At 35.1% G+C, this 72,089-nt stretch overlaps 1 protein-coding gene and 1 pseudogene across 1 annotated transcript; one reads left to right on the forward strand and one right to left on the reverse strand.

The window, feature by feature from the left end:
• The first annotated feature begins 23,954 nt into the window (after positions 1-23,954).
• On the forward strand, positions 23,955-50,321 carry LOC120079629 (probable inactive serine/threonine-protein kinase scy1). The gene is made up of 22 exons (XM_039033894.1): positions 23,955-24,249; positions 24,341-24,687; positions 28,794-28,892; positions 29,263-29,414; positions 32,985-33,057; positions 33,219-33,341; positions 34,064-34,172; positions 35,882-35,961; positions 37,298-37,379; positions 40,044-40,183; positions 40,256-40,366; positions 40,536-40,652; positions 41,162-41,251; positions 44,322-44,375; positions 44,838-44,912; positions 45,403-45,478; positions 45,657-45,756; positions 47,334-47,403; positions 47,809-47,879; positions 48,354-48,463; positions 49,402-49,662; positions 49,734-50,321. Exons 2-22 carry the CDS (start codon positions 24,562-24,564, stop codon positions 49,997-49,999), a joined length of 2,385 nt encoding a protein of 794 aa, XP_038889822.1. The 5' UTR covers positions 23,955-24,249; positions 24,341-24,561; the 3' UTR covers positions 50,000-50,321.
• On the reverse strand, positions 29,489-32,297 carry LOC120079630 (annotated as a pseudogene).
• Positions 50,322-72,089: the final 21,768 nt, after the last annotated feature.

Below are 72,089 nucleotides of genomic sequence, written 5' to 3' on the forward strand. Positions count from 1 at the left end.
TTCATTAGAGAGATTAGTGGTACTTAAAGAGTTAGATGTAACTACAAGAGAAAAATGGGAAATTGGCTCAGCTATACTTACGAGCATCTGTGAAGGGTTATCGTACTATTGACTGGTTATATCCGATGGACACAGAAATATATCTGTGGTGAGAAGAGTGCAGGTGTCAGTCTTTAATGGAGTGTCTAACAGTTAACAGATGGTGGATCTCGTGACTAAAGAGTTTAGTCAACTATTCACGTATCGTTGGAGCTTCAAACTACTGGTCCATAAGGTCCCCTTGGTAGCTTAATGGATTCAAGTTAAGAATCAGTTTTTTGGGTCAGTTTGAAGTGTTCAAATTGACATGAGGGAGTTTGATCATATATGATATGATTAAACTGGTTCAATTATATATGATATAATTGATATGATGTAAGAGATACATTAATTGGAGGAATATGATATAAATATGATTTATATTTAGTAAAGGAGAAAAGGACAATGGTTTAAATGTTACATATGATGTGATATTAAAACTATAGGTTATAAATATAATATGATAAGTTAGTTATTATATTTATTCATAATTAAAACAATTATACGATAATTGTAGGCGGTTTCTCCTTTAACCGTGCGTGAAGTGGGAGGTTATGTTCAGTTTTTATAACTGAAGGATAAAATGAAAAATGTTTTCATTTTGTAATGGTCTAATAAGTATATGGATGAAATTGGGTATCTCATCCTGGTAACATATTGGATGCGGCCCACTCTGTAGTTGTTACAAGGAGTTGTAAAGTGCTACAAATGATGTGATCCACAAATCATTCATGTTGAGACATGTGAGTGGGGGCATCCTATGCAATGAGTTTGCATATAGATTGGACCATAAAATAGTCACTTTTCTTTATAACGACTGTTTACAGTTAAGTAACCTAGGTTAACTCGATCTTAATCCTGAGCTAGCTATGAACTCCTGTTTGTTTGGGATTATCCTTTGATCTGCATGAATGAGAGTAGTCCAATAGCATTGCTCAATAAGCCTTCCATTTTAGGGATAAGTCCGGATGAATAGCTGGGGACATAGCTCTACAAGATGGAATCCACTCCTACCCAATTTTAGGGTTAGTAGATAGGTTGTTCTCTTAAGTACTGATTCCATGTCTTAAACAATCAGGGCCCCACTTTCTCATGATAGAGAAAGGACTTGATTCATAGGTATTATGAATAAAAAAATTATTCATAAGAGGGTCAGTAGGAACTTAAGGAACAAGATGTATTCACAAGGGTAAAACGGTGATCTTGACCCAATTGTGATTAAGAACAACCCATGAAGGATCGACTTACTGATTATGGTTATATCAAGTGGACATAATATATCTACAGTGAGGGGAGTTCAACTATAGTGACCCATTAGTTAACGAATGGGAGTTAATTCGGTATAATGAGTTTAGCCAATTAATCTCGGATCGTTGGAGCCCATGATCTGTAGGTCCGCAAGGTCCCCCTACTAGCTCGTAAATGGATAACCTTTAGAGTAGCATGATATGTTAATTTGAAATGTTCAAATTAGAATTAAACGGAAAATGATAATTTATATTTAAATATGATTTAAATATATGAAGGTGGATTTGTGTAAAAATTAATTTAATATTTGAATGATTATTAATTAAATTAATTAATTATTTAAATTAATTAGAATTATTTAAATGATTATTTATTAATTTTATTAGAAAATTAATTTATGAAATTAATTTTATAAAATAAATAATATTTTCAGTTTTAAAATCAAATTGATTTTGAAATCATTTATTGATGAAAATAAAAAAATTGGAAAATTGCCCAAAATGGAAAAATGGGTTTTTCCATTACCATCTTCAACTAGCTCACTAAAAAACCATTCACATTTTCTTCAATTACTCCAGCATGAGCTGCATCTCATGCAGCCATCTTCTTTACATGTTCACCTACAATAAATAAAGAAGATTGGAGTGGAATTCAGGCATGCATTCAAAAAGGTTTTTGAGAAAAATTTGTGCTGAAGAAAGAGTTCTTCAAACAAACTGATGTAGTGAGCTTCTTCCAAGTTTTCCGTTCGTTCACGTCGTTCTTGAGTCCCAAAACTCATTCTAAAGCTCCAAGAAGATAGTGGGGAAGATCTTGAGGTGGTTCACAACAAGTTTTAGAGAAGATAACTGATGACATGCAAAAATGAATGTCATCTTAGGCCTTTTACTTAGAATTATGAGAGCTGTTAAGCAGAATATGCGACAATTATGTAAGGAATTCATGAGAAATTGAGCTTGCAGCATTCAACATTAAGAATCTCAGCTAACCCAATATTATGCGTTCAATGTTCTATTTTTGTAGCTAACGCAGGAAGTGGACGCAAACGCGGGGAAACCGAACCACCGCATAGACGACCGCATGCAGAGAAACTCTCCATCGCAAAGGCGAACGCGTTCGATCAACGCATGGATGTTGCGGTAATCAGCCGCATGCATCCATCGCATAGGAGTTGCGCTCGTCAAGCGATTGCGGTCATTATGTAGAGTTTACGGTATTAAGTGAATGCGGTTACTACATGATTGCGGCTACACGATAACGCATGGTAAAGGGATCAACGTAAGGTTGGTGGAATGAACGCATCAACGCATCTACCTCGAGAAAGTCAAAAGATGATGTTGACATTTTACCTACCACGACGTTGGCAGCAGAGGTTCAGTAAGGACTAAACGCATCAAATTTCAGAATCAGAGCAGTCCATTAATGCTGTAGGCGATCTAGACTCTATATAAAGAAGCCGATAAACAGAAATTCAAGTTATCCAAGGTTTTCGCCTGAGGTTCGCCTAGGGCGGATCCTTGTGATCCAGACATGCGTGGAAAGATGCATGAGAGTTCTTCACCTCCTTCATCCATTCCGAGTGACGACGGAGCCTTCTACCGGAGCTAGATCTCGAGAGAGTCAGCTCCACCGCCCATCTATGGCACCACCACCAGCCTTGACGCACATCCGCTGGAAGCAAGTCTTTGCTTCCAGCCCATCATTTCATTTTCCCTTCTTTTTCTTATATTGTATTGTACTACATTTTGGGATTAAGGAATTAATACATTTTGTGTCCAATACATTTCTATATTTCCTTCGACTCCATCTCCATCTTCTTTACTTAGCATCTTTAACCTTCTTTGCATTACTTAGTGAGATTGCTTGAGTATCGCATACTTAGTCATGTGGATTAGGGATATGAAGCATGTAGCAAACCACCGAGAGGTGTGCATTGCGTAAGTGTGTGAGTAAACCTTATTTGCTTAGTGTGAAGATGTAGCAACGCCTGTCTATAGGCCAACGCAATGCTTTGTCTATGAGTAAATCAGCAATAACCAACTGCCCGCGAGGGTAAGTGGTTGGTCGCATTAAGCAATGTATGCATTATTCATTAGAGATAGGAATAATCTTATGTCAGCAAAGTTCATGCGGTTACCTTGTCTATGAGCGCTTCATTCATCATTTAGGCATACTCTAGAGAGTAGTCTAAAATCTAAATCTAAGACTCGAGAGAGCGGATTGAAACGCATAGGCAAGAATGGGGAACTTAAAAATAAGCTCCGTTTGTTATCACATAGCGTATGCACCCTACGGATAGGATATTGCATGCATCCAAGAAGTAGGATATGGTGGTTGTATGCGGTCATCTTGACACTTATGCATCCCCACCGCATACGTCCTAGAGTTAGGCTCAAGTGTGTGTAACATGATTGCATGTCTTGCATTGACTAAGGTTGCCCTTGCGGTCACTCTTAAGTATTGCAATGAAAACATCTCTGCATTTTATCTATTTTTTCCATTCATTTGTTTCATGTCAAGAGTTGTCGTGTCTCTACCTCTCATTCATATTCTTACTGCATTGTCTATTAGCTAGGAGTAGGAGTAGTGTTAGTATAGAATCCACCCTTCCATTTTTTTATTCAACAGCCGCATGCACATTACCGTATTCAATCAGCTACAAGTCCCTGAGTTCGACCTCGAATCACCCGAGAAACTTGCGTTTGCGTTATACTTGGCGTGAGCGCAAGAAAACTTGTGACAGGATGCATGGTCATCGCATACATTTATTAACGCACAGTCATTCCAACGCATGACCATCGACGCATGACTATCAACGCATACCTTAAGAACATGCATTGCATATTGCGTCTAAGGGTTTTTAGTTGTCGAGTAAATTGACATCTAATTTTCCCATCATCAACAACTGCTGAGGATCAAGATCTTAAAGAGTTCTACAAAGGTATAACTTCAAACCCTCTTATATTAGATAAGCGTGCTTTAGTTTCTGCCAAAATTAATGAACTAGAATGCTTATTGATCCTTGTTATTTCCGCTGCATGCTATTATACTCTTACAGATAACCTTCTGAGCAAGAGACTAAAGGATCATGTAAGCGTGTTTGACTAACAGATCATGTAAAGTTTTACTAAACGATCGCGTAGCAAGCGAGATTCTCTAAACGATCATGTAAACAACCAAGCCTGTTTTTTCTAAACGATCGTGTACCTACTGAGTCTTACTAAACGATCAAGTACAAAGTCTATACAATAGACAGTATACTTTCCCACTGTTGGGGTTTATGCCCTAAAGTCTCGTATCCTATAGTTTGTAAACAATTTGTACGAACGCTTGTGTTGTATAGTATATGATATTTACTTCACATCTTATTTTTTCTCAGTTGTATGTTTTATTTGCTTTACCACAAACCAATAAACATAAAATCCTTGGTTATTTGTATGTAACTTAAGCATGTACGTGGTGACATATAAGTGGATCATGTATTAAGTGATAACCAAAATGGTCTGTAATATATGGATATAAGAGGGAAAACTTGTCCTGGTAATGCAATGGATGCGACCCGCTTTGTGGAATGGTCATAAGTATTGTGACTTGTCACAGATGGTCTGATTTTGACCATTAATGTAGGGGACATGCGAGCGGGGGCGTCCTATACAAAGAGTTTGTATAAGACCTGACCACGAAGTGTTAACATCTCATTATATAACATCGTTCATGAAAAAAACTTCACTTCACTATGATGACCATAGGTAATATGACCTCAATCCTGAGTAAGTTGGGAACTTCTGTCATTGAGAGCGAACCTTTGATTTGTATGGATGCGAGTGGTCAGGTCGTCGATTCAAACCTACTATTTTGGGGATTTGTCTGATTTGGGAGTTCGGAACTCAGCTACACAAGATGGAATTCACTCATTCCCCGAAGCAGGGACAAATAGATAGATAGCTTTCTTAAGGGCTGATTCCAGGGCTTGAACAATGTGGCACCACACACCTTCTCTTGGGCCGAAAGGTGTTCACACATAGTTGGACTATGTTGTACTGTTCATTAGAGGAATCCGTGGTACTTAAGGAGTGAGATGTAACTACAGGAGCAAAATGGTAAATTGGCTCAGCTGTATTTATGAGCATCTATGAAGAGTCATCGTACTCATGATTGGTTATATCCGATAGACACAGAAATATATTTGTGGTAAGAATAGTTCAGTTGTTGATCTTTAGTGGAATATCTGGCAGTTAACGGATGGTGAATCTCTTGGCTAAAGAGTTTAGTCAGCTATTCATGTACCGTTGGAGCTTCGAGCCACAAGTCCATAAGGTCCCTTAGGTAGCTTGGATAAAGTCGAGAATCGGTTTTTGGGTCAGTTTGAAATGTTCAAATTGATAAGAGGGAGTTTGATTATATATGATGTAATTGAACTGGTTAATTATATATGATATAATTGACTAAATGTATGAGATACATTATTTTGGAGGAAATTAGATATAAATATGATTTATATCAAGTGGAGGAGAAATTACTATAGTAGATATATGATATCAAACTATAGGGTAAGAATATGATATCAATATTCGGTTATTGTAACTGAAGAATAAAATGAAAATTTGTTTCATTTTGCAAAGAGTTCGAAAAAAATCGCAAACAGTGTGAAAACATTTTGATCGCTTAGCTGAGAGCCTATACGATAGAGCTTATCGCTACAATCGCACACCCCGCGTCTAACGATCGCACGTTTTTCTCTAAATGATTGCTTAACTTTTCTAAACGATCGCCTAGCGTGCCATGTTTTCTAAACGATCATTTACCTATTACTAGACGATTGCTTAGTAAAACCTACACAATCGTGTAGCTTTATCTAAACAATAAGCATGCCCGCTATACGATAACCTTCTCTCCCACTTGCTTATCGTCTACACGATCAGCCCGTTCCTTCTATCTCTACCAAATTCAACAAAGACCACGCTTTGGATTCTCACTCTGAGAATACCAAGGGCTCTAAGTGGTGGTGTCGTCCCCGCTCCTGTCTGCTCATGCTTGTTCGTGTTGCTGTCGTTTGTGTAGACGATCGTGCTGCCGTAGCCGACTGCTTTGCTAGGGTATAAAAAACGTAGAGGTTGCTTCCATTGCATTGAGTTCGAAGTGAAGAGAGTCTTCAACTGGTATGTAAACTCAATCCCTTGTATTTTATTTATCAAAGCATGTCGTTAGTTAGTGTTAAATCGCATAAATGTGTATTAGAATGTGTGTGTGGTATTTCGGTCACAATGAAATTAGAAAGATCTGAACGCGCTCATGGATGTTCGTCGTTAAGAGATCCTTCAATTGGTATCAGATCCAGGTTTTGATATTCCAATTTCATTGTTGCAACAAATTGCATATACATTCTTGGTGGGTGCATATCTGCTTTGTTTAACTGTTAAATTGTTGTGGATGTGCGGATTAATGGAGTTTTCTTGGATGTTAGCCTTAGTTTGATTTAATTCGTTTACATTTTCGGTTGATTGTAAAGGCCTCTGCATTTTTGGGCATTATTAATCGTAATCGAGTCTGTAATTCAAAGTCAATTTGAGTATTGAGTCGTTCGTGAAGAAGATCGGAGCAAGGGTTGTTGTTCTTCGAGGAAAAAGACGATCAAGGGCTAATCAGGTCGTGTAGACAATGAGCTAAGCGATCGCTGAGTATTAGATGCTCGCGTATCATTTAACGCACATGCGTATTAGATGATCGTTTAGCTCAGCAAGCTTGATCGCTTAGTAACTGACTAAACGATCACTTAACAACGCACGGTAAATCGTTTACCTTTTGCCATGTTAAGCGATCGCCTAGACGATCAGGCTTCGTAGCCTCGTCGTCATCTAAGCGATCATTTAGCTTTTGCGCCTATCGTTTAGTGTGCGCTGAGCGATCGTTTATCTTCGGCGTTTACTAAACGATGGAGTTCTCCTGGCGGTTCAAGACTCGGTTCGCCTGTGAACTGGTTTGCTCGTGGAAAATGTAATAGATAGGGTTATTTCATTCCAGTTTTTTTTAAGGTTCATCCGGGTCCATTAATTCTTGGTTTATTACATGCGATGTATGGTTCTTTATATGTCATATGGTATGCACATATAGTAAATCCCACCCTAGGTTATGCATTGGTCATGCATCATTTCTTTATCGTAATCGTTATAATTTTGAGAAGCATGATTTAATTATGTAAGAGCATGCTCATGCACCATATAATATAAGAGTTATATTTATGCATTCATAAGAAGCATTGACATGCATCATCTTTATATTATAATTGTTATAGTATAAGGGAGAATGGAAAGCATATTTGCTTGGTTATTACGTATATATATAAAAGTCATATATAGTAATGACCGGACATTGCATGAAGCATGACACATAGGTTACTTTATAAATGTTATAAACACCTAGTTGTGCGCGATGTTTTTTAGTTGTTTCTTTTTAAAGGTTAAAGAGAAATTAGAACTACAAGCAATAAGAAAGAATTGCATGCTCACTTAGATTTAATTCATGTTTCAAAATGTTTAAAACTTGGATCACACAGACCTAAGATCACGGTTCTAATATGATTAGCAATCCTAAGGCTTTAATCTTTTAATCAGTTTAATAGGATTAAATTGACTAATAAAAGGTTAAAGTGTAGTAAATCTATCTATAAGAGACCTTTTGTCTAAGGTGGGTTCTGTCTAGGCTAGAGTATTTAAGGTGACGGAAACGTAACACTCCTACTTGGGAATTTACCTGGAAAGGTGAATTAGATAGATTTGATGCATGCATGCAAGTTAAGAATAGTCCATTAAAGTGTTTAAATGAGACTACTCGAACTTGTTCATATTCATAGACAAAAGTTGTTTATGAGCGGACTTTAAAAAGATGACTTGGACTAAAATCAGTAGTCGGATTGTCTAGATTAATAAACCCCTAGGAAGAACATTCAGTGGGAGGTACTTGAAGCATATGATGCTTCATTTAAACCTTTCACGTTTCTTCTATATAGTCCACACCGTGAGATCTACCCTCGGCCTCGAGACACCCTTGGAATGTCCCCCTAACGAATGGTGTTTGGGTAGGTCAATATCAAGGTGGATGGAGAGAGTGTTCATAACAAGTGGGAGCGGGAAGTGTAACAACATAATCCCTCAGTCTCCCTCGTTGGATTGAATAAAGTTATTGCGCATCGCCTTGAGGCACCCTGGGGTGTCCCCCTAAAAGGACGACAGTTTTGCGCGTTATTTATTTGATCTTCTGTAAGAGTAAGGTTACTTAGTCTCTTGTTCTAATCTGCTTCTTCCCTACGGTGGGATCATTAGGGCGGGACTCTGGCACCGAAATGAGAGGTTTTAACACAGATTGTTAAAGGTTAACAGTTCTAAACCGAATGAATGGTGGCTGTTAGGTTCAGTTCCAAGACTTGGTTCTGTCTAATGGTTGAGAATGTCTCATCCCAACGCAGGGCATCTGATCACCCCACTCGGGGCGTTTGTCCTGCCTCATTGGGGCATCATTGCAACTTCCCTGGTATTTTCTTTATTTAATTAAAACCATTAAATCATATTTAATAAATAAATAAATTATTAAATTATTAAATATCACATATTTAATTAATTATGCATTTAAATCATATTAAAATACATATCTCACTCATAACCTATAGTTTCAACGTGAATTTTATTCACATAATTAATATTTGAATCTTATTCAAATATCTCTCTCTCTTATATTATAAAGTTTATCTTTTTAAATCTTATTCACAATTAACTTTATATTATAATGCATCCATATATATTATATTGATTGCATCTCATACAATTAATATTCCCTTATTTAATTTGAACTATTCAAATTAATCCAAAACTAAGTAGTTTTTGTTTTAACGTCAGTGAGCAAGCAATGGGACTTAATGGACCCACATATTAGAAGTCCTAGCGATACGAGATTAATTAATTAAACTATTTAATTAAATTAATAAACATTTATTAACTGTGAATCACTCCAATAAAGATCCACAACTGCATTCTTTGCACTGTAGATATATTTCTGTATCCACGGATATAACCATGAACAACTCGTAATTACAGCTGGATCGTATTACCATTTTACCCCTGTAATTATCTCTTACTCCTTAAGTGTTGATTTATATGTCCTAAAACTCGCAGTTTGTAATGTAAAACATATTCTATTATCAATAACGATATTATTGACGTTTATTCAATAAAACTGTTGTTGAATATGTGAATTACACTTGTAAAGACTAAATCCAATAAACTAAAGATCCATGGCTATTATATGAATATGTGAATTTTATGTGGAGACATAAGAGTGGATCAAATTCAGTAAATAGCCAAAATGGTCTATAGTATACGAATAAGGTTAGGTACCTTATTCTAGTAACACTATCGAATGCGACCCACTCTGTAGTTGTTATAATTTGTTGTAAAATACTACAAATGAAGTGATCCTGATTTGTCCATGTATTGACATGAGGAGTGGGGGTGTCCTATGCAATGAGTTTGCATAAGATCGAACAAAAAAAAAAGTCACCCTTACTTTATAACGTTGTTTACTGTTTAAGACTAACTATTTCAAAACGATGACCTAGGTAACTTGACCTTAATCCCAAGCTAACTATAAACTCCTATTTATTTGGGATTATCTTTAGATTTGCATGGGTGAGGGTTGGCTCAACAGCGGGGGCTCAATAAGCCTCCCATTTCAAGGGTAAGACCGGGTAGATAGTTGGGGACATAGGGTACAAGACGGAATTCACTCCTACCCACTTTTAGGGATAGTAGAGAGGTTGTTCCCTTAACTGCTGACTCCGAGTCTTGAACAAGGGCCCCACCCTCTTATTGGCTCAAGAGGGATTCGATTTAGTGATTGGATCACAAACCAATTGTTCATTAGAGGATCAGTGAGACTTAAGGATCAATATGTAATCTCGGGGGTAAAACAACTTTTGACCCAGTCGTTATTACGAACAACCTGTGAAGGGTTGACTTACTAAACACCGACAGTTGCACTCTTCGCACTACAAATATATTTTTGTGTCCATTGGATATAACCAATCAACAGTACGATAACTTTTCACAAATTGCTCGTAAGTACAACTGGAGTTACATCTAACTCCTCAAGTACCACTTTGCCCATGTAGTTACATCTAACTCCTCAAGTACCAATGATCCCTCGAATGAACAATAGATCATAGTCCAACTATGACTAAACCCCTATTAGGTCAGGAGAAGGTGTGGCACCGCATTGTTCAAGACTTGGAATCAACCCTTAAGGGAACAATTTATCTACTTACCCCTACCTCGGGAAAAGAGTGAATTCTATCTTGTGTCGTTGTGTTCCTAGCTCCTAAATTAGACGAATCCTCAAAATGGTAGGCTTGTTGAGTCGGCGATCTGGCCACTCTCACCCCATACAAATCAAATCATCGCCCTCATAGGTAGAAGTTCACAACTCACTCAAGATTCAGGTCATACCTATGGTCATCCTGGTGAAATGTAAGTCTCTATTATGAATGGTGTTATATAATGAGACTAAACATTTTATGGTCTGGTCTTATACAAACTCCTTCGTATAGAATATCATCCCCCCTCCCCCGCGCATGTCTATACATGAATGATCAGGATCATATCATTTGTGACACTTTACAAAAATTGTAACACTTATAAAGCGGGCCATACTCGTAGTGTCACTAGGATAAGGTACCCAACCTTATCCATCTACTACATACCATTTAGGTTATCACCTAAATTTGATCCACTCGTATGTCTCTACATACATGTTTAAGTTACAAAGATAACCTTGGATGTTAGTTTATTGGTTTGTGGTTAATGCAACTAAGATATCATATATTCTATTAAATAAATAATGAGTTTGTTCAACAATGTTTACAAACTATAGAACCCTACGAGATTTAGGGTATCAACCCCAACAGAGTGGACATAATATATCTACAATGGGGGGAGTGCAACTATTGGGCTTTAGTGGAGTGACCTAATAGTTAATGAATGGTGGTTAACTAGGTTAAAGAATTTAGCCAATTAATCTCGGATCGTTGGAGCCCATGATCTGTAGGTCCATGAGGTCTCCCTACTAGCTCATATCGAACTAAACCTCATAACAACGTGAAAAACGAATTTGAAGTGTTCAAATTCGATTTTTGGAGCAAAGCGTTAAATATATACGATATATTTAACCTAATGCTTAATTGTGAATTAAACATAAAGAGAGAGAAAATAAGAGATATTTAAATAAGATTTAAATATCAAGATTATGGATAGAGATTCATAATGATTGGGATTAGTGTTGGATCCAATATTAAATTAAATTAATTATTTAATATTAATTTAATTTTAAAATTGATTATTAGAATTAATTTTGAAATTAAATGAAATTTGTCAAAATTGCATTAAAAGTCAAAATTGTTGACTAGGTAAAAAATGCAATGAAAGTCAAATTATTGACTTTTGAGTTTGAAAGTCAAAAAGTCAAAATTGTTAACTTTGGACTTTGAGAGTCAAACTTTGACCTTTGACTAAGTTAGTGGAAAGATCCAACATTTGTGAGTGAGAAATGCCAACCTTTGCATTGCTAAGTGTTGTCTTCAATTGAAGACACTTACCCCATTAATCCCACTTTGAGTCAGTGCATTTTTTAGTGTCAAATTCTCATCAAACTCAAAGTTGCATGTTTTACATAAAATGGTCTTTGAAAGAAAGAGCTTAATAAATTTTGAACTTCTTGGCCAAGTGGAAATTTATGAGATTATGTGATAATCTCATAATTTTTTCTCCCAAATACTTAGCTTTTTCCTCTCCAAATTAGCAACTCATCGAATCCCACCATCTCGTTCTAAGGCTGGAGAATAGTCGGAAAGACCCTCATGGTGGTCTACGAACCGTTCGTGAGGAGTTTGGAGCTGATTTGGAGAAGATTATAGACTACAAAGGTTGTATTTCTTCTTTCCCTTTTATTTGTTTTAATTGCTTGCTTATTCTTTGAAATTAACCTAATTAGAGTACTTTAGATTCATTTTTCTTTTACTGCACATGTGTTCATTCCATCATTAAGTATCTCTAATCCCTTTAATGAACAATCAGTTTATAGTTCAATTATAAACTAAATCCTTCTTGGACCAATGAAAGGGTAAGGCATCATTCTTTAAGACCCAAAATAAACTAAGAGAACAATTCATCTACTTACCCTAAAGACGAGAATGAGTTAATTCCATCTTATATAGCTATGTTTGTAGCTTACATAGAGAGACCAGTGGTACTTAAGGAGTTAAATGTAACTACAAGGGCAAAACGGTAATTTGGACCAGCTGTACTTACGAGCAATTTGTGAAGGGTTATCGTACTGTTGATTGATTATATCCAATGGACACAGAAATATATCAATAGTGTGAAGAATGCAATTGTTGGTCTTTGGTGGAGTGCCCGATAGTTAACGGATGGTGGATAATGTAATTAAAGAGTTTAATTAATTATTCACGTACTATTGGAGCTTCAAACTACATGTCCATAAGGTCCCCTTTGTAGCTAAAAAAGATTTAGTTGAGAATTAGTTTTTGGGTTAATTTGAATTGTTCAAATTAATAAGAGGAAATTTAATTATATATAATATAATTGTTATAATGTATTTGATACATAATAGTTTAATTGAAAGAAATAAATATTTGAATGAGATTCAAATATATTTTCTATGAATGAGACTCATAGTTATTAAATTTAATATAAATATGATTTATATTAAATGCCATAAAATAGATAAAAGAAACTATAGTTTATATTGTATGTGATAGAGTATTAAAACTATAAGTTATGTGTTATATTTGATATAACATTAGTTTAATATAAATATAATATGATACATTAGTTATCATATTTATTTATATTATTTTATTATTTTGAATAATAAATTCCTATTTTCTCTCCAACCACTTTAGTGGGTGGTTATTGGGTTTTGTGGCAAAAAGGAATAAAATAATTCTTTTTTCTTCTTCCTACACGACATACAGACTACACGATTGAAGTTTTTGCTATACGATAGAATTTCATAGAAATGTTCAGTGTTTTTCTTCAATTTTCTTCTTCCTCCAAATCTCAAACAAACCCTCCAAACTAAAATAGTCAGAGCCCACCACTCCTGGGTTCTCACCTTGAGAATACCAAAGACTCACTGTGGTAGTGTCCCAATTTGGTTCGTGAAGATCTTGAAGAAGGTCTTTAAGAAGTTGTTAAGTTCGAGTTTCGTGACCATTCGAGGGATTTACAAGAAGAAAGGTTTTTCAAAGGTAATATCTCTTGAATCTTTTTCTTCTTTCAAGCATGTTGTAATTTGTTTATGAATGCATATCTTGTTTGTTTACTGTAAATTTAGTTTTTAATAAAAATGAAATTTGGAAAATTCATTTCCGCTCAAGGATCTCTATAAAACGAGTTCCTTCAGTTTCTATTTCAAGAGTTCTTGCAATTCTTTTGAGTTTTCGACTTGTCTTTATTATTTGCAATTTGATTTGAACATTGTTGAATATGTTTTTAATTTTTGAAGCATGTTGAATGATCTATATCTTGAACATGTTTAGCCTAGATGCTTGGTTTTGTCACACTCATGATTGAATGCGTTGCTTTTAATGTGTTTGATAAAATGTCTAGCCAAGATCTACAAGAGGCAATAGTAATTGTGTGTTTAATGGCTATCCTAAGATGCACTAATTACTAGATTTGAAGAAATTTCGGTTAATTGAGTAAGCTATCTTGACAATTAATCAGCGCAATTGAATCCTAGAACTTAATGCGTATGTTTTCTCTTCTATATGGCCAGAATCAAACCCAATAGAGGTAGAAGCATGCAGATTGATTAGGATTAGGGCTATCCAACCTTAATTAATGATTAGGACGCTCTCTTGACTAGGTAAATGCTAATTGTTCACCTTTGTAGAGACTAGTTTATTCTAGTTAAGTAGGTAGTTGCGAGCTTAATCCAATTGTGAATTAAATTTGTAGAATTCAATGATAGGAATTGCATTGAACGTCTAACTTGGATTAGAAGCAAGATTGTTCTAAACTTGTTTACAACTATCTTTTGTCTTTTGATTTTTAATATGTTTCTTGATTTAATAAAAAAACCTCGTTCTATAGCTTTTATAGTTAAGCGTGGTTAAGGAAAAGATTAAATAACATTTTCCCTGTGGATTGACATCTTACTTCCACTTTAACTACGAGTTAGTTTAGATTTTTGTTCGAGCTTTACAAATATTGTTTGTTTTGGGTTAGGTAGAATTAATGGCACCTACTTAGCTTCGAACAGTGGGTCAAATGCACATTCTCACTGATCTTCTTACACACAAATAAAAATAATATGTCACTAGTATACAACCCATGCATGGAAAAAACCCATGTGGGGAGTTAGCAAGCTCTTGAACCATGACTTCCTTTGCATGGACTGGACCATCCTCCGAGTCTCATAAATGGTGTTTGTGCCATCCACATAAGTCTTCAAACTTCCTCTCAAACTTAAGCGAGATTTTCGACATCGAATTATACAGTTTGATTTTTCACTTTATTCTCCCCCTGGTTGGTCCCCTATTGAACTATGAAGCTTCCAGAAGGTCCATCTCTTCCTATTGGTACATTCTTTATCCACTACAACTAGGTCAAACAATGGAATGGCATTGTCGTCGAAATCCACGGGTTACATAGAAATAAATCTTGATAAACAACTTTTTATTCGTTGGTACTTAACATAAATAGGTATATGATCACACATCGAGCTTTGGTAACTTCAACACAGCTTTTAATGAATGAACTAATTCTTCCTCGCCTGGTGATATCTTAGTGGGGATAGAGGAATCAAAATCTTCCAATTCTATATCCTTCTCGCTCTAATGAACCGGTGGATCCTCAACAACAGAGGGAATCTAGCAACAGGTGGATCAGACGTTTGGTACGACGGATTTTCCCTAACATCGAAATGTTGTTGAGGATCCACTGACATACAATGTAAGATAAAAACAAACCCTAAAAATATAACTCAATATAGTGATTGATTGTATCGTATCTTCAGAAGGATCATTAACATGTCCTTTTGACTTTAGCTCATATGGAAACGAGGACTCTATGCAATCCAATCGATCCTCGACGCACTGTAAGTGCTGGCTGCAAGTAGAATGACATGTCTCGAGCCACTCACATACTGACCCATTATATGTGGAGCCGCCATATATCTACCTTGGCCATCTTCATCCCTCTCGGGTGCATCTGATCGTTCATCACCCCTCAAAGGTGCAACCATCACCTTTTCTGTCGGCTCCTGATACCCATCTGCACTTGGTGATTCCAGAACCTGACTCTAATAAGTCCACTCCTCATTAGTCAGAATGAGGTCTATATTTATCTAAGCCTAGACGTGATTCATTAAGAAAATATATATTAGAAATTAAAATTAAACCCTAAAGCTTAGAATGTAAACAAAAAACTATAAAGAATGGCTTATAACTTGAGATTTAAACACCTGGGTCTTAATCACCTTCATACTAGGTGAATACGTGCAACTCCATCTCAGGATGCCCGGTATGACATCACAGGGAGCCTACTTGCAACCTATCTATTGAGTGAAGAGACGGTTTCTTACGCCCAAATTTAAATAAGAACGGAAAAGTTGTCATTATAGAGAATAGTATAAATTATAACTAATGAACCTAAAATGCGAACGGAAAGCCATATAGACTTTACGACTCGGGTGACTTACTATTATTAAACTTCTTCTTGTAGGATGCAACTTTCCCTTTATATGCACCCTGTAAGCTACTCAAGGTCTTATAAAAAATCATATTTCCCTAATCGTAGTTACAGAAGTCCTCACAGTCATCAATAAAACCCAACACGGTCTAGTCCATGTGTTGTTTCCTTTCCCTCCCCATCATAGTGAGCTCGATGAAGTAAAATATAACCATCTTCATCATATCCTCATCACTCTTAAACTCATAGTCTGAAAACAACTTATTTAACTCTGGCTCATCCATATTAGTCTTATTCGCTAAGTACAACTTCCTAAGCCTACGTGCTTTAATTTCATCATCATCAAACACACGTGCAATCCTATATCTTAAACCTGTCACAAAATCAAACTACTCTTAACTAAAAGACACCTTGTTACTAAATCAAACTGTTCTCGACTAAAAGACACCTTATCACTAAATCAAATTACTCCCAACAAAAGACATCTTTTTCCCTAATAACTGAAAGCCAATCACATCGTTCTTAACCTCGTTTACCTCTATCAGAAGAATATAGTGACATGTAACTGTCTAGGTGTTAATTTATTCTTAATTATAGAGATTGTTTTTCCCATATGGGAACACACACCGTTAGGTTGGCATGAAACTAACTTGTTATGCAAATTTTTTATACTAATGCCATCTATAAAATAAAGAGAGAGAGAAAAAAGTTAAACTCAATGCCAAACCAACAAAACAACCAAATAAATAATTGAACTAAGTTTCAATAAAATGCTCTCAATCAGTTCAGATTCTGAGCAAATGAGGCTCGAGATTGAATTTTTTGGTAAATAAGCTTGCGTCTTAAGACTACAAAACCAAGATGCCTTGAGCTTCAGGGTTTTGGGCATTCCGATTTTGGTCTCGATCCTCTACTCGGGCGAGATCAACTCCAAGACCAAAAACAGTATACCTTAAAGACCAAAACATCTAAACAAATATCAGGAGAGATTGAAAGAATCTCGAGCGAGATACATGCCTTCTCAGGTGGAATACATGCAATCTTGAGATAAGCAGATTCAACCTTAGGCGAGATTCAACATCTTCCCAGGCAAACTAATGTTTATTTCCACAACTAAACAATGATAACACAACAATGCAAACAAAACATCAAAAAAATATGTAAAACCATTAAAAAATGCAACAAATTGTCTCATATTTTCATATAGTTTCTAAACCCTAACGAAGTTTATAAACTAAAAAACCAAACCTTTCACTATAACAACAACTAAGGTTAGTGCAAAGTACCTGTACTATAATGAGTTGAAATTAAGTGAACTGATGCAATGGTACTTGGAGAATTTGCAAGTTCTAGAGAATAACACTTGAAGAAGGTGTTTTTGAAAATTGAAGAAGTTCGCCGAGGAAGAAGGAACGGAAACATCTGGGTTTTGAATTAGGGGTATCTTGATAATTTCACATAGAACGAAAATAGAAGGTGTAACACCTTTTAACCCAATCTCGCCTGAGATTGGTCGAGGAACACATTTTAACAAGTTTTAAAAAAGTGTGTTATTTCTGAAAGATGGAAACTTTAAGGAGTTTATTTTAGACAATTTCTCTCCAAACGGCCAATTAAACATAAAAATGTTTTGAAAATCTGTTTGTATCCTAAAATCCTAAATATTTTTTGAAAACAGAATCTAAACGATCAATCAAATTGTGTTTCAAAATTTGCACAGTTCGAATAATAAAATCCACAAATAGTTTTTAAAAATAAAACCCACCTATCAAACACATATTAACTTGTGAATTTGAAAACATAAAATAAAATATGAATAGCCTAGGCCCCGTTATGTAATCATTTTATTTTTGAAAATTAAGTCTATAAACACTACTTCCACCTCCAGATTTCTTTCTTTGTTATCTATTTTTTATCAATGGTTTAAAAAACCAAGTCAGATTTTGAAAACTAAAAAAAGTAGTTTGTAAAATATATATATTTGGAATTTAACTAAGAATTCAACTATTGTACTTAAGAGAGATGCAAAGTATTGTAAGACATGGGAGGAAATAGGCTTAATTTTCAAAAACAAAAACGAAAAATGTAATGTTTAACAAACGGGGTCTTAAGAACCCATTTGATAACTATTTTGTTTTTGGTTTTTGGTTTTTGAAATTAAGCCTATAAACACACTTTCTACCTCTAAATTTCAAAATTTGCTATCTAATTTTTATCAATATTAAAAAAAAAAAAAAAACTAAGTCAAATTTTAAAATCTAAGGCCCCATTTGGTAATCATTTGATTTTTTTATTTTTTGTTTTTTAAAATTAAACATATAGACACTACTTCTACCTCCAATATTTTTCACTTGTTATCTACTTTTTACCATTGATTTAAAAAACCAAGCCAAATCTTGAAAACTAAAAAAATAACTTTTTAAAACTTGTTTTTGTTTTTGAAATTTGGTTAAGAAGTCAAACGTTGTACTCAAGAAAGATACAAATCATCTATCTATACTATATTAAAAGGGGAGAACTTTTATTTTCCCTTTTTGCTCTTATATCTCTTAAAAATTCCTATTCTACCCCCATTTAATATTTTCTATTTTACGTACAATATCACACCTTTTTTATTCTCTTGGTATCACTTCATACAAACATATTCATTTACAAAATTGCATCACTTCGTACAGACACATTCTTTCACATTATAACTACAAAATTTTCAAATAATAAATACAAACTTTTCTACTTTTATTTGTCTCCACTTTTCATTTTCATAATGTTATTGAAAGAATTTTAGAATCAAGTTTGCGTTCTCCATTTCATGATGGCCTCGAACCTCCTTCGTATCTCGGTTGGTTTGGTTGCTTTTTTCAACGGGTTTCTATTGTCATCGACACCCAAGACTCTCAAAGTGAAATCTTCTCTTGATCAAGGTGAGTTTCTTCTTCTTCTTCTTCTTTTTTTTTTGGAAAGAAATAGAACAAGGGAGGATGTTTAGTAAAAAATACTGAAAAAATAATATATACCACTCAATTAATATCAAGAAGTCGTAGAAAAGGAGAAGAGAAGTAATAGAAATTTATTATGGTGGAATTGCTTTGAGATTTACATGGTTATTGAGATATGATATTGATGTTTATATATATAAATGGTTAGAATAAATATATTTTACTAAATAGATAGGTTGTGAATCTCTAAAATATATATATTTAGTTAGGTAGTTCTTTTTAAATATTTCCTAAGTTTTTTCTTATCTTATTTCTTTTCCCCAATATTTTCTTCTTCTCTTCGTTTTTTGATTCTTGGTTCAGTCGCACCGGACACCTTTGGCCACATCGATCTCCTCTCTTCCCCTGTCATATCGTCGTAGATCTGGTCATACGAAATTAATTAATTTGAAGGGGAAGGAGATGCAATTTCAAATTTTAGGTAAGTATTATGTATAAATTTATTAATTTTGTTTTCATTTAATTCTACATTCATTTTTTATGTGAAAAATTGATGATTACTATTTTTTCCATCCTTCCATTTTGAAACTTTTGGAAAAACTACATCTTTATAAAAGCATACAATTCTAGCAAATTAAACATCTCTTCCGTAATATTCACCCTCATGGTTGAAATTCCCCACTCCCATTATACTAAAAAAACATCTCTTCTGCAAGCAAGCTAATGACCAATTTCTTTTTTTTCTTTTTCTTTTTTTTTTTTTGTCTTTTTATATGAACTTTAAGGAAACGATTGAGAGAAATTACGATAAGTTTTTTTTTCAATGTGCTAAATGGGTCTTCTCCAACTTGGCCAATTATTTAATATATGAAGTAGAATTTAGATTGAAAAAGAAGAAGCAAAAGTAAACAAGAATCGAGTCTTTTGAGAAGAAATGAAAATGAGTTTGAATGGAGAAAAGGCGACGAATAAGAGATGTGAAAGTAAATAATAAGATTCAAGAGGGAGTGTTAATGATGATGATTATTTTGTGTTCATAAAAATAACAATTGTGAATTGGTCTCACGACAACATTGTAGAAGACATAAAATGTAAAGGATGTCACAAATTTATTCATTACTGTATGTTCCTTTATTTATGAGAAATTATAGGAAACTTTTTAATTTTCAAGTTGTCAAATGAATCTTCTCCTAATTGGCAAATTATTTAGTCTATTTTAATTTTTTTTCTTTTTGGTAGTGCATAATTATAATGAGTATCTTCCTTTTCAACCATAAGAAAGATTCATAAACTTGTCTCATTTTTAAATTATAATGTTAATGTTGGGCATGTAGCCTTTGTTAATTCGTGAAATTTTATATTATTGTTATTTTATTATTTTTAGTTAGATCTTTGATTAGTTTTCTAATTTATTACAATCTTAAATATCTTATTTATATGTTTGAGCCAAAATGTTTATTTGGTTTCCATGTGTTTGAGTTTAACATTTTTTTCATTCATTATATTAGGAGAACTACAAATGACAACAATAAAGAACAACATAATCAAATTGTATAGATTCAAAAGATCTAAAATAAATGTATATATATATATATATATATATCTCAAACTTTTGATCTTAATTTATTCTCAAATTTACTCTAATAATAAGAGTTGTGCTATTTTTATAGGAAGAAAAAAAAATCGGTTGAATCACACAAACATACTACCAAAACTAGCAATCATCAAAATTTATGTTTTAAGTATTCCAAATATCCAAAAAAATGTGCAATCATTTTATATTGTTATGAATTAACCTAAAATAAGATATATATAGTTTTAGCCATTAATTATTTTATTTTAGTTCTCATGTTAGATATTTTTTTTAAAAAAAATTAAACTTAATAAAATATAAGTTCATTTGTTCTTGACATTTCATAAACAATTTTTTTGGTAAAAGAAACAATTCATCGATAAGTATAAGGGGAGAATCCCAAGCAAATTACAATAAAGATTGCCAGTTGGTGACTAAAAAGATAAATTGACGTGAGGGAAAGGGTACTTTAATTTGCACTAGGAAAAAGTAGTAGACAAAATAAGTTAAAAAAATTGAGCACGAGAAGAACAGGTATCGTTAAAAACCCTTCCATTTCTTTCACCCCATAAGCACTAGAGGAACGCACAAATGAAGGGCAACCAAATCACCTACTTAGAACCATCAAAAGGTTGACCCATTAATACGGAGGCCAAAACATCATAAATATTATTAAGACAAGTGAAAGACCAACCAAATGCAGACAAAAGAAGATTTCAAAAGCTAGTAGCAAAGGAACAATGGAAAAAAAAAGATGAATCGACGATTTCGCATGCTTATGACACATATGACACCAAGAGGGAGAAAGAGACATAGATGGCATGCAATGTTGCAAACGATCAGTTGTATTGATGGCACCCCAACTGAGGTCTTAAAGAAAGATTTTAATCCTCTTGGGATATTTATCCCTCCAAATCACTGAAAAAAGATCAGTCAAAACTGAATCCATATCACCCACTAAATCAGTCATAAGAGATTTAACAGTAAAGCCTATGGAAGGATCAAAAGGCACAACCAAGTATCAGGGGAGGAGCAAAAGTGGACAAATGGCAGATGAAGGGATAATGAAGCCCATTCATTAATCTCCAATTCAGTAAGATTACGACGTAAATTCAAATTCCAAGCAGATGAAGAAAAGATCCAAGTATTAGCAACAGTAACCTCAAGGTGTTGCACCAATTGAAAAAGCCTTGGATAAGTGTTGGCAAGGACACCACAACTGAGCCAAGAGTCATGCCAGAAAGACATAGAGGAACCATCACCAATATGACGTCTAATCCGATTGGCAATCAGATAAGCAAATGCACAAATGTACCACCAAGAAACTCTGGAAGAACTACTAGAAATAGGTAAAGGCCAAAACACAATCGGTGGAATAATACTTAGCAACAATAAGTTTCCTCCATAAAGCATCATGCTCAGATAAAATCTCCAAGTCCATTTGGTAAGAAGAGCAGAGTTTCAATGTTTAAAATTTCCAATGTCCAGACCACCCAATAATTGAGGACGCTGAGAGGCCACCTAGTTCACATTATGTAAGCCACCATCACCATGAGAACCTTCCTAAAAGAAATCTCTAACCAACTTATCAAGACAACCAATAATAGATGAAGAGGCTTGAAACAAAGACAAACAATTAGTTAGAAGGCTAGAGAGAGTGGCTTGAATGAGAGTGTGACGACCCCCTTTTAATATATAAGCATACTTCTAATTATGGAGCTCATGTTTAATTCTTTCAACCACAAGCTGCCAAAACAAAACAAACTTAGAATTGCCACCCAAAGGAAGCCCTATATAAGATGTAGGTCAAAAACCTCTTTTGCAACTAAAAGAATGTAACAACCAATCAAATTCAGAGTCTGAAACATGAATCCCGAGGAGCTCACTCTTAGCCAGACTGATTTTGAGCCCCGATGCAAATTAAAAAATGTGGACAATGTCAAACAAGTTCTGCAAAGTAGATATATCAGTAGTAGAAAACAATAAAGTGTCATAAGCAATCTGTAAGTGATTCAGAGAAAAATCTGAGTGACCAATAGGATGAGCAACTATAAGACTCAGCCCGGAGCTGTGGTAAAAAAAAAAGACTCAAACAATCAACAACAAGTATAAATAAGAAGCAAGAGAGAGGGTCGCCCTATCTTATTCTGCATGAGGGCATAATCTTGCCACAGGGGCGACCAATAACAATGATGGTATAATTCACACTAGTAATACAACCTCTAATCTAAGTGTGCGAACGATAACCAAATTCTTTTATCTGAAGAATAGAATCAAGAAAATCCCAATCAACCGTATCAAAGGCTTTCTCAAGGTCAAGTTTTAAAATAACCATTAGTTTATTCCTCTTGGTCCAATCATCAATAAGCTCATTAGCCATCAAAGAAGCATCAATAATCTATTTATTAGCCACAAAAGCAAGCTGATTGGCAACAATGGTGAAAGGAATAACCCTCTTCAGATGATTTGATAAAAACGGGCAATAATCTTATAAGCACATAAAATAAGGCTAATAGGTCTATAATTAGAAATAGAAATCAAGTCAACCTTATTAGGGATTAGACAAATATAAGTCTCATTCAGCTTCACATTAATAACCTCAGACATATAAAAATAATTAATAACTAACATCAAATCAGATTTAAGAGTAGTAAAAAAAATACCTGAAAAATTCATCTGTAAAACCATCTGCCCCAGGAGATTTACTAACACTAAGAGAAGAAATAGCAATAAAAATCTCATCTTTAGTAAAAGGATGCTCAAAGTCCATGGATCGAGAGGACGAAATATGATTCCATTCAAGATTAATTGGAAGAAAATGCTGATCCATGTCTTTTGTGAAAAGAGATGAATAAAATGACAGAAATTCAGTCTCAATATCATGAGCAGTCAAAAGACCACGACCATCCATGGAGAGAATTTCAATAATAGAAGACTTGTGACGACAAGTAGCAACAATTTAGTGAAAAAGCCAGGTATTTTCATCACCTGCAAGAAGCCATTTCATAAATAAAATTGATGTTCTAAAAATGTTTAGCCATGTGCATTACACGTATTTTATAGTTAGTTGTAAGAAATCGGGAGGAAATAGACTTAATTTTTAAAAACAAAAAATAAAAAAACGTCAAATAAGGATTAAAAAAAAGAGTAGTTTTTGTCTTTAGAATTTAACTAAGAATTCAACTATTTTATTAAAAAAAGCTTGTAAAACATTATAAGAAATTAAGAAGAAATAGACTTAAATTTCAAAAGAACAAAAAAAATCAAATAATTATACAACGAAACCAAAAATATCTAAATCCAAAATATTGAACCAAAACTATATTTTAATAGAAGAGAAACAATCATTTTAGTAGAAGAAAATGGACGGTATAAAAAAAACAAAAAAAAAAGGTTCTCTTTAACGGTCCCGTTCGACATCACTTCCGCCCCTCCATCCTTCCATCTTCCATACCGGATCCGACAACAGACGTCAGATCGATTCGCTCGTTTCAAGCTCTTCTTCTTCTTCATCGCCTCTGCCTTTCTAACTCTTTCCCTCTCTTTAATGTTTTGAAATTACAGCAGTTTCGAAGCTCTGAGGAAGAAACTCTTTCGAAAGTGTTCGTGAAAATTCAACACAGGGAGGGGAGAGCCACGGAGATAGACAAAAGTGGTCAGTGGATTTAAATCATCATTTCTATCTTCCTTTTTTTTTTTTCTTCCCTTAGTATGTGGTGAAATTATGGTTGTCGATTCTGTTGCAGGGGCGTAGGAGGAGAAAGGGAATTCGATATTTCAATCAGGGTTTAATGAAATTCGTGTCTGGTTTGGATGAACATTGAGTGGCGCTGTTGGACCAGTGAATGCATTTCGACCCATATTAGCTATTGAAATTTACCCACATAGCGGACTGCATCATCCCAATCAGGCAGGGCTCCCTCTTCTTTCCATTTATTGAAGGAGGAGGAAGAGGAAAGAATCGAAGATGTTTAAGTTCTTAAAGGGAGTGGTGGGTGGATCTGGGACTGGGCTCAAAGATCTGCCTTACAACATCGGCGATCCATACCCATCTGCCTGGGGCTCATGGACTCACTTTCGGGGTACCTCCAAGGTATGTTTTAACACGATAAGTAGTCGCTTGGTTATGAACATGATCTAACTTTGGCCTTGCGGATTGCTGAATTCTGGTTTGTTCAATGCTAGTGATTTGTACTGGATTTTTTTAATTGAATTGACGAGGCCTGATCCTGTAGTTGGGAAATTGTCCATCCTTTTCCCAGTTGGCTTCTTACTGTTTTGGTTGGTGGTGTGTAGCAGCTTGTTTATGTGGGTGAATTGAACAGCTTTAAATTCGACTACCTTGAGTTGTGTTTTGGGTTTTATTGCTCAACTTTTCCCAGCTTTGTTCCTTACGAGGTGAGGAAATGAACTCTAAAAAATTTTCTACGTTGAGATGAAAATTAAATCTGGTTCCATCATGTGGTTCATACACGTGAAAGGAAACGAAATGTACATCCAAATGTTGAATATTCTTCTATTAAATCTGGGTGTACGCGAGCTTGCGTTACCTAATGTAGCAAAACTCTTCTTCTTCCCTTTTTCTTCCCGTTTGGGGTCTGAAACACGTTAGTTAATTATAAAGTGTCCTATATGTATTTCCTATATAGGAAAATTATAAAGAAGATGGTCTTTGTAAAAAAGGTGACCTTCTGTTGGTGGTTACTGGCTCTACCAGATCCGAACATTAAAACCTTTCTGAGAAGGAAGTGGGTAATGGGCATGGCCTTACTTGAATAGGATTTGTTCTTTAGGTAATTAGTTCACATGGAGGTTCTCATATTTCTGTGACAACATGGAGGTTTCCAAGTAGTAGCTTGGTCTGCTGGGGTGTGTGCTTTATTGTGGGATCTTTGGGTGGAAAGGAATAATAGTGTTCCGAGGAGTGGAGAGAAACCATAGTGAGGTTTGGTCTTTGGTAAGATTTCATGTATCTCTTTGTGCTTCGGTTTCGAAGGTCTTTTGTGATTACTCTCTAGGCATTATTTCTCCTAGTCAGACACCCTTTATTTAATGGGATTTTTGTATGCCCCTAATTCTTTCATTTTTTCTCAATGAAAGCAATTGTTTCAAATAAAAAAAAAAAGTAGTAGCTTTGGGATTTAAATGTTGTATTTTTTCTGGTCGTCTGCTAATTCTTTTTCTTGATAGAGCAACAATTTTTTTTATAGTCGTGAAATTATAAAGGAGATGCTAGAAGGAACAAATTTTTGTGGTAGTGACCTAGAAGTTTATTTCTTTTTTTGGAAAAAGGAACATAACTTTTATTGATAAAATTGAAAGAGGCCAATGATAAAAATGCATTAACCTTCAAGAGAATAGAGAAACTGAAAAAAAACAAAAGAAGGAGAAATACTATTGAGATACAAAGAGGATAAGCCATCAAAATGCAAATACTTAAAACCTAACAAACCAGCTCCAGAAATGAAACCAAAAGCTAGAGAACACATAAACTTTAAAGCCACAGCCAATGGAAGACCAATGAGCAGACGGGTTAGGAAGTCTATTAAGACCAAAAGTGGGATGATCAAAACCAAAAAAAAAAAAAAAAAGAAAGAAACAAATTCCAAACTCTCGCTTCCAAGCTTGCAACTACTAGGAAAAAACACAACTTCTTAAGGGAAAAGCAATAAGGGCTAGGCTTAATTGCACAAACACAATAATTCCACAATAATAGTTCAATTCATGGACTATGCCACCAAGTTGAACTTTAAATGAAGGAGAATCCGGTGGAATTGATTTCATCTACAAACCACATTTTTCAATCAAAGCATAGGATTTGACAAGAACTATGGGTGACAATTCTTCTTGAACATTTTCACCATTCTGAAACAATGTATCAAAATCATCTACAAACTAAGCCTCTAAATTCTCCTCAACAAAATCATCTTGGGCTATCCATAATATCCTCACTAGTTACACTAACATCTAAATCTCCATCAGAATTGTAACAAAAAAAAATTGTCTCGAAGAGGTGGATGGCTATAAACTTCTTTAACAAAAGAACTATTTGATCCCTGGATTTTAATGATTGATTGGCTGAAATTCAAACAAGGAGGCAAAGGATGTTAATTGTACCTAAGAGATGTGTACTAAATTGAACTCCTCTGGAGATCTTGATTTTGGTGATCTAAAAAACCAAAATGTGGCTTTGTTGGCAAAATTTGGCTGGAGGTTTATTCATGAAAAGGAAGCTCATTGTTGTATGGTGGTAAAGAGTATTCATTGGAATGACTCTTTTGAATGGCATACGTCCGAAAAAGAGGGAAGGAATCTTAGAAGTCCTTGGATTACTATATCCCGAGCTTGGTTGCAAGTTGCAAAGTTTGCATCTTTTAATCTTGGCAGTGGTACTAGAATTTCTTTTTGGCATGACAGCTGGTTGAACTCTTCTCCCTTAAGTTCTTTGTTACCAAGATTAATAAGAATCACATTGATTCCTAATGGTTTGGTCTTTGATCATTGGGATTCGAGTACTTTATCATGGTCAATCAATTTCAGAAGATTTTTAAAAGAAGAGATGCTGGATTTTCAGAATCTTTTGCTATTATTAGATAGGAAAAGAGTAGTTGAAAGGCAAGATTCCAGATCTTCTTTAGATTGTTCAGACATTTGGCTTCATCCTTCCTGATGCACAAAAACTTATGGAAATCAAGATGCCCAAGGAGAAATCAACATCATTATTTGGGTGATAGTTTTTGGGTCCCTAAATTGTTCACAGGCCACAGTCTCTTCAAAGGAAGCTGCCAAATCATTCTCTTTTGCCCTCTATGTTCGATGATAATGAAGATTGCCAGCATATTTTCTTTGATTGCCCATTCTCTTTGGAAACGTGGAGAAAGTTATTTGCACCGTTTAACCTTCATTGGGTATTTTGCAATGATTTTAAAGGGAATGTTTCTCAGCTCGTAATAGGTCATTCTTTATTCGCACATTCGCTACAGTTGTGGATTAATGCAGCCAAAGCTGTTGTATCAGAAATTTGGTTTGAAAGGAACTGGCGCATCTTCAAAGACAAGTCGCTTTAGTGGTATAATCGTTTTGAAATTGCTAGAATCAAAGCTTCCTCTTGGTGCTCTCTTTCCAAGATATTTTCTGATTATTCAGTTTAAGATATTTGTCTAATTGAAATGCTTTCATTCAATCAATGTAATTATTGTCATCATGACATATAGTACTCTATTGTAATTGTTAGATTTTGTTTTGGGACATGATGAGGGTGCTATGGGTGTGTCAACCTAGTTGAGATAGCCGGGTGCGTCTGCTGATCCCTAGTATTAGTATGCGTATTTACTTAGTCTCTTTGTAATTCAAGCAATAGTCTCTTTACATTTCATCAATGAAAAGTGTTGTTTCCGTTTCAAAAATAAAAATTGAACTCTAAAAGTTTGGTAGCATATATCACTTTTTTGTTTTTTAATTTATTTTTTTCCCAATGGTAAGAAAAAGGATAATATGGAAATGAACATCTTTCAATGTTCACATCCTCTTCACCGGCCTTTAAGTCAACATATTGTGGGGTGCTCATTGAGATTTCCAAAGGACAATTTAGACTCCTAAAGGGAAGCTGATCCACCTCATTTAGAGCTGAAAGCAAAACTAGTTTTCTTGTCTGACAGTATGGGAACATCCTCTTCAACAAAATCAGATACCTCAAACACATCTTCATCACATTTAACTTCAATCAATCTTGCAATATCTAAAGAATTAGAAAAATCTTTGAAAAATAACTTGCCTTGAAGGATACTTGGAGGATCTAGCCACACCACCACACCGTTCCAAGTCCCAATTTTCGTTTGAATTTTTAAAGGATTCCTACTCCAAGTGTAGTTTTGAAATGTTTATGAAAGGTCAAGGCTATTATGACTGAGTGTAGATATGATATTGTATCTATGTTTGACTTTTTGCTTTCTTTTGTCCATTTGAAATGCAGTTTGCTGCTAAATATGAATGATTCTTGCATATAGGATTTCTGTCACTGATGTGTAGACTTCAGCAATTTTGGGTTTCTATGTTCACCTTTTCTGTTTTATGTATATTTTATGTCATCTCTATAATCTTCTGTCATTGCCAGCCTGCTGTTCAGGTTAAGGCATACGCCATCGTCTTCTGAAATTTTCATTTTAGGTGAAATTAATGTAAGAATGGTTTCATTTTCAGGATGATGGGTCTCCAGTCTCTATATTTTCTCTTTCAGGGAGTAATGCACAGGATGGACATCTGGCTGCAGGTCGCAATGGTGTGAAACGGCTGCGAACTGTAAGTTGCCAAGGCCTATTGTTATGGATCAAATGCATTCAAATGAGATTATTTGTGTGTTTTCATATTTTTGACTGCTGTGCCATTTCAACTCTTGTTTTGTGGATTTTGATGCATTTTTTAAAACTAATTATGTATCTTATACCAAAAATGACATGCATAGTCTTTTGGGCCAAAAGCATTTTTTTTTTGAAAGCCAGTAATCTAATCCCCTTTGTCTACTCATTGACCTCATTATACTCCAAATTTTACTTCATTTTCCTTAATTTATGAATTGATTATTTTTCTGGGCTCTTCCATAAAATCTACTATGTGATTTTTCTAGAATATTTGCCTGACATTAATAATCTATATGTGCATCTTTATTCAGGTTAGGCATCCAAATATTTTATCCTTTCTTCACAGTACTGAGGCTGAAACTATTGATGGTTCTGCTTCCAAGGTTACGATTTATATTGTTACAGAGCCTGTTATGCCATTGTCTGAAAAGATCAAGGAATTGGGTCTAGAAGGCACCCAAAGGTAAAAGCAAAATCCAACCAGAAGCTTTTCTCCAATTTTGGTTTTTGCATTTTTTGCTGCTGGTAACATGTTTTTTTTATTTTTTTATTTTTTTTTATATATATATATACACTGTTTTGTCATTCATTTTTCAGAAGTATATTGTTATATGTAAAATGATAATGTAAGAGGCAATGAATTTTGTTTCGAGCTTCTAAAATGGTCTGCCATTAATTTTATGCCCCGATAATTGATGCATTATTTAGTTATATAGACCTATAAGAAGTTCAAAATGAGAAGAAGATAAGGGATTTTTAATGTCAAGAAATGCTTCATTGGCGGAACAGTTTTGTCTATTTGTCATCATCAAAATGTGATTGCCTAACTCTTTCTCAAGGAGCTCTTAGAAGATATCTATTGGAGGATTGAAAATTGTAGGGTATGTTTGGGAGTGATTTTTGAGAAAGTGATTTTAGTGAATTAAACCCAACTCCCTGTAATCCGAGAATGAATGCCTCTGTTCTCTCTCAACCTCAACCCCCTACCCCCACCTCCTACCCATCAACATCGACCATGGTTCCTCTACTGCCAATGATCTTTTTTTGCTCCTGTCTTCCACCATGTCTATTTACCCAGCCATGTCTATTACCCTCGACTGTAAGATTTTCACCATTGAACAAGATGTCCGATAAAGATCCTCTTGAATCTGACTGACAGAAGCAACCAAAGATTGGGCTTTCTTCATCTCCATACACCAGTCTACATTTGCTTGGATTATCAAGACCTTCTAGTCTTTCCTAACATCCCTTCAGAGCCAGAAAAATTTTAGAGAGTTCTGTATCGACGAACATACCATCTGGGTAGAAAAATGCTTCCATCATCGTGGAACTTTGGTGGAGATTGCAAAGCTTTGATAATAATGGAAGGCTCAACAAAATCCTTGTTTCCATCGATGAAGAGAGAGGGGGTTGAAAGCTTTTTATACCTTACTACACTCTTTAAAGGTATTGCCACAATGCTGCGCCAGCCATTAATGCAACCTCTTCCAACCCCATAAATGTGGCCCTGACTACCTACAAAGAAGCTCTTAAGGCTAAAGCCCCCATCCTGTACTAATCTCATGAACCTCTTACAACATCCTTTTCCATTAATCGCCTCCGATTTGTGGATGACACTATCCTTTTCTCTCTTTTATTTATTTATGTTTTTTGAACTAGGGACCAAATTTTTCATTGATGAAATGAAGAGAGAGATTAATGCTCAATAGATACAAAACTCCACAAAGGAGAGAGAGAAGTAACTAAAAGACAAATCATTAAAAAAATGTTGAGTTTCTAATCTAAAATTCTAAATCTAAGAGAAGTTTCATATCCGTAACTTTTAGATTTGGAAGGAGGAAGGCAAATGAGAGGAAGGTTGGAGAGGAAAGAGAGGTGATGGCGATGTGGTGGTAAAAAAATGTCAGCAGCACATCTGTTGGAGTAGTTTGGTGGTGTTGTGGCAGCAACAGTTGGAGTAGTGTAATGGTGGTGTCAATGGTCGATGACCATTGAATGCCAGAAGAATAAAATGAGAGGGGAAAAAGAGGAGAGAGGAAGGGATAGGAAGAGCGAGAGAAGGTTCCAATTTAAAAAAGAAATATAAAACTAATTCCTCATCAACTTCAAAGTTATAAAACAAAAAAATTATCTAGTTAGCTTAATATTATAAACAAATGCTCAGTCGGTCCTACATAACTATAAGTTAAGTGAGACCAACAACTGTAGTCTCAACAGACACCATTTTGATAATCAATTTGAACTCACATGCTTCTGGACGATGTGAAGCGCCTCGTGATCTTCCCCAAAGTCCTTATCTACGACACAAGTGTAACCAACAACTTTCCTTGCCTTTCCTTCGGAATCAATCTTGCATTGACCGGCCCACTTGCCAAGGGGTTTTGCACTTGGGACTATCATCAAGTTAACTTTGTGCTCTGTACAAAGAGCTTTGACAAGTTTAACATAATTTGGCTGGTTGCAGTCTTCTCCTAAGACACAGAGCTGAGCAACATGCTTCTCAATAGCTTTAGCACTCTTGTGAAGGCCTCGAACAAGCCCACCATGAGCCAATGATTTTCTAAGAACAAGTTGCCAAGCAGTCTCAATGTCCGTCGGCTCACCTAGAGCTGGGGCGGAGCCTCAGCCACAACTGCAACTTCATCAGCTAACATTTTTCTTCTTGATTAGTAGTTCTTCCTCCTTCCTGTTGCACGAAAAAACAGAGATTGAGAGATAGCAGCGGCGATAGGACTACTTAACTATAAGTTAAGAGGAAGGACAATGTTAACAATAGGGACTAGAATGGAGATTATCCCAAACTTCTGGGTAAAAGTGTCGAGTTTGAAAACAAGGAAGGGGCCTATGTGAACTTCTTTAATAATTTTCAGTACTTTCCTCTATCTCGGTGTGAATTGAATTTTCTCTTTCATACTTTAGTTTTGTTTTTCTTTCAATTGGAAAAGTCTAATGTAACTATGTTAGATTGGTGTCTTTCTTTTACTGCTCCCCACCTTTATTTATCTATTTTCATTATTATTCTTTTAGAAATTTCATAATCCAATGAAGTTGTTTCTTACAAAAAAGAAAACATTGTTTTTGAAACCTTAGGAACTCAAATGCAACTTAATTCAGGCATTAGGAACCAAGTCTGTTCGAGTGGTTTCACATGTCATCATATCTGTTCTGTGTGCATGTCATACTTATGAGATGAGCAATCTTTTCAGCTTTTGTGATGGTTGATGCAGTGTTTTAAAAAGCCCTCTCAGGCATGCGCCTAGGCACGCCTAGGCCCAAGGTGTAGGTCTAGAGATGCCTTGGAAAAGCAAGGCTCACAAAGTAAGGCACGCCTTAGGCGCGTGCCTTTTGTGAAGCCCCAAGGATCAAAGCCCTACACCTTGGGGCTTTTCAATTATTTTTAAAAAATAGTAATAATTAAGGATTTTCCTTCTTTATTAACTAAAAGGATAAGTTTACCAAACCTAAATGCAAAATTTCTTGTGTTTTGGGTCCCTTTTTTTTTTCCATATTTTCACTTCAATTGTACTCTCTCTTTTAATGTAATATTTTTATATATAGTGCGCCTCACAAAAAAAAGCCCGCGCTTTTTTGTGCGCCTTGCGCCTAAACTCCAGACGGCCATTTAAAAACACTAGGTTGATGCAATATAATTTAAATATACCTATGTTATCACTTTGAGAAAAGGTTTCATTAGTACTTTTATTGGTCATTAATATTTATCAAATTCCATGTTGAAGATTATCCACATATGTTGGCTTTGTTGTGTTTCTTCTAAAGAAAATAGGGATGGAGTTCGCCAGTTCTTTGATTAACCTTATTGTTAGTTCTAAGTTTTGGGTTGTATTGTTTTCTTAGTCTTTTGTTGGGTTTTTTGGTTATCTTGTATTTTTTAGATTCTGGAGTGAGTTTTTTCTGGTCTCTCTCATTGTAATGTTTTATTCAATCAACAAAAATTGTTTCTTCTAAAGAAAATTTAAATAAAAACATTAATGACAAATCCATTCTTCATTCGGTGCATTTCCATTACTGGCAGGGATGAGTATTATGCTTGGGGTCTGCACCAGGTAGCCAAAGCTGTGAGCTTCTTGAACAACGACTGTAAACTTGTAAGTATTTTGATATTCTGCACCTGGATCCTAATTATGTTAGTATTCTAATTATGTGGTCAGACCATCACTTCCTCCTTACATTCAAATTGGCTCTGCCACAGCCAGCCTCCCCTGTTCCTTTCAAGTTTCAGCTGTTTAACTAGCTATATCTCCAACAGGTTCATGGTAATGTTTGCTTGGCCAGTGTTGTTGTAACTCCAACCTTGGATTGGAAGCTCCATGCTTTTGACGTTCTATCTGAGTTTGATGGAAGTAATGAAGCTTCGAATGGGCAAATGCTGGTAAATAATAATATCTCTTGAAGTCTTGAGTTTTGTGCGTGGAAATTTCCTTATCCTTTCTATTATGCTCCTGATGTTATGTTTATGAGCTGGATTTAAGAAGACAGAGTTGAAAACTAATTGTGGGATGTTAAGGGCTGGATATTGACTTATAGTAGATAATATTTTATATGGTCTCGTTCTAAAAAATGTGTAGTCTGTTTAATCGACACTACCCTAGTCAATCTGCAATGGATGCTTTCTCCATCGAATTAGATGTGGCATGAATATTTCAAGCATGGTGTGTTGCATTGCACTGTTGATCTCCGGTCGCAGGACCTTTGTTCTGTTTTTAGTTTTTATTTACTTAGATTGTATAATTTAAATTTTATTTTTAATTGGTAACCAAAAACGATTATTTGTTCAGATGGTACAATAATTACAATGATAGTTACGAGGGTAAGATATTCCCTACACTGGTGATGTAAATACAGATTACAAAAAATTCAACCTAGAATAGTTAGAAGCAAAACAAAGACCAAATATCAAAAGGCTCTCTTTATAGACCAACTAGAGTGGGGAATTTAACTCTAGGCTTACCAGTCCTAACAATTTTAACCTAGTAAATCTTTTAATGTGGCACTTGCAGCAGATAAAAATAGTCATCCTTTCCTTTATTTTGCGTGCTCTTCTTACATTGGAATTTTGGATTTCTGTGTTGGTAACTTGAGTATTTTCTTCAGCAATATGCCTGGCTCATTGGATCACAATATAAACCGATAGAATTGGTGAAGTCTGACTGGGCTGCTATTAGAAAGTCTCCTGCATGGGCCATTGATTCTTGGGGCTTGGGTAAGTTTGAATTACTCCTACTGGTTGGGTTGCTAATTTTTATTGGTTTTATTCAGTGAAGGAATTATATTATCCTGTTGATAGGTAACCTAGTAGAAATTCTTACTTGCTCTGTATGTATCTCCTTTTGCTAAAGGTATGACAAGATATATACATTTTTAAGGGAACAGTCGTTGATGATTGTAAACTTACCATTTATGAACAAATTAGCGGACTTTGATTTAGGAGGAGTATGACCAAAATCCCTTTGTTGACATCTTGAGTATGAATAAAATTCCCGAAAGTGCATTAGAAGGTCAACAAATAAAATGTATGAACAAACAAATTCTTACTTGTCCTGATCTAGGAGTGACTCTCAGCTCAAAGTCTTCATAAAGGCTGTGGGTGAGTGTGCACTACAGTTGTGACCCAATCATCTTCTTTAATTGCGAGATCCAAAAGACATTGTGAATTGAGGCCTTAGGAAGTAATTCCGATCTATATACCACTGCCCTAATCCTGTTTATCACCTTTCTTTTTTCTTAAGGCTTATAATACTTTGGAGATATTGGAGACAAGATTTTCACCTCTTTTTGGCCAATGAACCTTGCCTATAAGGTCTCAGCTTCAGAAAGACTTCATCCCCCACTGCAAAAAGGCCAACTCTCTTCTATTTTAACATATTTTTTTCATTCTACCTTGAGCCATTCCCAGATGCTTCTTCAGCATTGTCTCTATTCATCAATTACTATTCCAAGGCGTTGTTAGTGTTATTTCTCTCCCTACGAAATTAGGGGAGCTGGATGTTGGCCATAGACTACATTAATCGGGGTGGTGTTTATTAAAATATGAAACGTGGCATTGCACGTATATCGGTATTTAGCCTAGGGTAGCCCGTAGCTGTTTTCCCCTTTTCTCTGCTTGCCCATCCATTTGTGGGTGAAAAGTTGTGCTGTGTTTAAGTGTAGTAACTTCGAGAGTGAATGCCTCTATCAAAAAATTAGTCACAAATATTTTATCTTGGTCTAAGACAATGGATTTTGGGAATTGATGTAAGAAGAATGGGTTAATTGGGTAATTGGGCAATATTCTAAATTAATTCCCTTTTTATACCCCACTTATAATAAAACTCTATAAATAGGAGTCGTCCTCTCTTATATGAAACAATTATTACCACTTGAATAAAAGATGTACAAGATTGCTTTTTGGAATATTATCTTTGAGAATATTTAGGCTACATCAATTTGGTGTCAAAGCAACCGTCTGGGCCAACGTTGACTGCCGCTAGTGGAAGGAAGATGGGGAAGGTGTATAAAAGAGACCGTCTAGGCCAATGTCCTAAGTAATTCCAAATGCCTTCCAAAAACAGAATTGTGGAAGGTGTATAAAAGAGATGGTATTAAATAAGAAGTTTTTGACAATACTAACCGTCCCTTGTAAAGCAGCTTCTCCTATTGTAGCGTAAGTTTTGGGAACCCAGATGGATCTTGTTGCAGGATGGTGATGATCTTTTGCAACTCTTCTTCTTTCTGAACTTCCTGCTGAACTACGAATACATGGAGCGAGGGAGCTGATAGAGAGAGCAATTTGACATGCGTTTCTTTTGTCTTTTTGTTTTTCTCCCTTGTGGAGTTTTGTTGCTATGGAGCGTTAGTTTCTTTTTGTTGATGAAAAGTTGTCTTTTGTTAAAAAAAAAACTTACATTAATATTTCTTTATTGCGGTTGATAGGTTGTCTCATCTATGAACTATTTTCTGGTTTGAAGTTGGGCAAAACAGAGGAGCTGCGAAATACTGCTTCCATCCCCAAGGTTTCTGTTCTTATTTGAAAATTCTCATGGGATGTTGATTTTTCTCTTATTCTTTTTCTCAATGATTTTTACTTCCTTCCCACAACCAACTGTATGGTGTACTTTAGCTTTAAACACTTTTTTCACATGTTTTCTCTTATTCTTTTCTATGTCTGTGCACTGCGGTTGTTTGGCCTTTAAGGTGGGAAAAAATGTTTAGGAGGAAACATTAAGGAAGAAGTCTCTTATTTTAAGGAACATAAAGTCGTGATGAATGATCTGGGGAGTTTAGAGGTTGCTTCTTATACCTATGGTATTTATTATTTTTATCCAAAGAGAGAAACTGAATTTCCTTGATGAATGAAATGAAAGAGGGAGTTTATAGACTCCCAACACCAAAAATTGCATTACAAGAAAATCTCCTATTTAAAAGAAGAGAGGAAAGATGGTAATTGGTAAAAAGGTGTTTACGTTTACACCCATACAAAGCATAAAAAGATAACAAACCCATAAAGTTATCGAAATGTGAGTGCTTGTGATTGAAGTTTGTTCATTTCCTTTAAGGTTCCACCCATTTAAAGTTTAAAAAATCCAATAAATCACTGAATTTGGCAAACACAAAGACAAATGAAAAGTCTTCAAAAGAAGATTTCAATCACTTGAACCAGAAGGGCACTGGATGAATAAATGATCCAATGTTTTCTTCTTCCCTCAAGTACAGGCTACATGCTGAAGGGCAAAGGCTCCAAGGGGAAAGGCCTTTGTTTTTCATGTTCTTTTTGTAAGAAACACTTCATCGATAAATGAAATAGGGGAAACCCCTGCACCAAAAGGCGATTACAACATAATGTTTCCTATTGGAGGCCATGGTTCTTCATAGGGATAGGAAAATGTTTATGAATTTCATTGGACATAATGGAAGCTGGTGCTCCCTTCCAAATCCCAAGCTTCATTTGTAAATAAGTCATAAACTTCTCCCCTGTTTTTATTGTGCTACCTAATAAGTTTTCTCTAATGGTAAAGTATGTGTGGCTTTATTTATTGAAGGGGAAAATAGCAAGATGAAGGTCAAGACTAGAATGTAGAGTTGCAATGCACATTGGCTAGCTGGGCCCAAACATCATAACGATTGCCGAGTTCATTTAAAGTTCCTTAATTTCTCGTATTACAATCCCAAATTGGCCACCTACTATTCTAGAACGATTGCCATTGTTTTTTTAACTTACATCTCATTCAATTGCTTTGAATCTTGACAGATTTGTGGTATAAGTTCATGTTACCTTTTAACTTGCATCTCATTTGATTGCTTTCGAATCTTGAGTGATTTGTTTTCATTCGTGGATGTGTTTTCTGCCAGTCTTTACTTCCAGATTATCAACGGCTATTGAGCTCTATGCCTTCTCGCAGGTTGAACACATCCAAGCTTATAGAAAATAGTGGTGAGCTTCCTTATTACCATGAACTTGTATATTTGAATTACCAGAATGCACCATGAATTGTCATGGTCTAATTAAAATCCCTTTGGAAATAGCTACTGGGAAAATGCTTTAAATTATTCAATAATTTTCTTTAGGGAGCTTTTAATATGCCTCAGTGGAAGGAGGGATGAGAAAATCTTTGTTAGCATTGGACATTGGCCTCCTAAATCCATCATAACTATTATGAAAAAAAGATCATTTACTTAATATAGTTATTGATTTTTAGTTTGAAAAACTCAATTTCGATTTAGTATGAAGCAATATATTAAACAAAATCATTGAATTTGCTTTTATTAGAAGGTAAAAGGATAGTTGATGGGCAAAATTGTAGATCTTGTTGTTAGATGCTTCAGGTGCTTTTTCGGTCAAATCATTATTCAAGCATTTGAACTCATCTTCACCAATAGACAGCCTGTTGTACAAAAACTTATGGAAATCAAGCTGTCCAAGGAGAATAAATATTATAATTTGGGTAATGATTTATGGTTCTCTCATTTGCTCACAAACTCTTCAAAGGAAGCTGCCAAACCATTATCTTTTGCCCTCAATCTGCCCCCGTGTGTGCAGAATTCTGAAGACAGCCAGCATATCTTCTTTGAATGTCATTACTCATTGGAATTATGGAGGAAATTGTTTGTAACATTTAATCTTCATTCGGTTTTCAGCAATGTTTTCAAGGAGAATGTGGCTCAGCTTATCATTGGTCTTTTTTTAATAGCTCACTCGCTTCAGTTATGGATTAATGCAGTTAAAGTAGTTTTGTCAGAAATTTGGTTGGAGAGAAATCAACGTATTTTTCAAGAAAAGTCTCTTCAATGGTTTGACCGTTATGAGATTGCAAGAGTTAAAGCTTCTTCTTGGTGTTCACTTTCCAAGAATTTTTCGGATAATTCTATTCAAGATATTTGTCTTAATTGGAATGCTTTCATTCATTCTATGTAATGGTATTTTTAGACACATAGTTTTTTATTGTATTCGAAATGTTCGTTTTGGGGTATGATGAGGATGCGGGTGTGTCAACCTAGTTGAGATAGCTAGGTGCATCTGCTGATCCCTATTTCTTATTTTTAGTAGTTTTTTTGTAATTCGAGTATTAGTCTCTTTTCATTTCATCAATGAAAAGTGTTGTTTCCTTTTTAAAAAAAGAACAAGACTTATTAGAGAAAACCTGCACATTTCTTTCCTTCCAATGGAGCCATGGAATAGCTCTCACAACATTCTTCCAAAGGACACTAGGGTTATCTTTCACAAACCCACTAGCAAGGGCTTCAGCAACCACAAGCTCAAGGAGTTGGGAAAACATCCTTGCTGTCCAAATAACTGTCTGAAGTGATTCCACACTTTTCAGCAAAAGCACAATGGAGTAACAGATAGCTGATTGATTCTTCACTATTACAGCACATCACACACATAGTCGGGGAAAAAGTCGAGTAAGGGAATCTTCTTAGAACCATATCAAAGGTTTTAATACTATTAAGAGCCACTGACCAAAAAAAAAAAAAAAAAAGAAAAAATCTCTGTTTGGGACAATACCACTACCACCCCAAATTTGAGAATTAAAGTCTTCCTCAAGCAGCCTTCTTTTCTGACAAATACCCTCCAAGGCAGAACTGACAGTAAAGCACCCGGATTTATCCAGCTTCCACACTAAAGGTTAGAGCAAGATTTCTTCTCAAAGTTTTTCCAAGGGCTGTATAGACCTTTCCAATTTTCACTAGAAGGGAGTTTGTTTTGCGCATCCAAACTACATTTACTTTTGATAACCAACCTCCATGGTGCTTTTTCCTCTTTATGAAATCTCTAGAGCCATTTTATACCCAAAAGTTTAGATTTGTGGAGGCTTATGCTAAAGCCCAAAGTTTCTTTGAACAGTAGCCTGATGGTATTAAAGAGATCAGAAATATCTCCTTTCTCATGGGAGGAAAAAAAAAAAGATGATGCCATTGAAAAATTGCAACTGGTGAACGTGCAGAGGACACATTGCCTACACTAAAGCCATTGATGAGAAGCGCCTAAACGATGCACGAGACAGTAGTGTTCATGAATAGTCAACCACTCTTTTTTTGCAATAGGAAATGAAATGATATTATAAAAACAAATTGAAATCAAGCCCTTTAAAAGTGGTTCTTTCCTTTTCCTAGTTCTCTTTGTAGTGATTGGAACCTAATGCTCAGAAGATGAGTTGAAAAGAAGCTTTATTTCCCTCTAAGAAGGGGTGCTGATTCCGTCTTCTTTTGTTGAAGATAGACAAGAACTTCTCGTTGATGATTAGAAAGTTATGAGAAGAACATAGTAATAACATTCTTAAAACCTTCCAAAATAAATAAGTAAAAGGCCTTCCATCTACTAGTTATTCTGGTAATTAAAATAACAAAAGAATTACCTAAGATCAACATGCACGCCTCCCACACTTTCCCTTGTACTTTTCTGTTTCATTTTTGTATTAAGGCTTTTTATTATATCTCATGTGTGTTTTGTGCGCTCTTGTCTCATCATTTGAAAGTTATTTGCTTTTCAGTTTCATTTTTGTATTTGCATTTCTTATTATTCTATCTTCAACCTTTTGTTTTGTTTTAATTTCGGCTTTTGCATTTGTTGATTAATTTCGCTATCTATGGATGATAGAGTATTTTCAAAATAAGTTGGTCGACACTATACACTTCATGGAAATTCTTAGTCTAAAGGATAGTGTTGAGAAGGATACCTTCTTCCGGAAGCTCCCAATTCTAGCTGAACAACTTCCTCGTCAAATAGTACTGAAAAAGGTGACTTCCAAATTACAGTATTTGTTTTCTTCTTGTGCTTGGTAAATGTCTCATTCTTTTGTCATTCTACAGTTGCTTCCTTTATTAGCTTCCTCCCTTGAATTTGGTTCAGCTGCTGCCCCTGCCTTGACCGCATTGTTGAAAATGGGTTCTTGGCTTTCAACTGAAGAATTCAGTGCAAAGGTTACATCTTTATCTTCATGTTTTAGTTGATATTATTCTGTTCGGACAAAGTTAAAATATATTTTTCTTTAAGTTTTTGTTTGCTTGATCTTTTACTTTTATCTGACATGGATTTGATCCTGGTCTATTACTTTTTGTTCACTTTGGGTTTGGCCACTATAATGTTTAGGTTCTACCTACGATTGTGAAACTATTTGCCTCCAATGATCGAGCTATAAGAACTGGACTCCTGCAACATATTGATCAATTTGGTGAATCATTGTCATCCCAAATGGTTGATGAACAGGTATGAAGTCAGTGACAACTATTGCATGTTGCATCTATATATAATGAAACTTGAGAATGTTCATCTTTCAATGAAAAGTTTGTTTCTGGTTAAAAAAAGAGAATAATGAAACTAGTTTATGTTGGTGAGAAGAAAATGATTTGGATGAGTATCAAATGGTTTTCCACTACCAATTGAAAATATATTAACTTACACTTGGGTTGGATTTCAAGAACAAAACTAAGATTCTGTACAGGGATGCAATCCTCTCTCTCTTTTTCTGGAATTTTGTTAGGCATGAGCCGAAGGGTTTTTCACACGTTACTTTATATCTGTAAGCATACAAGTATATAGAATAGTGCACCTACGCCCACACAATGAAGGCTTTGGCATTGGTTGATTGGATGCTTATATGATGCATGGTGGGTTTAGATACTGTAGCTTATATTTCTGAATTTGGTCAATTGTATAAAAGAATGGTGTAGTATCTATCATCTACAAATTTTATAATCTCACCTTGTTTTACCTAGGTCTATCCCCATATTGCCACCGGGTTCTCTGACACGTCTGCTTTTCTTCGTGAATTAACTCTAAAATCCATGCTTGTTCTTGCTCCCAAGGTATGCATATATCATTTATTATTATTCTTAATATTTTTTGACGATATTGTGACTGTTCATCTGCCTAATCACAAGTTTCTATGTGACAAACTTTTTACTTTTTTCTGATGATATTTTGAAATGAACCTAATTTTCTTTTTCTTTTCGTTTAGTAACTCAATACTTTGGAAATAAGCCATCCATTAGGCTACCAATTATATATTCATATGAGAGGAAGGATAATAAAAGAAAAGAGTTGGCTAGAGGAGGGGAGGTGTCTTCTAGTGGGACCACAGATGGTTAGAGGAGGGGGTCGGGCGGGGGGGAGGAATATATTATATGTAGCTTAGTGTAAGGGGAGTGGCCATCTTGCTTTTGATGTTAGTGTGGTACTGGTATCTTCTCTCGTGAGTGGTAGGAAGATTATGTTGTAATACATTCGGGTATCTCTTGAATTTATTAACAAGTACTACTTGATTCCCATCATATTGGTATTAGAGCCATCAATGGAAATTGGGTAGAATGTTGTAGAAGAAGTTCGAAGAGCGTTTGGATGCTATTGATAAGGAAATCAAAGTGATCAAGTTGAGTGTTCAGAAGTTACCAATGATAGATGAAACTCTTGCTTCTTTGGCAAAGAATGTGGAGCGTTTCAATATCCAAGTAGATAAACAATAGCGGGCCTTGGATGAGGTGAGGAAGATTTTGGCGACTTTGGCTTCAGAAGTAGTGTTGAATTGTAATCGTTCGGCGAAATCCACGCTGGTTGAGATGTCTAGAGTTGAAAAGAAAGCTTATGAGTTGACAGAGGAAACACCAGCTATCTTGGCAAAGGTGTTGTGTATCGATACTAGCAATGGGGGAATGGATCGGAATAAATTTAAGAAGGTCGAGATGCCAATGTTTAATGGGATGGATCTAGATTCTTGGTTGTTTAGAGAGAATCGGTATTTTAACATACACAAGTTGATGGAGGTGAAGAAGTTGACAATTGTGATAATCGATTTTTGAATCGGCGGCTCTTGATTGGTATCAACAAAGGAAGAACGTGAACCATTCAGGAGCTGGAAGGACTTGAAGATGAAATTGCTCAAGCGTTTTGATCTTCCAAACAAGGAATGGTATGTGGTCAATTTCTCACAATTAAGCTGGAATCGACGGTGGAAGAATATCATAATTGTTTTGATACCGTTACCACAACTTACGGATGAAGTTTTGGAGACACGTTCATGAATGGCTTAATTCCATGGATAAAGGCTGAGGTTGAGTGTTGGGCTCCCTTTGGGCTGGCTAATATGATGAAAATGGCCCAGTTAGTAGAGACAAGTTGAAGCGGGCCTAGGCAATGTTTTAGATGGTAAGGCCTAAACTCATTAAATCTACTATTAAGACCATTATTCATGTTGCAGAAAGAGGAGGAAGACAACCGAGTGAAATTGTTCCGATGGGGATCATAACACTACGAGGAGTTTCGGCGGCCAAAAATTGGCATGAGGGACCATCAAACGACTATTTGACGTGGAGTTTCAAGCCCGAAAGGAGAAGGGCCTTTGTTTCCGATGTGATGAGCGACACTTTGTCGGTCATCGTTGTAAGGTCCAATATTAGCGTGAATTATGCATTCTTGTCGTCCAAGAGAATGTCGAGGATCTAATAGTGTTTGAGGAAGAACAAGGAGGCACAGTGGAGTTACAACAAGCTATGGTTGAGTCGGAACCATCGGCAAAATTGTCCATAAACTCTGTAGTGGGTCTGCTTAATCCGAGTACTATAAAATTTTGCAACACAATTGGCGCAGAGTGAGTAGTTGTTCTTATTGATTGTGGCGCTACACACAACTTCATTGCTGAGCGTGTAGTTCAGCTACTGAAGCTACCAGTGGTAGATACATCGAATTATGGAGTCATTATGGGAACTGGAAAGCAGTGAAGGGTAAGGGGGTCTGTGAAGCTGTTGAGTTGAAGCTGGGATTAGTTGTGTATGAAAGTTTCCTACTACTGGAATTGGGAGAGGTGGATGTGATACTTGGTTTGCAATGGTTGTTCACACTAGGAGTGATTGAAGTTGACGGGAGGAATATGACCATGACCATGACAATTAATAAAGGGGTTGATTTGATCATCTTGAAAGGGGATTCAAATCTGACAAAAGCTAGAGTGAGCTTAAAGCGGATGATGAAATCATGGGAACCAAATGACCAGGGATTTTTTATTGAATGGCGTGCGCTGGAAGGAGGAGTGTCATTGGCTGAATGGTATGGGGTTGGCGAAGTGGTCACTAGAGAGAAGAGTCGATGGTGGGAGTATGGGAGGAATTTTTGGATGTATTTGAATGGCTAGAGGAATTGCCATGTAAGAGAGGAATTGAACATCACATATATCTCAAGCCTAGGTCAAGTCCAGTGAACATTTAGCCTTACTGATATGCATACCACCAAAAGGGTGAAATGGAGAAATTAGTCCAAGAGATTATTATACCACTAAGCCGAAAATATTTTGAGATGATTATAATTTCCTTCTACTTTTGGTTTGTAACTCGGTACTTTAGAAATAAGCAATCCGTTAGGCCACTAATTATATATACTTATGAGAGGAAGGGTAAAAAAGGGAAAAGAGTTGGTTAGAGGAGGGGAGCTGTCTTCTGGTGGGACCACAGATGATTGTGGGGGTGGATGAGGGATTTTATGTAGTTTTAAGTCGGGAGTGGGCATCTTGCTTTTTATGTTAGTGTGGTATCTTCTATGGAGTGTGGGAGGAAGATTTAGGCTGGTAATGCCTTCGGGTATCTCTTGAATTCAATAACAAGTACTACATGATTTCTATTACAATCGAACAAAACAAACAACCTAATGGTCACAAGCACTTTACTAATTACTCTATTCAGGATTCTTATCTTAATTGAAGTGCTTTAATTTTTTCATTGTAATTTAGTTTCGTATGTATCTCTTCTTTTGTTTTTGCTTCTTTCGTGCTTATTTTCCCTTTCCTGGGTTATTGTAACTTTGAGCATTAATATTTTTATTTTATTTATTTATTTTTTAAATCATGTTATTCACGATTGAGTTTTGAGATGATCTGACTTGGTATGGCAGCTTTCTCAACGCACTATTTCTGGGTCATTATTGAAGCATCTTTCAAAGTTACAGGTACTGCGTTAGCCATTTGTTGCTACAATAATGTTTTTCTTCTTCTGCTTCCATTTTTTTTTCCTTTTTCTCTTTTTGGGTGTATGCACATGTATCTATTTTGCTCGATGATAGGTCCCAAAGAACCCTTTTCATAACAATGGAAAATATAGACAAATCTCTTGACCAAAACACCACTAACTAACCAAATATCCCATACAATTTCCCTACCTTTATCCTTTTCCCTCCCCGTGACAGAATCCTATTTGTTCGTTACTTACAAAATGGGTCCTACCTTTACAAGCTTGGACACACATTACATGTTTCTTATATTTTCTGTATAACTAAATCTACTAAATAAGGCTTAGGTTCCTCCCAGCATACATGAACTGAGGCGGAGGTCTCACTTTTCTACCACTCAAGTATTGTTATTCCTTTGTTTTTTGTTTGATTATTTACTGAGAATATTTCTGAGTCTGACAGGTTGACGAAGAACCAGCAATTCGAACAAATACGACCATATTACTTGGGAATATTGCAAATTACTTAAATGAAGGGGTGAGTATTTCTGTAAAGTTGCCTGCTGGTTCACTTACAACCATCAGTCAACAATCACGTTGAACTGCTTGATTTTTAGTCATATTTTTTTTCTCTTATGATGATGTTTGGTGATGTACTAGGGTTTCTTGGTATTCAAAATGTATGTTTTCTTGTTGTTTATGTCAGATCACTTATCCTTTTTTTTTAAAAAAAATTTACATTTAAAGTTATATTAGTCTTCCATTGGAATGCATCTTTCTAGGAAAGACTTGAGAGATTCATTTCCTTTTCTCGTTTTAATCATCAGAAATGGGGATGTATTGTCATTAGTTTGGGATATTCTGGTGCAGACATTTTTTTCAATAGTGCCAATTATTTCTTAAATGTATAAGTTATCCACTCTTCATAGTCGTATCATCATTGTATTAATGGAGGTCTAATCCAGTAGTGGACAAAATTGCTTTTATCTATTGAAATAATATCTGATTGAGCTCAAATCTAAATGCAGACAAGGAAGCGAGTTTTAATTAATGCTTTCACTGTCCGTGCACTGCGTGATACATTTTCCCCAGCCCGTGGCGCAGGTATAAGAGCTGTAGTCTCTTTTTTCTTCTCAGTTTTGTTTTCCATATTAGGTCCATCCAAGTTTCTCAGTTGAAGGATCAATGCCATTACCCATTTTATTTTAATTTTTCAGAGATTTGTTGCTCAATAAATGCTGTTATATTTCTGTTATTTTAACTATCAACGTTATCATGACAGGCATAATGGCATTATGTGCTACAAGTGGATATTATGACAGTACAGAAATTGCAACTAGGATTCTTCCTAATGTTGTTGTGCTTACTATAGATCCTGACAGGTTTGTTATGATGTTTGACATTTTCAAACTGTACATTCTGAACAATGAACATTTTCTTACCCCCCCCAACCAAAAAAAAAAAAAAAAAAAAGAAGAAAAGAAGAAAAAAGAGAGGAGAGAGAGAGCAAAATGCACATCTCACCACGGTTGAAATATCTTGTGTTGATTATGTCAACCCTTAGCATTGTGATATTCTTACAAGTATCAAGGATCTTATATTACATACATTATTTCTTTCCTTTAATTAGAGTACAACAATGCATACAAAAAAAAAAAATAGCCCATCCTGCTTCGAGAAAAGTGCTCCAATTCAAAAGGGAAAAAACCCCCTAGTTGTTAATAACAAAATATCCAGAGATTGACACCCAAAAAAGGTAATAAATCTAATGATAGATACCCCACAAGACAAAAAAGAGGCTTGCCAAAGGACCCAGAAAGGGAGGATGCAATGGAACCTCCTCCCACTATAATGAGAATTTGTTTCTCAAGTGAACCTCCAAAGCATTTGGTTATTGTGAAGTCATTTTTGTTCAATGTGGAGCGAGTGAAATAATAGAATCTTTAGGTGGGAGAGACTTCTTGTAAGGATGTTTGAGACCTTGTTAGATTCTCTCTCTCTCTTTTGGGCCTTGGTTTCCAGATCTGTATTTCTCTTGTCTGGAGCCTCTTTTTATAGTTGGCTCTCCTTTTTGTATAACCCTTATTATTTCACTTTTTTTTCTCAATGAAACTTTTGTATTTTCATTTAAATAATTTTTTTTTTTTTTGATTTTATAATTTTTTGGAAATACCAAACGGCATCTTTTTTTTTTTTTTTTTTTTTTTAAATATTGAACTTGATTGCAGTCACATTTTCAACATTGTGAACCGCACAGTGAATGCCCGAAACTGTGGGTTTAGAGAAATTCACATTTAACTTTAAATTGACTGCTATAACTTAATTAACCACTTCCTATTAATCAGCTAAGGCCTAAGGGGAATAGGATAATGTCATCATTGTTACTTGTTAGTAGTTTAAGAGGGGTCTTGTCTTTACCAATTGTAAAGCCTGAACATAGACCTCTAGACAAGCTTGAGCAGTCTGTCGCTATGATGAAAAAGGGATGCTGCTGGAGACTGCTTTATGGAAAGACCCTTACCTCTAGACTTCTGCTGAACGATAATCTAAGAGTTGGAACTTGGGTTTTGTAATAAAGACCTACTTTCTCTAGTTTTGAACCAAAGCCTTTTCTCTACTAAATAGCGCTAGTACCTCTCCCTTAACATTAACTTCTTATTGTACTTTCTCTAGCATGCCATGGTAGATAGCTAATGTATGGGAAAAAGATGAGACAATAGTTGGATATTCTAATAAAATTTCTTATTGTACAGATACATAGGACCCTTTTACTTGTTTCACAAAGTTGGGGTTTTAGTTAATTCTCTTTTTAAATAAATATTCTCATTTGATTATCAATCATAATTATACAATCTAATAGTTATTTGGATGTTTTAAAATATTATCATTTTATGTCAGTTATCTCATATCTTTTTATATTCAGTAATGCCTTTTGTTCTATCACTTTTCTTGTTGATAGTGATGTTCGATCAAAGTCCTTTCAAGCAGTTGATCAGTTCTTACAGATACTAAAGCAAAACAATGAGAAGGTGTGTTAAATGCACATTTAGTTCTAGACGACTGCTTTGTTAATCTTGTTTCTTGAGATTTTAAATTCCTGGGAATAGACAGTCTGATACCAATAGCTTCCATATATTTGCTCAATCATGTTTGGAGAACCAGTCGAGCTGCTGCTTGTGAGAGACAGCTGGTGTTTTTTGTTTTGTTAACCCAAAATACTCTCACGCGGGCACATCACACAAATTCCTGTACATTTGCTGTCTTGGTATTAGATGCAAGAAGAATAGTTTTCTATTGAAGAAGAATACAATGGAACATAGCTTGCCTAATCCAGGAAAAGGAAAAAAATAGGGGATTCTATAGTAATCAAAAGTTTGTCAGCCTTCTAATTAGAAAACGTGTTATGTTGACATGTCTCCTATGGTTTACTCTAGGAAATTTCAGGAGATGCAGCTGCCGGAGGTCTGAATATCCCGTCTCTGCCAGGAAATGCTAGTTTGCTCGGGTGAGTTGGTTTAAATATCCTGTCCTCACGATCTCACACACCAATCCCCTCCTCCCCCGCCTAATTTTTTTTTTGTTGGTTTGCCAATTGCGTGTGGTTCCCCCAGAGACTTTGGATTTCTGATGTGGTGGGTGGAGCATAAGGCCAAGTCTTTAATGTGGTTATTTTTATGTTATTTTTGGATTTCCTGTCCAAAGTTTCTTGTATCTATATATCACTCAATGAACCTTTGATTCTAGATAGAAGAACATTTTTTACTGCTGTTGTTTATCCTATTTTGATTAATACGCTACTGAAGTGAGTCAAGTGACCATTAATAACACAATGGATTGTAGGATGATGATATTGTTGCCACAGGGTTTTGATTGATATACAAATTTGAAATAGTGGTCATAAATATCTGCTTAAATGTTTCATCTCTGTGTGAAATACCAATATTTTAGCCACCCACCCTGATCTCATGTTTATATGCAGATGGGCAATGAGCTCCCTGACTCTAAAAGGAAAACCTTCTGAACATGCTTCTAGCGCTCCTGTAAGCTCTAATGCACCTTTAGCTGCTACAAGTTCTGATTCCATCTCAGGTACTTTATACATTTGGAGATATTCCTCTGCCATGCTAATGTCTTTTCATGGTGATTGGTGATGGATATTCGTTATTTTTACCTTTTTCTTTTTTGATAATATAGAATGGGGGCTTTCACTCGCCATAAAATATTTTCTTGATTTTATTTGAATCTTGGTCAGCCTGTCAGAATGTGCTTGACAGACTCTTTACTGTTCATTGTAGGACTAGGGAAAGAAAAGTACCTACTTTTGAGAATATGGAAATATGATTTTGTTATGGCTTGCTAGTGGCCTAGTGGGATTCAAGTTATTTCATGATCCATGAAGCACAAAACTCTAATTATTTAATGTGTTCCTCACACCACTTTTAGGACAATGAATCAATTATTTTCAATTATTTTTAGTCTTTAAATTTCCCTTATATATCTTTGTTATAGGGTACTGCATCATTCTCTATTTATATTTATTTAACTGACTTCCTTTATTTATTGTCTACATATTGTTTGTTACAAGTATAAATATTATAATTAAACATTCCCAACCTTTTTGAATTTGGATATAGTGGAATTGTGTTTGAAGTAAAATGTATATAAGACATATCTCAATTGGTTTAAACATATACCATCGATCAAGAGGTCTGAAGTTAAGCTTAAGATATCTACTCTCGTAGTGTATTTATAAAAAACCAATATGAGCATCTCAGAGGTTAAGCTTAAGGTATCTACTCTTACTTTTGAGGTCAATGTTCAAATATTTTCTAATATCCAGTCTCACATTTGTTTACTGAAAAAATGGACTTCATTGAGATCAAATAGTTAAATGACTTGGAGCCTACTAAGTTGGGGTATCAGCCTTTTCCTCTTTTTATGCTTGCATTATCTTTTATCAATGAACCATGTCAAAATTTAGAATATTCATGTGACCATCAACTTCATTATTTCCATATTGCTTCCAGTTGAAAACGCTCCAACCACGGCACCTGTAAGGGTAAGCTCGAGTTTCGATTTAACTGAACAACATGCAACTGAATCGCCAACATCTACTGATGGCTGGGGAGAAGTTGAAAATGGAATTCATGATGAAGATGAAACTGAAAAGGATGGGTGGGATGAGTTGGAACCTCTCGACGAGCCAAAGCCATCTCCAGCTCTTGCAAACATTCAGGCTGCTCAAAAACGACCTGTGTCTCAACCTGTCTCACAAACAAAACCACCAAGTAATGTTAATTCATCTAGCTTTCTAGCTCGTGGCTCAATGACATATAATAACTCATTTCAGTTCTTTCAGGTTCAAGAAGTACAACCCGGCCAGCTAAAGAGGACGATGATCTTTGGGGTTCCATAGCTGCTCCTGCTCCAAGAACTGTCTCCAAACCGTTGAATGTAAAGGCAAGTGCAACTGTTGATGATGATGATCCCTGGGCTGCCATTGCTGCTCCTGCACCTACAACTCGAGCCAAGCCATTGTCAGCTGGTAGGGGGAGAGGAAGCAAACCAGCTGCTCCAAAATTAGGAGCTCAGAGGATAAACCGGACATCGTCGACTGGTATGTGATTGCATATAGTATAAAACAAAAGAATGATTTCAAGATTCAAGTTGCCTGCAATTTTTACTTTCCATTGTTTATTAGAGTAAAATTGGCCATTTCGTCCATGAGCTGTATCTTAACTTTGATTTCATACATAGTTTGATCTATAATAGCATTCTTTATAGTGCAGCTTTCTTTCCTTTTTTTCTTTTTTACTTGTGCAAGGAATATGATTTTGACAATGGTCTGATTCCATAGGGAGACATTTTCAAGATGTAATAAACTTTATTCTTTTTTGTAGATTGTCAGAAACATTTTATTTTATATGTACTCTATTTTAAATTGGAATTCATGTACTCAAAATAGATCAAATAAACATTGGAAATTATATTTTTCATCTAAAACAAAGTAAATTACATTAAATTCCGTCAGATTGACTGTTCCAATCTTTGAATTTTCTACCTTTTGTTTAGATTTGTGTTTATTCAGCCCTTTATTTAGACCTTTAATTCTATATCGACAGAATAAAACTATGGGCAGTTAAATTAGAATCATTAAAAGCATGCTCGAGTAATTTTTTAAAGTCATAAAAATGATTTTAACCTTTTAAAATTATTTTCAAACATGCTCTTAGTTTTGGTACTTTGAATTGTAATATGTTCTTTTTATATATTTGTATTTGTATTGGCTTATCTTTATCTCTTTATTAATGAAATTGTTGATACCGAAAATCGCACTAGGGGTAAATTTGTATTCTCGAAGAAGAATGACCCAAAATTCTGTAAAATAAACTATGAACACCAATGTAGTGTTGAGTCAAGTACACTCTGATACTCAATTGTCCAGTGGAAAACTGGTTAGGACCATTACCTTATCCACTTGAAAATATAGGCCCAACATTCGGGTTGACACTAATAAGGCAAGGGCAAGGTTTTCTACATGGGGTTACCTCGTTTCTACCTCCACCATTGACTTGTTCGTGTAATATACCAGTGACTGACGACCGTCGTCCTCTTTGATCAAGATAGAATTGACTGTAGTATCAGACACAACAGGATATATGAAAATCTCTTTACCAAGGATGAGCTTGGAAAGGAGCGGGATTGAGCTCAAATAATTCTTGGGTTGTTTGAATGCTTGCCCACTTTCCTCTGTCCGTTCAAAGTTAGTTTTTATTGTAGCACTTTAAATGAGGGAGGACATTTATTAGTAGCTCTACTCACTAATCAATCAAGGGCAACTATCTTTCCATTCAAGCTCTATTGTTGCTTTAGGTCTTAGGAGATTCCATTTCCAACACAACACGTTTCTTGTCGGGATTTGCCTCAATTCCTATTTGGTTGACCATGAAGCTTATGAACTTACTAGAAGCTACTTTAAAAGCATACTTTTTCAGGTTTAGCTTCATTTGATATCTTCACAAACCATGCATAATACTAAGGATATCTTCCCGAATTGCCTAAAACTAAGGATCCTAGGGTCTTTATCAAATTGCAAAAACTATTCGACCTAGAACCTATAGATTAGTTGACATGAGTGGAAAGACTTTACCTCACCCATGGAATGTTGAGCATGGATGTTTTATTTTCAATAGGTTTCTTTTTATATTTCTATAGTGAGAATTTTTATTTTCTAGTTTTGCCTCAAATTTGCAATGAGCATTTTGAATCTTCTCTTACTTAAGCAACAAGGATTTTGTCTTGTGAGTAAAATTCGTCTTGTTTGAGTGGGTAGAGAGTACTAATTTTGTTGAATAAAAAACTAAAGCTACAAGTTTCAATAGGTCAAGTTACAAGCTCGAGTTGAAGCAAAGGTTACATGTTCCATTAAATTCGTTAAAAAAGAAAAAAAAACAACCACCAACAAAGGTCACAAGTCAAAGGATTACAAGCTGAGGAATTCAGAATTATTCATCCTCGTGTCTGATATCGCCAAGTTGCACCAATGTTCTTGAATCTGGGAATTCAGGGGCATCTGGGAGGAATGTATTGGTAAAGTCTGAGATGTCACACTGAGGGGTAGTTGGTGGTGGTTAGCTCATAAAAACACCCATGCTTGTTAGACTTCGGCTTTCGTCATCTTGCCAAGCGTTAACTTCCAGTTGAATGAAGTTCAAATCGATGTTGGTTTATTTTCCTCAAATAATGCCCACGGCCAATGTAACCTCGTACGGGAGGTAATCATCCTTCATTTGGTGATAGGCTTCTGTCTTTTCGAAACTCTCAGCCAAACGTCTAGCACCTAATAGCTTGCTTTAAGTTTCTTGCTGTTTTGCTTTTACATTGAACTTCTTTTCCAACTTGCAGTTCTGAATTTTGAGAAGCATCAAATTGAGATTGAAGTATCGTTGTTGATCCTTGGGCATTAGTAAGCTAGGTGGATGCCTTAGTATGAAGAGTTGAAACTTGATCTAATTCTTCCCGAGGGACGTAGTTTCGCCTAATCTTACATGGTTTCACCTCGTCGCAATTTTTTGCTGTCATAGGCATTTCATAGGACATATGAAGAAAAGACACAAGAAAGATGAAAATATATAGTTTAAAAAAATGAAAAGATAAAGTTTAATAGTCATTTACCATATGGGGTGCTGGTTGGCTTATTTGATTCCTAGTCTTGGGTCAGCATGTCATCGAGTTGGACTTTCTCATTTAGACATGACCATTGAGGCATAGCTTGGGTTAGGAGCACAACCTCGTTGCTCTTAGATTCGTATGGACTATTTAAAATTGAAAGGATCGAGAGTAAATGAGTTGGCCCCTTCAACAATTGAGAGGGTTGGTAATACCACAGTTTGTCGAAAGAAGTCATGGAGTGGAGATGCTTGAAGGCATTGATGTTAGGAAGGTTGCTCTTTAGATGAAGCTTGGATGGGGTCGATCCTAGTCGGAGCACCCATAAAAGAGATTATGGGAATAAAACTAGTAGAGGGGGCATGAGAAGGGGACGTGCCCGTTCCCAGTGCAAAAGCCATTCTCTATCACATAGATTTGTTGGGAGCCATTTCTTAAAAAAAAAAAAAAAAAAAACATAAAGTTAGATAAAGCTTCTAAGTGGTTTTTAAGAGCCATTCAAAACAATTATATAAAAAAAAAAAAGTGATGCATACCGATCAAACATTTGAATTGAGAGGTTGAGGTTAAAATTGTCAAGTAGCTCTTGTTGCACTAAGCTGGACTATATCAAAGTAGATTGTCAATCGAGAGGGTGAGTCTTGAAAGGTAGCAGCTACATTAGACAAGTCAGGCTTTTGGTCAACTTTTACAAAGCAAAGAATAAATGTTGAAAGTTGTAAAAGGTTGGTTTCGATCGAGAGAACACATGAGAGGCTTATTGAAGGTCCTAAACTCAAACGGAACTAGAAAAGAGGGACCCACAATTTGAGGTGAGTCGATCGCCACTGATAAAAAATTGTTGCTTTTCCACCCTTTGTAATGGTAGGGCACAAAAGAATGGAATTTCTTATGCGAATACAATAGAAATTAAAGAATTTTATTTTCTTGAGTGTATGTGGAGACATAAGTATTAGATAGTATGAGGTTCCATCTCAAAACCAATTGGTAATGAGAGGAGTAACCCATCTATTTTATAAAGAGTGTGAGTCCCCTTGATTTTTCCAATGTGGGATTCTCAACATGCCCCCTCAAGATGGTGCCTCTTTTGGGTTCATCATTCTTGATCGGATCACAATTTCTTCTTACTGGATCGAAATCACCCATTCGGGCTTTATGGGCTCTGATACCATATTAGATAGTATGGGGTTCCATCTCAAAACCAATTGGCAATGAGAGGAGTAACTCATCTATCTTATAAAGAGTGTGAGTCCTTGGTTTTTCCAATGTGGGATTCTCAACAATAAGTTCCTCCATTGAAATGAGATTTGAATTCCTTAACTCAACCTAATTACATTGTACGAGTTGGGTCCTCACCTAGGGAAGAGATTCTTATCTAAATAGAGTCGGGGATCTTGAATTTCTTTCTAAGGGAATTCAAATTTTGTGTAGTTAGTGGACTCGAGGAAGGAACTTGGGAAGCCAACTCTTTGTTACGGACCCTCGTCCCCTTTCTAATGTGATTCTGTGGCATTTGGTTGGGAACGAAATCTATATCTTTAGGTCAGACAATAAGTCCTCTCTAGAATTAAAGGCTTAAATTTTCTCAAAGAAACTTGGCACACGGAATGATGAAATTACCAAGGTAGAACCCAAAACAACGGAGGCTTCAGAAGTTTGAGAAAAATCTCTTGAAATAGACCTCAAAAGCTACACCAATCCTAACTCGAGAGAGGGGCAATTGTAGAGGGTAAATTTTGATATGGTTAAATTAAGATCAAAATCAATGACCAATAGTTATTCCAATTAGGCCCAATAAAAATTACCACCATGTTGTTTGGAGAATGGATCTTGTGAGCTCAACCTGTTTAAACTAAGATGAGTGTATGTGATGTAGTAGGATTAGTAACTTAGAATATCTTGGTCAAATCCTTGATTTATTAGGATTAGAATTAGTTTTCTTGATTGATTAGAATTATGATTAGTTTCTTTTATTAATTAGGATTAGGATTAGTTTGCTTTTCAATTTTTTTATAAATAGAGAGATCGTCTTCTTGTTTTGATAAGTTTTGATCATTAATAAAATTCTCTGATTTGGTATACACCAATTGGTTTCAGAGCGCCAAGATCAATGGACTTGATGGAGGGAAAGAAGCCTTCCACGACAGAAATTTTCCAAAACAAAGAGGTGGAGACATCCATCGTCTTATCACCAAAGACTTCGACCAAATGCTTGTAGTCAATCGAAGGTTCTGTCGATGGTATCATGAGGTTACTAGAGAAATATCCCTTTAGTTGGATCAATTATCCGAAAGCTAGAAACAACTTCAAGATTTGGTAAACCTCACCCAAAGAGTTGAAGTCGAAAGGAATCTTTGTGATCAAGAACAACAACAGAATTCCTGCCAACCTTAAATCTTTCTAAGAAATGTCCAAGGACCTTTTAGACATGTTCAAGAACAACCAAGATTGAGTATATATCAGAGGAGACAAGGATAATTTGAAGAACTATCCAGTGAAGAGGAGGAAGAAGAGAATAGGGAGTAAGACATGGATAGAAGAGCTCGCAGATCATAATTTCAAAGAGAGGAATACAACGACTACAAAACTATTTTCAAATTGGAGCTTGTGCAACACAAATTGAAAGGGAAATTGACGTCGAAAATGGAGGAAAGTGACCCAACGCACGAATCTCACCACAACATAAGAGATGTTGAAATCGAAGCCGTTGGAGAGGTAGAAGAAGAAAATACCCATAGACAAACTTATTTGTGAAGGAAATCTCAACAGAGATCTCCATGAGCGGAAGCAAGATCTTTTCAAGTCCATTGTGAAAGAATAAAGGCATTCACAAACATGTAGAACAATTGTGCATCTTAGAACATATTACAACATGCTTTCTTAATCAAATACAAAAGGAATGAGAGACATACTTTTGAAGAACTTTTCTTCTGAAATTCTCTCGCTGTCGTTCAGATCATGAACAGTCTGCTCCTTGAATAAGCGCCCTTAGACACTACTACTCGGCAACCTTGGTATTCTTGGAGTGAGAATCCAGGAGGTGTGGACTCTGTGTGAATTTGGTAGAGGGAAAGAACGATCAAGTAGGTGGGAGGATGTTGTCTATCGCATAGACTGAGAGTACTTGATCGTTTAGTCTCTCGTTAGATCGTTTACATGATTGTTTAATAAATCTCGCTTTACACGATCGTTTAGTCTCTCGCTATACACGATCGTTTAGTAAATCTCTCACTATCGTTTAGTCTCTCATGAGGGCTATCGTGTAGTCTCTCGTGAGTAAAACGATTAATAATTTACTAAATGAAGCGATTTCTCTTAACAAAATGAAAACTATTTTCATTTTTATTCTTCAGTTATGAAAACTGAACATAACCTCCCACTTTCACGGTTAATGGGGAAAATAACCAACCACAATTATCATATAATTGTTTAATTATAAATAAATATAATAACTAATTTATTATATTATATTTATAACCTAAAGTTTTAATATCACATCATATGTAATATTTAAACCATAGTTCTTTTCTCCTTTATTCAATATAGATCATATTTATATCAATTTCTCCAATTATTGTATCTCATACATCATATCAATTATATCACATATAATTGAACCAATTTAATTATAGCAAATATAATCAAATTTCCTATTGTTAACTTAAACACTTCAAACTAACGAAAAAATTGATCCTCAACTTGAATCAATTGAGCTACCAAGGGGACTTTATGGACCTGTAGCTTGAAGCTCTAACGGTATGTGAAACTGACTAAACTCTTTAATCACGAAATCCACCTTCTGTTAACTGTCAGAAACTCCATTAAAGATCGACAATTGCACTCTTTTCACTATAGATATATTTTTATATCCATTGGATATAACTAATCAACAGTACGATAACCCTTCACAAATCGCTCTTAAGTACAACTGGGCCAATTTACCGTGTTGTCCCTGTAGTTACATCGAACTCCTTATGTACCACTAATTCTTCTAATGAACAATACATCATAGTCCTACTATGAGTGAACACCTCTCGGACCATGAGAAAGTGTGTAGCACCATATCGTTCAAGCCCCGAAATCAGCCCTTAAGGGAGTAATCTATCTGTTTACCCCTACTTCGGAAAAATTCGAATTCCATCTTGTGTAGCTGAGTTCCTAGGTTCCTAATCAGACGAATCCCCAAAGTGGTAGGTTTGAGTTGGCAATTTGGCCACTCGCACCCATGCAAATCAAAGGACCACCTTCACAGGTAGGAGTTCCCAACTCACTCAGAATTAAGGTCATGATACCTATGGTTATCCTAGTGAAATGAAAGTCTCTGTCATGAATGGTGTTATATAACGAGACTAAACATTTCGTGGTCCGGTCTTATACAAACTTCTTTGTACAGGACACCCCTGCTCGCATGTTTTCACATGAATGATCAGGATCAGATCATGTGTAGCACTTTACAACAATTGAATATTTATAAAGCGAGCCGTATCCGTAGTGTCACCAGGATAAGGTTTCCCTCCTTTATCCAAAGACCATTTAGGTTATCACTTGAGACATGATTCACTTGTATTTTGAAGGAACTTGAAAACCTAATTCAAGTCGATTGCGAAGCAACGTGGGAGATGATAGGTTTGGAATCGAAAAATTATCGCCGGCAATGATGAAGATTGTGTGACCCAAATTCTTTTTGTCGAACTGGTCCAATTTTCTACCCATATTCCTTTTTCCGAATCGACCCATTACCCATACTTTTTGAACCTAAACCAACCCTAGACTAGACCCAATTCGAATTTAGGCTCATTTACTTTTATTGAAGCCTTTAGCCAAACCCATACTCAAACCCACTACAATGAATATGACCCGACCTAAGTAAAAAAGTATCGTAGTCGCTCACGATAAAGAAGAAGATGAAGCAACGCGAGGTGAATTATTTTGCAATAATTCTAGCTGTATTTTTTTTGCAAAGCCGACCCAAATTCTTTTTGTCGAATCGGTCCTATTTTCTACCCATATTCCTTTTTCCAAACCGACCCATTACCCATACTTTTTGAACCTAAACCAACCCTAGACCCAATTCCAATTTAGGCTCATTTCCTTTTATTGAAGCCTTTAGCCCAACTCATACTCAAACCCACTACAATGAATATGACCCGATCTAAGTCAAATTTATTTTAGACCTTGAAACTAAGGTTTTCTTCAGACTTGATTATGCTGACAATGGATCTCTTGAACAACATAATTCTTGGATTAATTCATAATGATTTTGTTGAAAATTTTATTCCGTTTCAAAAGAAAAATCTTTGCTCGACTTGTGCAATTTGGATCAGAATTGTTTCCGTTCGAGTGGTTTATCTTTTTATTTCTACCATCAAATGGCCCAACCTATTGAGAGGTGCTCGAGTTTAGAGGTAGATGTTGGTAATTCCCAATCCCAAAAGTTTAAGAAAAGCTCCCAAATGAGCTTTTAGCCATTAATGAGTCAAGTTGGTACATGTGGTACATGGCTAAAAGCCATATACGTGAGTTCAGAAATAAAGATTAAAGTATAAGTAAAAAAGATATTTACAAACAAAAATATAAATAAACAAATGAATGAGAGTATATTAGGGGTCGGCAAAAAAAGGCATGGAGAAACAGCCAAAAACCCATACAAGCATGCCATGGAGAACATGGTCTTCATGTGGGGTTGATCTCACTTGGGTAAAACCCAACAGGGCAAGGTGTGCTTTCATAGCCAAACTTGCAAACATGCAAAGTAATGGATCTTTTTTTTTTCTTTTTGGCAACACCAATGGGAGTTTTAATTAATAAATTTAGTAGTGGCTAGTAAACAACTATTAACCAAACATTAGAGGGTTGTTTAAGAGCCGAGCACATCGATGGGTTGGATGAGTAACGATGCTAGTGATAACTTGGGTGAGTAACAACTCAATCAGAGTTCTTGAGGTCATTGGGAAGTAAAGAGGTCGTCCAAATTTCAATTACGAAATGGTTCACTTATATAATCATTAAGCCACAACTAAAGAAAGGTATGCTAAAACACAATTTTATTTTTGATGATTGAGCTCTTATATAATCATTAAGCCACAACTAAAGAAAGGTATGCTAAAACACAATTTTATTTTTGATGATTGAGCTATTTTACAAACTTGATTCTAACTTAAGTATCAGAGTGCACTTGACTTAATATCACACCGATGTTTAGAGTTGCTTGTTTTGCAAGATTTTGGGACTATTCTTCCTCACGAAAATAACTTTACCGTTGGTGCGATTTTCAGTATGAATAGAAATAATTGGTTATTGTTATTTGAAATCTTGTTGGAAAATTATATTGTACGAATGGGAAAATAATTAAACTATTTTGATTTTAGATTAAAACGAAACGTTTATATAATATTATTCATATGTCATATTTCACACATGAAAGTTTAACAGGATTTAGCTATACATTTTCAGAAGTACAAATATTTATAAATATAAGTTTAAGATTGAAATGGTATTCGAGTCCATATATTTGGATTAAAATGTCAAACCTATGATGAACTTGATCTTCAAATGGTAAAATGAGAATTTCTTGAAGTCATCTTTGATTTTAAACATAAATGAAAAAAAAAAAAATCTCCAAATTATAACACTATTATCATCCAAAACTAAACCTTGGTTTCTTTTTTTTTTTTTTCCTTTTTTTTTCTTTTTGTGAAAAGAAAAGTTGAATTTCTGAGACTTGGATGGGTTTATACATGTTTTTAGAAAATGTCATTTCAATTTTGAAGGTCTTTTTCTTTCAATTCAATTGCATGTGGGAGCGAGAATTAGAAGCTCTAACCTTCTAGTTGATGTGTTTTTAATTAGTTAGGGTAAATTGTCATTTCAATATTTAATACATGTTTGGAAGTGATTTTGAAATTATTAAAATCACTTCGAGACATGTCTTTATATCCACAAAATTTATTTAATTTTACATTTTTAAATGCCATCAAAATTGATTTTGAATTATTAAAAATACATTTCAAAATAATTCTAAAAAATATAAAAGTGATTTTAATCATTTTAGAATTAACATGTCTTTAGATACCTATTATTATGAAATCAAAACTCCTACTATAGGCAAAAATACAAATAATACATTGCAAAATTTAAAACCCTCATAACGAGAACTAAAAGATACTTTGGCATTGTTTGATAACCTTTTTATTTTTTGGTTAACATTTCTTGTTTAATGCAAAATTTAAAATTTAAAATTTAAATAATACATTAATATACCTATTCCAAAATTCAAAATTTAAATAAGATATAAATATACCTACTGCAAAATTTGTAATTAAAAATTAAAAATTCAAATAATATATAAATATGTATATTGAAATTTAAATTTAAAATAATATATAAATATACATATTAAAAAATTTAAAATTTGAAATTGAAATAATATATAAACGTCCGTATTGAAAATTAAGAAATAAAAATAAACAAATTCTACTTGAGATTCGAAGTCAGGTCGTGAAACCCATAAGGACTTGACCTAAAAAAACAAACTTCGATCTTCATTTTCTCTTTGCGTTCGCCATGGCTGCACCTCAAAGGTTCTTCCAAAGATCTTTCTTCTTCTCTCTCTTTACTCTTCAATATTTGTAGCCTCATCTCAATTCGCGTCCATTCTATAAACCATACCTATTTGAAGATTGGCAGGCAAAAAAAAGTAATAATGTTGATAGTTTTGGAAGTTTAGCCATAATCTTAGACAAGTAAATTTAAAAAATTCTTTCAAATTTTGAAACAAGAAAGGGATAGATATCAAACATGTATATTTCTTTAGAAAAAAAAAAATAATAGAAACATAGAAATAGAAATAGGAAAAACAAAGGTAATTTTCGAAAATAGAAAAATAAGATAAACTATTTACTAATATTTAATCATTTTAGACTTCTATTAGTGCTTAGCAATATTTGTTTTTGTTATTTTTTTTAAATATTTTGACATTTTTGTTATTTGTAAAAATTTCCCCCCAAAAAAGTTATTAAACATGCTTTAGTTATTCTCTAATCAAAAGCAAATTTTGCATTTAATTATTTTTAGGAACCACGGGCTTCATGAGATGGGGAAAAACTTTGTTGGTGAAAATTTTAAGTAGTTTTTTTCCTTTTTTTTCTTAATAAAAAAAAAGGTTTGTTTGAGAATCCCATATTGCTTAGTTTAGGAAGTGGAATCTCCTTCTTATACTCTCACTTTGAGTAATGAGTTTTAGAATGTGGGTATGGTGGACATCCCAACATGCGTCGTGATTATTTTCTTTTTATTAAAAAACAATTATTATTTTATTTTTTTTTATATAAAATATACAAAAGAAAAATGTTTAAGTCGTTCCAGTCTTCCACTTGCACCTCACGCGCACGTTCTATGGCTGGGTGTACTTCTCTCCTTGGTGGTTTCATCAATCTACACAACTCATTTCTCACAATCTCTCTCGATTCCTTCTGATTTCTTCTCTCGATTTCTTCTGATTTCTTCCCTTGATTCCTTTTGATTTCTTCGCTTTTCGTTTTGGTTTTTTTAGCATCTTAGTCCTAAATGGTATGTGTTTTCCGGTCGGATATAGTGCAGTTTCGATCGAGATAGTTTTATATATTCTGGGTTGTTTTTTCTTGGGGACGACATGGTAATTCCGTAGAACTGCTTGCACACTTGAGTAGAGTCGCGAAACGTCTTAAAGGGAGCAAGATTTGTGACTCAGCCTGTAACAAGTTTCTGTTTTGCAGGTTACATATTCTGACCACTGTCATTCGTGACTGTTCGTTGCTGTCATTTTTTGTCCATCGGAGGGTAGCAGTTTCAACAATTTTAAGACAAGTTTCATCTACCACTATTGCGATGGCCTTTACAAATCAGGATGACATTATGACATCCGACCTCAATTGTCCATTCCAGTTTGAAGGAGCGAACTTCAAACGCTGGAAGCAAAAAATGTTGTTTTTCCTTACAGTCAAGAAAGTAGTCGATGTTTGTACTACGAAGAAGCCAACTGTCCCAAAAAGGGATCCAACTGAACAAAAAATAAAAGAAGCCGCTGATTGGGAAGAAAAAAAAAAATTGTGTGAAAAATTCATATTAAATGGTTTGACAAATGATTTATGTGATTACTACAACACAATGAAGACAACAAAGGAAGTTCAGAATGCCCTGTAGAAGAAGTACAATACCGAGGAGGTTGGGTCGAAAGAGTATGTCGTCAGCCATTATCTTAAGTTCCAGATGACAAATGACAAATCTGTGGAGGCCAGTCCTATGAACTGCTGAAGATAACCCATGAAATAATAAGTGAAGTTATGCCCCTAAATAAGCAATTCCAAGTTGCCGTTATTATTGATAAGTTGCCTCATTTGCAGAATGATTTCAAGAAAATCTTGAGGCATAAGACCAAGGAGTTTTCTTTGGAGAGTCTGATCACCCGACTGAGGATTGAGAAAAAAGCCCGGAAGAAAAACTAGAGGGAGGAGGTGAACATTGTTCCTGGAAAATCTACCTCTGTCGTGATAAAGCCTAACCAAAAGTCCAAGGGAACCGAGAGGAAAGGTCAGAATCGTGGTTCCAGCAACCAGAACAATCAGAAGAAGCAAAAACCCCCCATCGGGAGAAATGGTACAGTTTCTTTGCTTAAATTGTAATAAATTTGGACACATGGCTAAGAACTGTAGGAATAGGCGTCGTCCTGCTGGTCAGGCGAATATGACAGAAGAACCGTCAGTTGCCATGATCGCAGAAGTAAATGTGATCGATGGTTTTGAGAGGTGGTGGATAGACACTGGCGCTACGTGCCATGTCTATCACGACCTTAATCTCTTTAAAATTTATATTGAAACTAATGATAAGAACATTCTGCTAGAGGATCACCACTCAAAGAAAGTTGCTGGAACCAGCGAGGTAGAGCTAAAGTTTACATTCGGAAGATTCTCACCTTGAAGGATGTCCTGCACACTCTGGAGATAAGAAAGAACTTGGTCTTAGGCTATCTCCTCAAAAAGGCTGGATTTACCCAAACAATAGGAGCAGATTTATATACCCTTACTAAGAATAATATATTCGTAGGGAAGGGTTATGCAATTGAGAGCATGTTCAAATTAAACCTTGACATAAATAAAATGAAATCGTCTGTTTATATGTTGTGTTCTTTAAATATTTGGCATGCTAGACTTTGTCATGTTAATAAGAGATTAATTAGAACATGATTAGGTTTTCTAATGATACCTAAGTTATCCGTGAATGAATTTGGTAAATGTGAGTATTATAGTCAGACAAAAATAACTAAGACTCCGTATAAATATGTACTTAGGGAATCTGAGCTTCTAGATTTAATTCATTCTAACTTATGTGAATTTGATGGCATCTTGACTAGGAACATATATTTTATTACTTTTATTAATGATTCATCTAATTTCACCTTTGTATATTTGCTGAAAAATAAAAGTGATGCGTTTGATGCTTTCAAGTTGTTTGTAACTGAAGTAAAAAATCAGTTTAACAAAAAGGTTAAAAGACTTCGTAGTGATAGGGAAATTGAGTACGACTCAAACAACTTTAATGAGTTCTTTAACTCACATGGAATAATACACGAAAAAACTGTACTTTACTCTCCTGAAATGAACGAAAAAGCCAAAAGAAAAAATAGAATTTTAGTTGAGCTAGTAATTGCTATTTATTCAGTTCAAGAGCCGTGTCTTATTGGTGGGGTAAAATCATCCTTACCATGTGTTATGTCTTAAATAGGATACCAAAAAAGAAAAAAAACACAACTTCACCTTGTGAAGTCGTCAAGAATAAGAAACCAAACTTTCATATTGTAGAACTTGGAGGTATCTTGAATAGATTGAATCTCGAGCGGAAGCATGCGAATGCCTTGCATTTCGATTTTTTGGTTAATATGAAACAAAATCAAAACAGAATAAAACAAAATTAGAGGATAAATCATGTTTATACATTCAACATACCTTTTAATAAGAAGAAAATGGAAAATGAACATTTTCTTACCTCTGTAGATCCCTTTGTCTTCACGAAAATCTCAAGCTTTTTCTCCGCAACTATCTCCAGCGAACAATGAACACCACCGGAGAGACCTCGATATTCTTTTGGAATCCAAGGGTAGAAGAGTGGTCTCTAACCCTTGGAGGCGGAATGGTGGAAAGGAGAAAATGTTGAGAGAATTTTGGGAGAATTTGGAGGCTAGGTTTTCAAAATGAAATCCTTGATCTAAATTTTGAGCAAAAGAAACAATTTATATGGAGAAGGGTTTATGCCTTCTCCAAGCATTTCCATATTTTCACTTAGGGTTCAATTAGTCGAATAACATTTATTTGATTAATTAGAAAACTTAATAAATAACTATATATATTAAATCTAATTTAATGTATATAGTTAATTAATTAAATAAACATCATATTTTATTTGCCTCCACCTCTCAAAATTAACTAATTTCTTATGAATCTTATTCATAAAAAAATCATTATTTGAATCCTATTAAAATATTCTCTCTTAAATATAGATCAAATCTGTAATTAACCATATCATACCAATCTCATTAATATGCTATTCCATCAATTGATTTGAACAATTCAAATCATTCCTCGAGCATTTCCTTTAGTGAGTTATCGAGAGGACCTTATGGACAAACAAAATAGAAGCTCCAATGATATGAGATTAATTGATTAAACTTCTTTAATCCAATTAATCAATATTCATTAATTACCGGGCACTCCATTAAAGACCGATAACTGCATTCTTTGCACTGTAGATTTATTTCTGTATCCACGGATATAACCAGTCAACAGAGCGATGAACCTTCACAAATGCTCATAAGTACAACTGGGTCAAAATACTGTTTTACCCCTACAGTTACATTTAACTCCTTAAGTCTCATCGATTCCTCTAATGAACAAACAGTTTATAGTCTAACTATGACCTCTTGGGCCAGTGAGAGGTTGAGACCTCATTGTTAAAGGCCCGGAACCAGCTATTAAGGGAGCAATTTATCTACTTTCCTAAGGAATAAGAAGAATTGAATTCCATCTTGTGTAACTGTGTTCCCAGATCCCTAATCAGACAAATCTCCAAAATGGTAGGCTTATTGAGTCGACTATCATGACCATTCTCACTCATATAGATCAAAGGATTGTCGTCATAAACAAGAGTTCACAACTCACTCAAGATTAAGGTCAAGTCTACTATAGTCATCCTAGTGAAATGTAAGTCTCTTCTAGTAACGGTGTTATATAGAGAGCTATTCATTTTGTGGTCCAATCTTATATAAATTCTTTGTATAGAATACCTCCGCTCGCATGTCTCCACATGAACGGTTAGGATCAGATCATTTGTTGCACTTTACAACAATTGTAACATCTACAAAACGGGTCGTATTCGTAGTGTCACCAGGATAAGGTCTCCAGCTTTATCCATCTACTACAAACCATTTAGGTTATTACTTAAACATGATAAACCGTATGTCACATACATGTTTAAGTTTCATAAATTAACCTTGGATCTTAGTTTATTGGATCGAATTAATGCAGTCTAATCATCAAATATAATACCTCTGATTTTATTAGATAAATAATTTATGTTAACAAAACTACTAACTACGAGATACACTAGATTTAGGACATCAATTCCAACAATCTCCCACTTGATCAAAGCTAGTGGAATGTATTAAAATACAATAAAAGACGAGTAGAAAAGTAAAGTATCAATATACAATGTAAGATAAAGTATCAATATACAATATAATAAACTAGGGCATGTAATATACCCAATAAAATCTCCCATTTGCCTTAGCTTAGATGACTCATATCTCGTAGACCCAAACCCTTCAAGTGACCCTAAAAAACTTTAGCCGTGAGATCCTTTGTAATTGAATCAGCAATATTATGCTTTGAGGTAATCTTTGTGACGATCACATCTTCTCGTTGCACAATCTCTCTAATAAGATGATACTTGAGCATTTACATACTCAGCCTCCATGGTGAAATCCACAATACAACCTTGCTTAATGTTGCGTCATACCATAGCTCCTCTATTCAGAGTAAACACTGATTTTGATGTGGATTTCTTTGAATCCTTATCAGTCTGAAAATCAAAGTCAATGTATCCTGTAAGGATCAAATCCTTAGCCCTATACACAAGCATATAGTTTCTCGCTCTCCTAAGATACATGAGAATAGCATTAACTCCTGTCTAGTGATAAAATCCTGGATTGGATTAATATCTACTGACTACTTCCACTATATGGCAGATGTCGAGTCTGGTACACAATATGACATACATAAGACTACGCATTGCAGATGTATAGAGAATCCATTGTTGGGTTTTATGTCTTAAAACTCGCAGTTTGTAAAAAGATAAACATTTTCTATAGTCAATAAACTTATTATTGATTTTATATAAATTGTATACATGAAAGTCTAAATCCAATAAACTAAAACCCATGACTATTATATGAGTACTTGAACTTTATGTGGAGACATAAGAGTGGATCAAGATTGAGTAAATAGTCAAAATGATCTATAGTATATGAATAAGATTGGGTACCTTATTCTGGTAACACTATTGGATGCGGCCTACTCTGTAGTTGTTACAAAAAGTTGTAAAGTGCTACATACAAAGTGATCCTAATTCGTACATGTTATAACATGAGAAGTGGGGGCATCCTATGAAATGAGTTTGCATAAGATCGGACCAAGAAATAAGTCACTCTTACTTTATAATGCTATTTACTGTATAAGATTGACTATTTCACTTAGATGACCTAGGTGACTCGATCTTAATCCTGAGCTAACTATGAACTCCTATTTATTTGGTATTATCCTTAGATTTTCATAGGTGAGGGTTGACTCAACAGCGTCAGCTCAATTAGCCTCCCATTTCAGGGGTAAGACTGAATAGATAGCTGGGGACGTAGGGTGTACGATGGAATTCACACCTACCCAATTTAGGAATAGGAGTAAGGTTGTTCTCTTAAGTACTGAATTCAGGTCTTGAACAAGGGGCCCCACCCTCTCACTAGGTTGAGAGAGTTTTGGTTTAGTAATTGGATCACAAACCAGTTGTTCATCAAAGGATCAGTAGGAACTTAAGGAACAAGAAGTAATCTCGGGGGTAAAACAGATATTTGACCCAACCATTATTATGAACAACCTGTGAAGGGTCGACTTACTAATTATGGTTAAATCATGTGGACATAATATATCTACAATGAGGGGAGTGCAACTATGGACTTTAGTGGAGTGACCCATTAGTTAATGAATGAGGGTTAATTTGGTCTAATGAGTTTAGTCAATTAATCTCGGATCGTTGGAGCCCATGATCTGTAGGTTCGCGAGGTCCCCTACTAGCTCGTAAATGGATTAGCTCTAGAGTAGCGTGATAAGTTAATGTCAAACGTTCAAATTAGAATTAAAGGAATTAGTGATTATATGTGATATACTTACGTATTTAATTTTAGAATTAAATAGAATAGGAGAATCTTTATTTAAATATGATTTAAATATATGAAGATGGATATGTGTAAAAATTAATTTATGAAATTAATTTTATAAAACTAATAAAATTTTCAGTTTTAAAATCAAATTTGATTTTGAAATTGGTTTTGATGGAAATTGAAAAGTTGGTAACATGCACAAATGGAAAAACAAGTTTTTCCGTTATCCATCTTCTACTTGCTCACACAAACACCATTTCCTTCTCTTCATTTACTCCAAGCATGAGCTGCAACCCATGCAGCTATCTTCCTTGTATGATGGTCTGCAATATATTGAAGAGATTGGAGTGATTTTGATAGAGGCAATCGATAGAATTTTAGTTGAAAATTCATGGTGAAGAAGAGGTTCTTCAACTAGATTGCTGCTGTGAACACTTCTAAAAAATCCCTTGATTCAAGCTTGTTTTGAGTCCCACAACTCAATCTAGATCACCAAGAGAATAGTGGGGAAGATCTTGAGGTGGTCTGCAACAAGATTTGGAGAAGTTTACAGCTGGAGATTGAATCTTGAAGAAGTTCTACAAAGGCATGTCATGAAACCCACTTGTTTATGCAAGAGCATGCTTTATATTTTGTCAAAATTAATGAATTAGAGTAATGATCCTTGTTACTTCTGCTGTTGCTGATTCCTTAACCTCTTGTGATGTCCTAGGACACTGTTCCTTAGACAAGACAATTCCATGTCTGAAAAGTAACAAATTCTTCTTGGAATTTTGTACCGAATATCTGCAAGCACTTTGTCAACACTTTGTCAATATAGGATGCATGAGACAAGGCTAGTGATTTGTTCTTTTGATCCCTTATAATTTGGATCCCTAGAACAAATTGTGCTTCACCCAGATCTTTCATTTGAAATTGAGTAGCTAGCCATTCTTTAATGGTAGTCAGATAACCTACATCATTCTCAATGAGTAGGATATCATCCACATGCAACATAAGAAAAGCTACTAAACTATTAATGATTTTTTTGTAAGCATGATGCGTTCTGTTCATGCGATGAAATAATAATGCTTATGAGATTAAACGCTTAGTTTTTTTTAGTCAAACCCAAATGCAAATTTGACCAAAGTTCCTGGTGAGTCCAGGGTCGAATGCAGAGACTGCTTGTATGTATGCGATAAAGCTAAAAATATGATCTTGGCGTGAGTTAAAATGTTCAAAGAAGTGATCAAATAAGTAAATTTAAACCTAAATATGCTATGGGGATTATATCTAAAGGGAAACAGTGTTTGTTGGATAACAATTATGCGATAGAAGGGTTGAGAAGAACTTTCACTAACATTTTTTAAACAACTGAATGAAGTATGCGATCAAGCTATACACTCAAAGTTACGACCAGCACTTCTCAGTGTCTTTTGCCACATTATCTTATCTCTAAGATGCATACGATAGGTATAATATGCAGAGAATGTACTTATTTCTAAGGAACATTTTTCTCTCGTTTTATGAGGTCTTAATCTAAATTCTCTCAAACTTATATGAGCTTTACTTAGAACAATTTCTCAATTGATTCAAGCAACAAATATAAGCATGCATAAAACAAGTTGATCACATGATTTCTCTAGTTATTTAGTCGTGTTAGCTACAATCTTCTCAACCCATGAAGCGATTTAGCTATGCATGATATTGGTGAAAATGATAAACAAGATGCATAATAAACATGTATTCATACTACAATTCTAAATTTGTCAATACAAGAAATATAATACAAATACACAAGAAGAGAAAGGGTTAGAGAGTCAAGTCGTGGTTCGCAATGTCTTGCTTCCTCCAGCTTGTTTTACAGCTGCTTCCTTAGATATTTAAACAATATTATCTTCTTCTTTCCCTAGAGTCCTAAGCTCTCACCAAGGAGTTTCTATGGAAGAATAATAGGGGTTTCAAGCAGAATCCCTTCTCAGGGTGTTCTTCTTGTCTCTTACAATATATCCCTTAATACATGTCACAATGTCTATTGAAAAACTTAGAGCTAAGAACTAAGCACTAAGAACTTCAAACTTCCGACTAACAACTTTTTCTACATGGCATTTGCATGGGTATTTATAGGCGTTTACGATTATTGCTTTTCTTAAGCTCATGGTTGCATTGATGGGGCGCATTAAATTCCATATCCTGCTGCGCCGACTGAAACGTGTTAGTGGTACATTAAATCTTTAACACAGCTTTTCTGTCAGCTACCAACGCAATTTGTGATATGACACACACTGCCCATGTCATGTCATGCCTCATCGCTTGCAACTTATGCGATTGTCTTCATTTTCTTCTCAGGCCGCTTCTTGCTTTGAACGCATTAATGGGCATGCCATCACGCAATCATCAGATTGGGTATACCGCACAAAAGTAGCAAAATTAGTCTAGAATTTAAATATGTTATGCGTTAGAAGTAAGTGATTGCATGCTTTGCTTTTTGTATAAATTTGTTGGCAAAATTTATCCAAGTTTTGTGCTTTTGCCTTATTATTTTAAATAAAAGAGATATAATAACTTGTATTTTTACAAGTTATCAAAACACAAGACTCATCAACATTTTGATCAAATCCATAAGATTTGACTACAACATCAAACCTCATATTCCAAGATCGAGATGCTTGTTTCAATCCATAAATGGAATGATTAAGCTTGCAAAGCTTTTGCTCTTGACCTTATTCAAGAATCTCTCTGATTAGGTCATGTAGATGGTTTCATCAAGATTACCATTCAAAAAGGCAGTATTGACATCCATTTGCCATATTTCATAGTCATAATACGTGGCAATAGATAAGAGAATCTAGATAGACTTAATCATAGAAATCGGTGAGAAAGTTCCTTCATAGTCCACTCCCTTAACCTGGGTATTACCCTTTGCTACTAGTCTAACCTTAAAGGTTTGCACATTTCCATCTATACCCAATTTTCTTTTATAGATCCATTTGCAATCTATGAGTTTTAACTCCATCAGGTCAATCTATAAGTTCCCAGACAAAATTCGAGTGCATAGACTCCATTTTTTTATCCATGGCTTTGATCCATTCATCTTTGTCAACATCAACCATTGCCTTCTTGTAAGAAGATGGATCCTTAACTTTATCATCTAATATGATGGTTTGGGTTTCTATTAAACCCAAATAATGAGTAGGTTAGGTTACAATCCTCTTACTACATCGAGGCTCTCTTAACACTTGAGAAGGATGTGTTTGACTAGATGAAGCAACATTAACAACTCTTGTTGAAGTGATTGTCTCTTCAACAACTCTTGTTGAAGTTTCAGTAGTTTCTCTGGAAATTTCATTTAATACGATTTGGTTCCTTGTCTTATGTTTTCTAATGTGGGTTTCTTCTAAGAAAGTAGCATTTGTCAATACAAATACTTTATTTTCTTTTGGATCAAAGAACAGACCACCTCTCGTTTCTTTAGAATAACCTACACATAGGCAAAAATCTTAAACGTCGTTTCAATTTCTTTGGATTTGTCACAAGTGCTGGACACCCTCAAATTTTGAGATGTCGTAAACTATTTTTATGGTCTCTCCATAATTCGAAAGGTGTTCTAGTAACACTCTTTAATGGAACCTGGTTTAAAAGATAAGCTGCAGTCTCCATTGCATAACCCCAAAACGAGATAGGTAGAGAAGCATAGCTCATCATAGAATGAACCATGTCCAACAAGGTCCTATTTCTCCTTTTTGATACACCATTTTGTTGAGGTGTACCAGGTGCTGAGAGTTGAGATATGATTCCATGTTCTATCATATAGCTATGGAATTCAATATCCATGTACTCTCCACCTCGATCTGATCGAAGCTTTGTAATCTTTTTACCTAACAAATTTTCAACTTTAGCCTTATACTCCTTGAACTTTTCAAGTGTGTCAGACTTATGTTGCATTAGGTAAACATGCCCATATCTTGAATAATTTTCCGTAAAAGTGACAAAATAATCAAACCCTCCTTTAGCTTTTACACTCTTCGGACCATAAATATCTGAATGTATAAGCTCCAAGGGTTCTTTGGCCTATATCATTTTCCAGTAAAATTTTGTTTTGTCATTTTTCTCTCCAGGCAAGATTCACATACAAGTAAAGAATTTTCTTCTAACTCGTTTAAAAGTCCATTTTTAACCAACCTCTTAATCCTATTGAGATTAATGTGACCTAGTCTTAGACACGAAAGATGAGAATTATCTTTATGAAAAAAAATTTCTTTTCTTAGTTTTAGTGGTTGTAATATTGGACATTTCAATATTGTGAAACATTTTAGATACTAATAGCCTCAATACATATAAGTTTCTCTCATTTGTTGTAGAACAAATATCAATACTATTTTTCGAGACAAACGCTTTATCTCGAATAAAAGATGCATTAAGAGATTGTTTTAACAAACATGAAATTGAAATCAAGTTCTTTTTAAAATTAGGAACATAGTAAAAATTGTCTAACAACATAAACTTTTATCTAAAAAACAACTTCAAACTCCCAACTATAACCGCTGAGACAACCACTCCTGTTCCAACTTGTAGAGTCATCTCTCCCGCTGCCAGCGGTTTCTAAGAACTAGTTTCCTGCAAAGAAGTAAAAGCATGATTAGTGGCTCCTGAATCAACTTTTCAAATATGGTTATCATTTTTCACCAAACATGTTTCCATGACCAGTAAATCATATTTACCTTCCTTTTCTCGGCCAAAGTTTTGGGCAATTCATTTTCCAATGTCCATCTTGGTTGCAATGATAACAGGTTCCTTTTACAACCTTGACTTTCTTGCCCTTTTGGGTAGCAACAGTAGTGGTGCCTTTATTCCCATTTGCACCCTTCTTCTTTTTCCACTTCTTCATACTGGATGAAGAGGGAGGCACAAATTTAGTTCCAGAGGTCGAACCTTTTATGAACTTTTCCTCGTTGGAGAAGGCAACATTTACCTCCCCATTATTTCTTTTGGTTTTCATTAAAGACTAAAAAATTTGTAGCTTGTTAAAGAAGGTGGTGAGGTTGTTGTCAATTTTGTTCATAACAAAATTGCTATGGAATTGCAGAAAGTTATCTGACAGCGATTGCA

The sequence above is a fragment of the Benincasa hispida genome, chromosome 6 (genome assembly GCF_009727055.1).
Source record: "Benincasa hispida cultivar B227 chromosome 6, ASM972705v1, whole genome shotgun sequence".
In the NCBI taxonomy this organism is placed as follows: Eukaryota; Viridiplantae; Streptophyta; class Magnoliopsida; order Cucurbitales; family Cucurbitaceae; genus Benincasa; species Benincasa hispida.

Coding starts and splice junctions, on each gene's coding strand:
- LOC120079629 (XM_039033894.1), top strand. CDS start 24,562: ATGTTTAAGTTCTTAAAGGGAGTGGTGGGTGGATCTGGGACTGGGCTC. Junction 29,415..32,984: donor GGTCTAGAAGGCACCCAAAG/GTAAAAGCAAAA, acceptor CATTACTGGCAG/GGATGAGTATTATGCTTGGG. Junction 48,464..49,401: donor AAGTTCTGATTCCATCTCAG/GTACTTTATACA, acceptor TATTGCTTCCAG/TTGAAAACGCTCCAACCACG.